Raw genomic sequence first — 72,089 nt, 5'->3', positions numbered from 1 at the left:
GGGGCAGCTGCTCCATCCCCCGACTGACTACCTTACCTGCCCTCACCATCCTTTCCCAAGCCCAGAAGAGACAGCCAAGCCTAGGAGACAGCTAGGCCCTTCAGCTACCTGGCAGAAGCCAGAAGGCAGGAGGGGTGATGGGAGGGGAGGATAGTGACCCCTCAGTGGAGAAGGTCGTGAGTGTGCAGTTGTTGTGTGTGTGTGTGCAGATAATTTACAATGTGGGTGGTCCTTGATTCAGGGCCTTTGTTTCACACCGAGGTAGACGTGTGGAGGCTGGCAATGCCTAGTTTGGCTTCCACATCAAAGGCTGCAGAGTCGCTGGGAGCGTCCCCCTCCACACACCCTCTCCCTCATCCCCCCCCCCCCCAAACCCCTGCCACCTCGGTGCTCGGGGAATTGCCAGGCTTCCCGGGGTGGCTGAAGCTCCTTCTCCAATGGCCCCTGGAACCCAGAACCCCTGGGCCCGAGGCGCCGTGCCCACTACTTACGGATGCATAGAGCTTGCCCTTGCTGTTCATGGCCACGAAGAGCTGGCTTTTCATCCCAAACAGCGTCACCACACCCCTCTCCACCGGCGAGATTTCAAGCAGGCCTGAAAGGGGGATGGGAAGGAAGGGGGGACACGGGGGGTGGTTGAATTTCTTCCGATTCATCCTCTCAGAGAGGGGGAGGGAGCCACATCCCATCCCGTCTTCGTTCAGGTCTTTGTGGCCCACAAAGTCCCTGGGAGGAGGATCCCAATCCCAGTGTCTGTCAGAGAGTGGCCTTGCCGCCTGATCCCTAACCCCCTCTGCTTCCAGCAACCCGGTTCCCTCCTCGAACCCTTGAACCCCTGCCACCCCCCGGCCCCCAATTGGGGGCTTAAAATCTCATTGGTTTTCTCGTTTTGTTTTGTTTTCATTTGGAGGGTTAGGGCCAGGAAGGAAAAGCTCCCTGGTGAGAGGAGACCCACGGTCCCAAACTAAGATTCGGTGTGAACTTGGACATTAGCCGCCCTGGGAGGGATGGAAGAGGAGGGGGAGGCAGGGAGGAGGGGACACCTCCACTTTTGGGAGTGCGGCTGCGGTTAAAATAAGCAGCCATAAATTTGGTGGGAAATGCGGCATGTGTCAGCGAGCAGCCTCTACCTCTTAAATCCTATTGTTGCAGTTGCAGGGTGGGGATCAGAGTGAGCCAGGAGGCCACGGGGTTAAGTCACTAACAGATGCACCGTTCGGGAGCCGTCCGTCCGTCCCCGCGGCAGGGTTTCCCGGCCAGCTCCCATTCCCCCCCAGGAATCCCAAGGGACCGAGCCGGAGAGATCCGGTGGCCTAGCGGGGTGCCCACTCGGAAGGGAGCAGGGCGTCCAGATAATAATAATATAATAATAATAATAGTAATCATGGTATTTATTAAGATGCGGAGACGACCCGAGCGCCCAATTCTTCCCGACAGCAATAATAATAATAATAATAACGGTATTTGTGAAGCGCTTACTATGTGCCAAGCCCTGTTCTTAAGCGCTGGGGTAGATAAAAGGTCATCAGGTTGTCCCACGTGGGGCACACAATCCTAATCCCCCTTTTCCAGATGAGGGAACTGAGAGGCCCAGAGAAGTGAAGTGACTTGCCCAATGTCACCCAGCGGCCAAGTGGCAGAGGCGGGATTAGAACCCACGCCCTCTGATCCCCAAGCCCGGGCTCTTGCCACTAAGCCGCGCTGCTTCTCGTGCAAGAAAAAACATCGCCACTCTCTCTGCCCTCCGATCGCCTGGGCAGTGCTTGGTGTCCCGACTTGGGAGAGTTAAAAACTGCCAAAGAAATCCCTCCTGAGGTCCTGTCGGCAAAGGGTGCGGGAGGGGAGGGGAGAGGAGAGGAGGGATCGTCCAGGGCGAGGGAGGGGGCTGGGGCCGGTGGGCCACGGGCAGGGCGAGCGGGAAGATCCTTTTTCCGGGCCAGCCAAACCTCAGGCTCCCTCCGGAAAACTCCCAGGTCTGTCGGGCCGTCCCGAAGCAGCGTGGCTCAGTGGAAAGAGCCCCGGCTTGGGAGTCAGAGGTCATGGGTTCAAATCCCGACTCAGCCACTTGTCAGCTGTGTGACTTTGAGCAAGTCACTTAACTTCTCCGTGCCTCAGTTACCCCATCTGTAAAATGCAGATTAAGACTGTGAACCCCAAGTGGGACAACCTCATCACCTTGTATCCTCCCCAGCGCTTAGAACAGTGCTTTGCACATAGTAAGCGCTTAACAAGTGCCATCATCATCATCAGTCCCCCTCGCCCTTACTATGCGGTGAGTTGGGCCACCCTCTCGTCCTCCGCCTTTCCCCTCCCTCCCCGGGCCTCCCCTATCCCCCCGATCTCGGGACCCCCCTCCTAGCCCCGGCCAGCAGCGGGACCCTCGGCCAAGGTGGGCTGGCTCGGGGCGGGGGGATTCCTGGCTTCCCTGCCAGGTGGCCCGGGGAACCCAGCCCGGACCGGGACTGTGCCCCTGTCCGGTTTCCAGCAGCAGCGTGGCTCAGTGGAAAGAGCCCGGGCTTGGGAGCCAGAAGTCATGGGTTCGAATCCCCGCTCTGCCACTTGTCAGCTGTGTGACTGTGGGCAAGTCACTTAACTTCTCTGGGCCTCAGTTACCTCATCTGTAAAATGGGGGTTATAAATGGGCGTGCAGCCTCACGTGGGACAACCCGACTACCCTGTAAATCTACCCCAGCGCAGCGCTTATAACAGTGCTCTGCACATAGTAAGCGCTTAACAAATACCAACATTATTATTATTATTTATTGAGCGCTTACTATGTGCAGATCCCTGTACTAAGCGCTTGGAATGGACAATTGGGCAACAGATAGAGACAATTCCTGCCCAGTGACGGGCTCACCGTCTAACCGGGGGTTCTAATCCCGGCTCCGCCACTTGTCAGCTGGGTGGCTTTGGGCAAGTCACTTCGCTTCTCTGGGCCTCGGTTCCCTCATCTGGAAAATGGGGATGAAGACTGTGAGCCCCACGTGGGACAACCTGCTGACCTTGTATCTACCCCGGCGCTTGGAACAGTGCTCGGCACATAGTAAGCGCTTAACAACGCGCTTAGAACAGTGCTTGGCGCATAGTAGGCGCTTAACGAATACCATCACTATTATTACTACTGTTATTTCCACCGCCTCCTCTCCCCTTCACCCCCGCCCCATCCGGGCAGACCCCCGACCCCCAGTGTCCCTTCCCCCAGCTGGGGAGAGCTCCTGCCTCCCCTCCTCCCCCAAACACACACAGAGAGACCCACACAGACAGACACACACGAGCCCGGCGGAGCCTCCGGAGCTTCGCCCGCATCCTCCCCGGGACTTACTGTAGCGGTTCTCGTTGTGGACGCCGAAGATCCTGCCGTCGGGGAGGACCTGGATGTGAAACCCGATGCCCACGTTGCAGTAGAGACGCCGCAGCCGCTTGATGCCCAGCAGATAGTCCCCATCGCGGCTCTGGTCCTTCCTGTCCCCGGGGAGCCGGGCCATGGAGCGGGAGAAGAGGGTCTCCCAGCGCCTCTCCAACGTATCGTTGTGCGGAGCGGGCAGCGGGGCCCCGCGCCCGGGCCACGGCGACAGCAGCCCCAGCAGCAGCGCGGGGAGCAAGGCCGAGGGAAGAGGCATCCGAGCCGCACGGGTGACACACACGTGGTTTAGCTCGAGGGAGTCAATTACTCTAAAAATACCCGCCCTACTCTGCCCGGGGCTCGGGCTTGACTTTATACTTAGACGAGAGAAAGGCGAGGAAGGAGAAAAGGAGAAGGGCGGGGGGTGGAGGGTGGAGGGGAGATGAGATCCCCAAAAGCAGCTAAGCCCGTCTGTGCTCTCAGATCCCCAAGGAGCTGTGGGGTGGTCCTAACAGGGCTGCGGGGAGCAGAGGGGGAGAGACAGCCGACAGACAGACAGACAGACAGACAGACAGACAATCGATTCAGTGGGAGTAGATACGAACTTGATCTCAACTACAGAAGACTTGTGTGAAGTGGCGCTCTTCTCCAATAGCTCAGCCATAGCCCCTAACCCCTGACCACGATATTTATATCTGCCTGGTACCTATTACATCATCACCTACTGCTGGAGGCAGCGTGCAATCCAGAAGTCAAATTATCACCCCTAGATGCTCCCCAATCTCCAGTCGGATCTTGAGAAAGAGGAAGACGGGCAGAGAGGGCAAAAGACACAAACAGAGAGAGGAGCGACGTTATTTGGGATTTCTTTCCCACCTCGAAACTCGTAGGAAAGCCCAACTGAAACAAGCAGGCAAAAAAACCCCAAGGAAAAGTCACATTTTGCATACTCTCGGGACACTTGTGTAAATTCTCTCTCTCTCTCTCTCTCTCTCTCTCCTTTACCCCCCTGTTTTAGCTCTTACAAATGCTAATACAGGACCCAGAATCAAAGAATGCCCAACGCCTCTCCGACACAATGTCCCACTTTGTGGCAATCTGTGGAATTTCGGCTTTTGCTGTCTCCAAGCGACACGGTTTACAGTTTGCTGGGTGCAAAAAAATTCCCTTCATTAAAAGCCAACATGGTTTTTGCATGGGAGGTTAAGAAATGAAAAATGAAAGCACTTGCAAAAAAAAAAAACCCCATAAATCACTGTGCCTCGGCATGAGGCCTCGGACTGGGAACTGGGCGGGACAGCCTGAAGGCGGAGAGGGAAGGGCGAAGTGGTCCTTGTGATGGAGCCGGAGGTTAGCATCTCCAAAGAAGGACATCCCGGGGCCAGGGACCCCAATGAGACCCCTTCAAAGCTTCTCCTCGCATCAGCCATCACCTGAGCTGAAGGGGTTGGAAAGGTGGGTGAAGGTGGGGAAGCGGAGAGAGGGGCCACGGGAGAGAGGGGAGGGGAGGATTCTGGGGTTTGCTCTTCCTGCCCTACCCATCCATCTAACTACTCAGACACACTGGGCTCCGATATCGGAGCTGCTATGAGCAGGGACCTGTAGCAGCCAGATCTAATCTAGGCTCCTCTTGGGATCTTTTCTTCCCAGAAGCAACAGGTGGGACAGCGTCTGAATGATTTTTTTTATTCGCTGCTCCAGAATTAATAAACATAAGAGCTCGTGTGACTCAGACTTCTTTACCCAGAGTGAGCTGGGGTCCTTTCAAAGCCAACAAACCCTCTCGATTCACCCCAACCCACATCACCCACCCACGCCCTTGCAACATTTCCCCAACCCCCGCTGTTTTAGCGAAGGATGCTGGAAAGAAAATAATTGCCTTCAGCCAGATGACAGTTTACCTAGGGGTGCAAGTCCCTTTACCTGAGTCAGCTGGCCTGGCTCCTTTCCCCACATGGGGAATGGTCAAGGTCAATTTTCAGTGCTCCAGTCTGAACTGACTGGGTCAGATTCTTAGCCAGTTTCCGGGATGCTCAGTGTGCATGCGCCTGCAGAGGGGCCTGAAAGTGCAGGGAGTTCCCCCAAGCTGTCCCAGAGAAAGGGTACGGAGTCTTGTTTCCCTGCCTTGTCATCCCCTGCTAGTCAGTAAGACACAATTTCTTCACTCTAGGAAGGAACTGACGACGGTTTGGATGAGGGGATTCTGGGGTCATGTGGGGCAATGATGTCTTCAACTAAAAGGAGGGAGAATTTGCTTTTGTTTTTTCACACTTTTGTTTTTAGCGGTGCCACAGATCTGAATCGCCGCTGTCTTCAAAATAGGGGAAAAACTTCCCAAAGAATCCAACAGTAAGTGAACATTGCTTTCTATTCACTTCTCTGAACGAGTCTTGCACATATGCATTGATGATGATGATGATGATGATGATGTGCAGTTCATATATTTTCAAGATTAGTAGAACATAGGTGAAATGAAAGAATAGAGAAAAGTGTTAAAAAAAGAGGCTGTTCACCTGTCCCTTAGTAATAATTGGAGTCACAGTATGGTCTATTGGACCCACATGATGCACCTTCAGAAATGAACTTTACAACAAAAAGCAAAACTTTTGGAAAACTAAATGGAGCTCACAAGAGCTCACAAACTATTAGCCCAAGAAAGACCCAAATGTAGAGGTAATCTGATTTTGAGCTTGCAGAAAGCTCAGAGAACCTTCAATTATACCCACATAAAGCATGACAGATAAGGAAATCAAATTCAAAAAAAATGAAAAATCAGAAACTCTTAGCTGTTGAACTGAGGTCACCCAGTGGAGGACTTAGAACATATTACACTCTAGTGTCTGATTTACAAATACAAAGGAGATTTCACAGCAATACATGCTGCTATGCCAGACATAACTACCTGGCTTAGACACCTAAATATAAAATTACAGTTTGTTGTCCTACGTCTATATAAGCCGTAAGAAAAGAGACTTACACAAACCTACCTGAAATAATCCTCCAAAGTACTTTCCAAGGGAGAAAGAGGAGAGCAGAAGAATTATTGTCCAAAGAGGAGAGCCAATAATTAAGGTTGAACCAAACTCCCTTGAAAATTTAGTTTAATGAAACAGTTTATACAGGTTCTGGTGAATACTCTTGTTTGTGTCTTCATGTGTACGGTTGACACACATATGAGCACCTGCATATCATTTCTTAAACCGACATTGACACTCTATAAAACTAGAATACACGGGCATTATGAATGAAAATGTTGCAACCTAGGTGCTTGGTTAGATTTTGGACAGGAGGGGCGTGGGGATTTTTTTCTGCAAAAGGCCCCCGGAGGTCTCACATCGTCACCCAAGCAGGAACTTTAAAAAAAAAAATCTCCCCCCCCCCCCTTTTTCCCCCCTGCAATTATTTGCTTCTGCTTTACTTTAGGCCAGTGCCAGCAATCAAGCCCGGGTATGTCTATCTCCCTAATGATCATTAGCTGGGAAGGCTTTTGGCGACAACCATCAGAAGAACCTCGAATGGTGAGGCTTTCTCACGTTCACGTCTGGCTGATTCTCTATACCCATGGGGGCAGGCTGTGGTCCTGGGAGAAGAGGCTGGCCTGGAATGCAGGGCAGTGTTTGAGGGGTTGGGGGGAGGGGGAGGACAGTCCTCAGTCCTTAGTCCTCAGGTCGCTGGGAGACCCTCAGCAGTCCACTCAGTGCAGTCCTGCAATGCATACACATCAACCGGCCATGTACACATGGCTCCAGTTCTGAAATCAGTCTTTGATCTCTCTGGGTCTTATTGCTGGTAGCTGTGAGGGTTTTGCTCTGATTAAAACCCCATTATCCTAGATCTTGTGGTGGGGATGGCACAAGCAGTGAAGTATAGCAGCAACTCAGCATAAATAGAGAATTGGGCAAATATCAAAGACAGCAATAATATGGAACAAATAGGTTCCAATAGTCCCAAAGATAGAGTGAGGGTTCTAAATGGCACCCTATTTGTGATGCATATGAACTTTTTTCCACAACTATTATCTCATTCTGAAGCTTTTGTTTTCAGCCCATTTGAAATGAGCACTGAAAAAAATGCTTTCTTTGGGCCCATCCTTCAGGACATTTTAGTGTTTTGTCCATACAAAACATATAGAGGCATAATGGCTAGAGCAGTCTCTACCTGCTCCTCCCATCTTTAGTAGCCATTTCTTTAAAAGTAACCCCTGTATTTAATGGGGATGGATTGTTATGCCCAAGACTCAGTTTATTGCTTAAAATTTTCTCAAATCCTTTAGCTTTTGTACTGTGCTAGTTGAATCCCCCAAGAACCAGATTTGCCTGTCCTAAAGAACTCAGATCTTGCCTTTTGAAACCACAATAATAACAATAACTAATAATTATGGTACTTTTTAAGCTCTTACTATGTGCCAAGCACTTTTCTAAGCCCTGGGGCTTAAGTTAATCAGGTTGGACACAGTCTCTGTCCCACATGGAGCTCACATTCTAAATCCCCATTTTAATAATAATAATAGTATGTGGTATTTGTTAAATGCTTACTATGTGCCAGGCACTATACTAAGTGCTGGGGGAGGGTACAAGCAAATCGGGTTGTACATAGTCCCTGATCCACATGGGACTCAGTCTTAATCCCCATTTTACAGATGAGGTAACTGAGGCCCAGAGAAGTGAAGTGATTTGCCCAAGGTCACACAGCAGACAAGTGGCAGAACAGGGACTAGAACCCTTGACCTTCTGACTCCCAGGCCTGAGCTCTATCCACTAGATCATGCTGCTTCACACTAGGCCATGCTCCTTCACAGATGAGGTAACTGAGGCATGAAGAAGCTAAGTGACTTGCCCAAGGTCACACAGCAGACAAGTGACAGAGCAGGGATTAGAACCAGTTCTTGCTGACTCCCAGGCCCATGCTCTATCCACTGAACCATGCTGCCCACCATCATCTGGCTGATGGAGGCGTGGTGGAGGGGGCCAGTGTATCGATAATTGAGACCCACAGATAATATGCAAATTGCCTTTTAACCATTAGTTTCAACCTCCTTGAACACAGAATCTTGACGAGGGGTGTTAGCATGGGCTAGTGAATAGAGCAAGTGACTGGTAATCAGAAGGACCTGGGTTCTAATCCCAGCTCTGCCACTTGTCTGCTGTGTGAGCTTGGGCAAGTCACTTCACTTCTATGTGCTTGTTACCTCATCTGTAGAATGGAAATTAAGACTATGAGCTCCATGTAGGACATGAACTGTGTCCAGTCTGATTAGCTTGTATCTCGCCAAGCACTTAGTACAGTGCACAAAGTAAATGCTTAATAAATACCACAAAAATAATTTAAAAAGAGGAAGAAATCTGCCTCCTACTCACCCTCTGGTTGAAGTGCTACCAAGCACTGACAGAATCAGCTTGGGCGGGGTGGAGGGGGAGGCAAAGGAGCATCGGGCTTGGATATTCCACAGAGTGGATAACTAGATCTAAGATAATTGAAGATGGACTTGGTTTTGTTGGGTTGGAGAGGGAAAAAAAAAGAACAAGAAATGCTCCGTGGGCTCAGGAGACTCCAATCCCCCCCAGAGGAGAGATACCATTCCTATTTTTTCTCATTTGCCACAAGTGGAAGGGAAAGTTTTGTCTCAATCAGTCAAGCCAAAGTATTTATTGAGTATTTACTCAATTTACTCAGTGCAGAGCACTGTGCTGAAAGAATGAGGGAATACAGTAGACGTAGTGATATGATCCTTTCCTTCAAACTTCATACAAACTAGCAAGGGGGGACAGACACTGAAAGAAATTACAAGTAGAGGGAAGCAATAGAGTTTAATGATCTGTATTCATTCATCCATTCAATTGTACTAGGCATTTGGGAAAGTACAAAATGATAATAAACAGATACTTTACCTACTCAGCAAAGAGCTGTACATGAGTGTTACTGAGTAGGGGGATGCCCCAGGGTTTAGATGTTGAGGATGTGTTGAAATGGCAGTAGCAGATGGGAGTGGGAATTGGATGAGGAGATGAGAACTTAATCATGAAGGTCTTACAGGAAATGTGACTTTTGTAGGGCTACGAAGAAGGGGAAAGCAGAGGTCTTCCAAATGTGAAGGGAGAGGGAAAGGGAAGATGTGAATGAGAAGTCAGCCATGAGACAAATGAGAACAAGTCACAGTGAACAGGTTGGCTTGAGAGACACAAAACATGTGAGCTGGAGTTTAGTGAGACCAGAGTGAGGATAAGCGAGGGAGAGAGCTGATTGAGTGCCTTGAGGCCAATGGTCTTCTTCCAACCAGAGCTGGGGATACTTGTCTTGCTGATGAATTCTGAGGGTTTGCCAGGGGTAACTAGAAAAATGACATGCTTTCTGTGCATTTACAGGATTTTCTTTTCGTGGGAAAGCAGAGCCTGCTTTATCTTTGTTTGTGAGAAATCTTTTTTTTAGCTGACCTTAAAGCAGAGCAAAAGTGTTTCGCATGGGTGGGCAGACTCTACATGTGACCCGTGTTCCATGATTCATCTCTAAATCGGTGGAGATTGCAAAGCCAATGGAGTGTATTGCTGAATGTTCAAGCTGTCTGACAGAGGGCCACCTAAAATATGTTAGAACCAATTCAGGGATGGCGATATAATCCACCACCTTCCTGACTAAACTGGCAGTCTCAGTTGACCTTTTGTGTTACTGAAACGAAACCAGCCCAAATCCTTTTTCTGGAGCCCTTTGGCTTGCAGCACTTTGTAGAGCCAATTTTATTCTGCATTCCGTCAACGGCATCCCTTGCATAATGAACCTTAGAAGCCCGATCTCCACTAGGAACAGCCGTGCGCTATTCATGTTACTACAGAGCTCAGTGAGGTGGAAGTCCCACATGCCAACTTCAATCCTTTGCTTAAAGGGAAGCTCCCCCAGTTTACACTATGGATCCCCTCAAAGCCTCAGAGGGAAAAAATAATACTATAAAATGCTGAGATCTTACCAGACTTGTTCAAAATGGCAGTTTTGTGGATTGCACACTTTAAAGAGGTGTGAAAAAAATATGAGGGAAAAATCCATCAGAAGAAATGGCATTCAGAAGGGAGGGACTGGGCGTAATTTCAATTGTCTCAGTAGGAATGGGGAAGAGGAGAAAGGGGAGAATGCAGAAAAGCTAGGGTGGCAGCAAAAACCTTGTTAAATATCATGTAAGATTAAGTTTACATGCTAATATCCTTGGTAGGTTTAAAGCTGGATTGTGACACCAATTTCAATCATCAGCTTCTGTTGGTGTCCTTTCTGGAATGCCCCAGCCCATCAATCTTCCAAAAATGTGGGTTAGCATGCAACTAGTGCTGCCCACTGATTATAGTTTGAGGAGATTTTCTGGTGTAGTCCCGTGGGAGCTCCTAATTCTTATCGAGAGGAGCATTTTATGGGAATGCAAACTCTAACTGGTCCCTGAGCCCTCCCCTGTAGCTTGATGCTTTAAGGTAGTTGGAGGTGCTCATGTTAGATAAGGGAAAATGTGCCCAAGAGCAAGGATAATAGGACAGACTGATTTCTGAACCTAGGATTTTCTACTTGTGTAGCTCTGTCTCAAGGCTGTCAATGAAAACAACACCTAGGAGGAATGGCTGAGCTGAGAGGCCGGAGAATAGAACACAAAGGAGGATCAAGACTAAGGTAATTCAGTAAAAATGGAGAAAAATAAAAATTGGGCCTGGAAACCCCTCATTGTGTCCCTGATGGGGTTTTCTATTGTCATTAGGGACTGTTATTCCAGGGCAATGGCATGATGACAAGCCACTAGTGGCCAAGCCTTTCTATGCCAGCAATACCCCTAGCATTTCTTTTTCTGATTTCTTTCTTCATATGCCCATAACTGGTCTTTCTTTATCTTCCCAGTATTTCCAGACTCTCTCATACTTTCTTCCTTTCCTTTACAAATAGCAAACACTTTCCTTTTGGTTTCCTCTTCAGTAAATCTTCCTACTGATATTCTCTTCTAAACCTGGGGACCTCAGATGAACAACAGAAACACTTCCATTCTCAGACTTTCCTTATCAAAAGATAGGCAAGTGTATTTGAGCATTTAGAATTAGGATTATAATTAGAACCCACGAGTCCGATGTTAAGGCATGAAGTTAAGGGAAGTGCTGAAAAGCCTGCCAAGACTATCATCTCAAGAGCTTGTATGGAAAGTTGTAGCAAATGATATATGTAGAAAGTATATCTGACTAAGCATGAGGGATTCAGGGGATTTGGAAAAGAGAGTAGGAGAAGGAGAGGGAGAGAGAGAGAGAAAGAGAGAGAGAATAGATGGTGAGTGCAAAAAAAAACCAACAACCAACCCAGAAGGAATCACTGGAGTGAAATCATGAACAAAATTGAAATCTGGGAAGTGAAGAGGGGCTTCTGATATTGAGATCGAGGCAACTGCTGATATAAATGGCTGAGATGACATAATAAAGTAAGGATAGATAGGTACCAGCTGGAGAAAAAAGGGTCAAGAGGCAACCTCAACAAGTAAACAGAGACCTCTAGGAAGACTGGAATAAAGAGGGCAGAAAGTCAAGAGAAAAAAAAAATCCAGCGGCTTGACTGACAAAGACACAGCTCGATGTGCATGGACAAACCATGGAGAATTTAGGAATAAAAGGAAAATCAAGCAGCTAAAATAAGGGATCAGGGCCTAGGGCTTTTGGGGCCTGTTTGCCATGGTTCTTTCTTGTCTCTTGCTCTTTCTTGCTGAAAGGGATAGCCTCTTATTGATAATTAAAATGGTATGTGTTGGGCACACGCTGCGTGCAATACACTGTACTAAGCACTTGGAAAAGTACAACAGAAGTGTACTTTCCCAGCCCATAAAGGACATGAACTCTAACCACAATACAAATAGAAAAATCAAAATAAATAGTAAACTTTACAAATGGTTATGCTTGCATACCCAAATGGTGCTAAAGAAGAGTATAAATCAAGTCTTCTGCCAAGAAGATAGGAGTGGGGAGAGTCAATCAGTCAATCAAGCAATAATATTTATTGGGTGTAGAACACTGTATCAAGTGTATGGAAGAATATGATGGGATTAGTAAACAAGATCCCTGTCTTCAAGGAGTTTACAATCCTGCGGGAGAGAGGCACACTAAAGTACATATCAGACAGGAGGAAGTAATACAGCATATAAAGCCTATATCTAAGTGCTTTGGAGATGTTGTGAGAAGATAGATTTGAAATTAATAGGGGAAGGAGATGTGAGAAGCAGCATGGTGTAATGGATAGAGCATAGGCCTGGGAGTCAGACAGAAGGTCAAGGGTTCTAATCTTGACTCCACCATTTGACTGTTGTGTGACCTTGGGCAAGTTGCTTTACTTCTCGGTGCCTCAGGTGCCTCATCTGTAAAATGGGGATCGAGACTGTGAGCCCCACATGGGACAGGGACTGTTTCCAACTTGATTTGCTTGTATCTATCCTGTCACTTAATACAGTGCCTGGCACATAGTAAGCACATAAGAAATACCATCATTATTTTTATTTCTGAAGGCTTTGACGTTAGTAGCGCTGTGGTTTTTCAAACATGAAGAGGGAGGGCTTTCCAGGAAGTGGGAAAGGCATGTGCAAGAGGTCTGTGGCATTAATGGCAAGAATAAGGTACCATGATTAGGGCTTACTGTCTGCAGGGAACATGTCTACTAACTCTGTTATGTTGTACTCTCACAAACCCTTAATACAGTGCTCTGAACACAGCAAGCTCTCAGTAAATATGATTGATTCACTTGAGAAGAGGGAGTTACAACTGCGGGGATCTTAGTAAGGCTATTTAAATGGTTGCTGTTTCCAGCCATTGTGGCTGCTTGCCACAGTGGCTTCCCTTACTTCTCTCCCAACCCACTGTGGAAGGAGGTGCATTCAAGCATCACCAACCACCCTGTTTCCCTTACCCAGCACTCCTTACATCCTGGGTATAGCTGGGCTTCTATGGGTAGGGGCTAATGGTACAGGCAGGGGTGGTTTAGCTGTGCCCCCATGAAAATGTACTAGTTGCAATGGCTACAATTACCAGACTGTCAACATGGCTCAGGTTAAGACCTAGTTAAGACCATTGGGCAGGAAGCTCAGAGCAGGGTCAGAATGGGAGCCCCACGGGGTTGGAAAAGCAAACTTTTAGGACCACTTTCCCCAGTGTAGTTAAAGCGGCTCCCACCAGCCACAGAGAACTCTTGGTCCTAGGAGCCCTTAGAAATGCAGGGCCAGGACAGTGGCTTCAACTCTGGCTGTCAGTAAAAACAGAAGTGAGTTTGAACAAGAGCATGGAACATAAATTTAGCCAGAACAGTGATATAAGATGTTCCCTTCAATTGCAGCTCAGGTAGATGAAAATATCCAGGAAAAGGATATGTATCCATCAGTGGTATTTACTGAACTCTTACTGTGTGCAGAGCACTGAACTAAGTGCTTGAGAGAATACAATACAATAGAGTTGGTATGCACGATCCCTGGACAGCACAAACAGAAGCTATTTGAAGGGCATGTAGATCATCAGTTGAATAGGAGATCACCAAGGAATCATTCCACACATATAAGCACCAATTGGAATGATGACTATCTATTACTATCATTATCACTGCCAATACTTCCATCATTAATATGAATTACACCCAGTTGATAACTAAGTTCTTAGCTCAATTACTGAAACTTGCCAGGTGCACCACTTTTTCAAAATAGCCTTATGTTATTCTTGACATCACGCTGCAAAATGACAATGAGAGCATTTGAGAATGAAAAAAGATCCTCCTTGATATTCTGGTAATGATGGGGTTAATACTTGGTCAACCAGCTATGAAAGCCCGCAGGCCATTCAGTGGTCTGGGAGGGTAGCACCTGTTTGTAGGCTTCGGTATAAGTGATCTCATTGGCTGCAGATAGTTGAGACACTGAGGATAGCGGCTCCATAAACTTCCTTAGGGGTTGTTGCCCTTTCTTCTTTCTCTGGCTGCATCAGGTTGTTGCTCTCTTCATCTTTATAGTTAGATGGAGCAAGTTGCTCTCGAAGGGGGGAGTGTGTCAGAAGCAGATCCTGACAGTGAATGATTGCGGTTTTAACATCAACTATCTGGTCTCAGCTGTGCATAGTTCAGGACCAGACTAAGTGTTAATACTGGGCCCTATCTGAACAGAGCCCAGGTTGCCACGCCCCAGCTCCGGACTACTCTTCTCTAATCACTAGTTCGGCTACTCTGGGAGCAACTTGAGAAGGGTTTCAGTTCTAGGAATTTTTATGACACCACTTTTTCTCTAAAAAATCTCTCTTTACCCAGCTCCTTGTGGGCAGGGAATGTGTCTGCCAACTCTGTTGTATTGTACTCTACCAAGCATTTAGTGTGGTGTTCTGCAAACAGTAAATATCGTAGGTTAACCACTTGGATTTTTTTTTCTTCCATGTCCTAAGTGGTCTGAATGGTTTTTGGCACGTCTTTGGGTACATGGAGGTTCTCTGATTTCCCATTAGACTCAGAAGCCTAAGTGACTGTGTTTGACAAGGACTGTGTCTGACCTCATTATCTTGTATCTACCCCTTGCTTAGCACAGTGCTTGGCACATAATAATAATAATAATAATAATAATCACACAATTAGCAGGTGAACTCTGTCATTCCCTAGCTGATGTTCAGGGGGCTGTTGTTAAGCAAATGGAACTGTGTTTCTAAGGCTGGGATAACTAGGCTTCTATTCTGGGTTTTTTTTCAAACTATTTTGGCAGAGACCAAGTGGTAGACCTCTTTAAAATAGATGCTCGAACTCTAGGGGTCATTCCCTCAAAATTAGGTCAAGTTTGGGGGCTGGGCTTTTGCCATTCTTTCATTCAAGTTAAGTTAAATCCAGATTGCTGGTATTCAGAAAGCCATCAAGAGTTTGACTGAGACCCTGATTTGTAAAAGCAGCATCGCAACAGACTCAAAACAAGCTTTCCTTTGCTTGTAAGTGTCTTTATGGCTCCAGTTTTCCAGCACTTACTTTTCAGAGCACAAGAGGCCACTAGCAGGAGGTGGCAGAGAAGCTAATTTTAATTAAAAACTGAGAATTTTTTTGGTTAGGGGAGCTTAATAGATTTAACTTTCAACTTAACTTCACTAGGAACTTCCTTGGGGGAAAATAATATATTGGGGAACAATTTAGCATTATCTGATTCATGAATTTTTCAAAGTGCACCATACTTATTTACCAGTCTGAGGCTTATGGACTCCTGCTTTTTTAGACAGCTTCACTAAACCTCGCAAAGCATGAATCCCCCTCTCTTAAATTGCTTCTCTCAGTTTCTGATGGGGCCTGGATCAGTGTATCACTTTGGCAACAGGGGAAATTAGCTGACACTTTAGAGTGAAGTCAGTGACCAGTATTTGGGGTTAATTCTTAACTTTAAAACTTGTGTCCTTTGCACAGGTTATTTTGATGTATAGATACAATACATTGAATTTTCTAATTGAAAAACTTTGAAAATAGTGCCAGATTCCTTGATTAAATTGACCTTAATCAGAGAAGATTTATTTAAGAAAGAGATTTTTGCACTATGCCTTATAGATCACCAACCTTGGTCTCTGACATGGCCCGCCCCCCAGGGAAGACAGGGAATTCAAGACAGGGTTTGGAAACCATTTACAGGGAACCCTGGCTGATATCTATTGTCATGAGGTTGGGAAACCAGAGGGATGGTGGATGTTGGAAGAAGAGGAATCTCAATACCTACCAAGATTCTGAGAAGGTAACTGGCAAGCTAAGCACTCCACCTTCTAACAGATTGCTCAAGGCTGTTTTCATTTGATTGGTATTTATATAGGGAGGACAAGTGTAGCAAAGCTTTGGAAATTGCTAAAGCAGGTTGTGAATGAGGGGTAGTAGCAGTGAAAAACCCTGCTCAGGGAATCCAGACAGAACTGTGCAGTCATCACTCTGCTATTTGCCCCATGCTATATTCAGTTGTAAAATGTTCTATTCTGTCAGAGACATGGTCAGAAAATGCCTTTCAAGACCCAAAGACTTATAATAACCCCAGACCTCCCCACATGCTCCCTTTGCTAAAGGAATATAATGTGGCATTTTGTATTTTAAATGTTTTGGGTTCCTCTTTTGTTTTCTTCTTTTTCTCTTCTCTCTTTCTTTTTCGTCTATCAATCAATGGCATTTATTAAGCTTGCTTTAGTTCCAGGCACTATACTAAGTGCTTGGGAGAAAAACAGTAGCAAGAGATGTATTTCCTGCCCTCAAGGAGTTCACAATCTAATAGATTTCCTTGTTGTATGTGCAATGAAGTTGGCCCAAGGCAATATCTTGACTTGTTAGTAGTAATAATAATTGTGGTTTTTGTTAAGTGTTTATTATGTGCCAAGCACTGTACTAAGCTCTGGGGTAGATACAAAATAATCAACTCCCACGTGGTGCTCACAATCTAAGTAGGTGGGAGAACAGGAATTGAGTCCCCATTTTGCAGATGAAAGAACTGAGGCACAGAGAAGTTAAGCGAGTTGACCAAGGTCACACAGCAGACAAGTCATGGAGCTGGAATTAGAACCCAGGTCTTCTGACTCCCAAGCCCGTGCTCTTCCGACTAGACCATGTTGCTCCTTACCCAATCTAGCTTCTAAGGTGCTCAAAATTGATTCCCAAAATCCCATTTAATGTTTTTGAAAGTGTGCCCCTCAACTTTAAATCTTATATGAGCTAAATGGGGAATGTCAAAACCTATATGATGCAGAAATTGGTATGTGAGTGGAGAGACTTCTGAGAGTGATAGGAATCTGCAAACAGGGAACAGGATTTCCTGTTCTATTCTTCCTTGAAGTTAAACTAGTAACCAGAGAACTGACCCAAGCCAGCATATATTTAAGTGTGCAGGTGGGAAACCGCCGATAGCCTCCCTCAAGTGAAACATTAAAACTGATATTTCTTCATCCTCTAGATCCCTAAAGTTATATTTTACAGGACAGAGAACCTCAACTCCCAAAAATAGATGGATGAAATGGTTAAGAATCAATATTTTGTTTGTGATCCTCAGAGCCTTGTCTAACTGATGTGCCAGACAGGATGCCTAAGATATGACTAGAATCTTAGTCACCACCATTTTGAATTGTCTTGCACATGCTTCTCTGGTCTTCTGGGTTTCTGCTTCTTTCAGTCATCATCTTCCCCTTCTAAACAATCAAATAGTATTGATTGAGCCCCTATTGTGTGCAAAGCACTATACTAAGCACCTGTCAGAGTACACCTACGAGGCACAGCCCCTGCCCTGAAGGAGTTTGACTCTACGGGCCCTCCTCTCACATCAGCCTTCCGCATTTAGAACAGTGTGCCCTCCATGGACCCTGAATCTCAAATTATAACATAATTTGTTTATGTTTAAGTTCCTCTTGCTGCAGCCTGGGTCTTAACTAAACTTCTACTTCAATGCAGCTAATCTTCTGAAAAGTAAGAAGCAGACCTGTGGCTTTTCGACTGCTGCTGCATTGATTTTAGGGTTGGGTAAAATTGGTGTCTAGTGTTTAGTGCAGTGTTCTGTGTACAGTAAGTGCTTATTAAATGCTATTCCTACTATTATGTGGGACACCGGACAATGGAGAATACTAAAGACACTATCAGCTTCTCAGAATTGTCCCAGATTTTAAATATGCTCAAGTGCTTGGAGACTGAGATAGTGTGATCCAGAATCACTCAAGGCACGCAAGTCATTCCCCTTTACTTCACTCTCTCCTTATATCCTATTCCTTTCCCTATTCTCCACTTTATTCCCTTCTCCCCACTTTTCTCATTCTTCCTTCTTTTTTCTCTCTTCTCTTCCCCCTTCCTTCTCTTCCTCTCCTTTACATTTCCCTTCTTTCTCCTCTGTTCATCACCCTTCCCTTTCCTCCCCTTTTTTCTCCTTGTCTGTTCCCTCTGATCCTCTCCTGGCACTCCTTTCCCCTTCTCTTCCTTCTTCTTTTCCCTCCTCCCTCTTTCCTTCTGCACCTCTCCCTTCCCTTCCTCTGTTTTTCTTTCATCCCCGGGGAGAAGATAGCAAAATGCACAAGCTTTTTGTCATTGAGTCCCAGACTTCAATTAAGGTCAGCATCACAAATAGAAGGCCCATTCTTTATCTTCTTTCTCTCCACCATGTTGATCATCTACTCCACTGGAAAATGGAGATTAAGACTGTGAGCCCCAAGTGGGACATGGACTGTGTCCAAACTGATTAGCTTGTATCTACCCCAGGGCTTAGTATAGTGCCTGGCGCATAGTGTTTAATGAATACCATAAAAAAGTAGCTTCAGCTACCACCACTAAACAGAGAGTCCCAATTTTCTCTCTAGCCCCGACTTCTTTCTTCCTCTACATCTAGCATCTCTTCCTGCCTCCAAGTCATCCTACATGGAAGTCCAGCTCACATCTCTAACTCAACATAACAAGTTCCTCTTCTTTCCTCCCAAATCCACTTCTCCACCTAACTTTCCCATCACAGTTGATAACACCACCATCCACCCATCTCTCAAGCCAATAAGCATGCCATTACACTCAATTCCCGTTTCTCTTTTTCAATTCTAGACTATGGGCTTGTAGTGGGCAGGGAATGCGTCTATTTGTTGTTGTATTATACTCTCCAAAGTGCTTAGTACAGTGCTTTGCATACAGTAAGTGCCCAATAATTATGATTGAATGAATGAATGAATGAATGAACTCCATTTCTTACAACATTTCCAAAATCCACTACATCCTCTCTGCCCAAAGAAGCAGGAATGTACATTAGTTCTGTGTACTCTCCTAAGTACACTGCTCTGCACATAGTAGGAGCTCAGTGAATACTATTGATTGGATTGTTTGAAGAGACTTTTGTTAATCTCCCCATTCCTGCTCATGTCATTCCAACAGCTACTCTAGCATGTGTGTATGTTTGTTCATTCTCTATATATCTAGCCATCTACCTATCTGCCTTCTTTTGTGTCTATCATTTGTATCTATGCTCTTATTCTTTTATGTATGACAAATACACAATTTACATGCACTTGTCGCTCCCTGTAGACTATAGAATGGTAAAGGGCCAGGACTATATCTTTTATTCCTATTATCTGCTCTCTGGTAACTAGTACAGTGTTCTGCACACAAGAGATGGTCAGTAAATTCTGCTGCTCCTGCTGCTGATTGATCTTTCAAATTCCAGGATGATGGGAAAATCCAGAGAAGTGATGTGATCTGAATATTTGAGGATGTTTTCAACATTGGCTTAAATCCTTGCTGCTGATCCCTTCCAAGAATGGTTTGAGAACCTCATAGTCTGAGAACCTCAAGATCTAAGTGAAGAAGGTTTCAAATGCAGTACATGCTGAAAAACTGAAAGAAACAATGTAATCTGCAACTTTGACCTCAGGGTGGGATTTCCCCCCTTAAAGCACCAAATTTAAACAGATTATATATGTCACTTGGAATGGGGGAGGGGAGTAACATACTGAGTGATCTGCTTTCTACCTCCAAAGGTCTTTTATGCTTAAACAATCCTCCCCAAAATAGAAAAGAAGGCACTGTGACCATCCCTGAATGAAGGGAATTCCACAGACAATTTTAATTGCAGTTTAACAAGTGCACACAAAAATGGAAGCAACTTCAGCCAGGGCTTTCTCTATCTGCTCTTTTTTGAAGGTGTTTATGGCCCCATTTTTGGTAAATGTTGCCATAAGATTTTAGTCAGCTTTCATTTATTCTATAGAATGATGGCAAACTCCTTCAGTTGCCCAACTGTGGGAATTAAAGAAAAGCTGATCATGTTTTTATACATAAATTAAGCTATGGATTTTTGAAATGAAACTTGCAATTTGCTAGTATTGAGCTTTTTTTTTTCCACCCAAACATTGACAAAGTGCCTGTGATGAATAGAAACAGCTGGTTTGAGTCAAAAGAAGGAACATTTGGGACTAGGGACATGTTTTAAGGTGGGGGGGTGGTAGTTCATATAACAGTCCAGATGTCCATAGGTAGATTTAGTCCATTTGAACCCTGATAATCATGTTGGTAAAATGACTGAAGAATGATCTAAGGTAGCCACAAAACTTAAGGGATTTGGACTGGAAATGCTTGGTTTCTCTTCACTGTGAGGAAATTAAGTTGAAGGAGGCCAGGGCAATTGTCTCATCCATTAGTGCATTCATTGTCACCACCTGTAACCGCCTGGTGTCTTCTCCAGCTACCCTGAGCACTGTCTGCCTTTTCCTCTCCTGCACCACTATTTCTCAGCTTCCCTTTTCTTCAAATGACAGAGATTTGCTAACCACATCTCTTCTACACTCACACATTCTTTGCTTGTTTTTAGGATTGTGATAGGATCAGCCCATCTACTCCCTCATCTAAGTCATGATGACATTCCTTTGAACCCTCCCATTGATGAGTTCCAGTGTTCTGTTCATGGTCACTCAAGCAAGCGTTCTTCTATATACCCTCAAGAGAATAATGCCTCTTGAATTTTTCACTCCTTCCTGCTCACCCTCTTATCATTCTTGGGGAATGTTTTCCAGTTCTGCTTCATCTAACTGCATTTACGTATGATGTGGTCTACACAGCCACATATACCTCTTTGTTGGAGTTATGATACCTTTAATCCCTAATGAGTCTCTTTGATTTTCCACACTCTTGCCGATCCTCAACTGAGTGAGAAGGCAATGGGCATTTACTGAGCACTCCTTCTTGAGAGAACTGCTGTTTTATGCCCTTCTATTTTTGGTGAAAATTCTGAACTGAATGTCTCTTGCTCTCAAAGGATCACAACATGTTTTTTTCTTAGGGAACTTTCAAACCCTTGCATCCATCCAGGAAATCTACTCCCTTCACACACTGGCTTCCTTCCTTGCTCATGTTTTTAGACCCTCCAAACAGGAACATTCAATTCTAACTTTTCAGGAAAAGCTAATTTTCAAATAAACCTGCCAATTGTGATACACTGGGAGGTGATAATTTGGTAGGTTATTTTGTAGAACTATGGCACTGGCATTTATACTCAAGTTTCTCAGATGAACATCTATATTATCTTCTTTCTCAAGAAAATTTCTTATGGGTAGTAGGCCTAAAAGAAAGAAAAAAATTTCACTGTGGTCCTGCATTCCAGAGATGACCTGGTAATACAGATGCATTGCCACACAGATTTCCTGGGTGAAAATGAGACACCTCAGTCACTTCCATTCTCTCGCCCAATCGAAACTACTTGCCAGTTGCTCTACCTTCTAAAAACATATTTTTGAGACATGTAGTTATTGTTCAGGGAAAGAGGGCTAGTTTGGAAACCTTCAGGACCTATGTGTTCCCCACAACTAGATTGTAAAAGGGAGTTTATTCCTTAGTTATTTTGACTAGTTATTTTTCCCTTAGATTTTAAGACCCATGTTGGGGGTGAACTATACTTATACTAGGTCTTTCCCAGTGCTTGGCACATAGTAAGCTCTTAGAAATAGTATTATTATTATCGTTATTTTCAGTATTATTCTGAAAGAGGCTTCAGGATGTTTAAGAAGAGGACTCAAAAGAATTTTCCTCAGATGTCTTCCAAAAGCCAGTCTTCTTTTTGCCCTGTTGCCTGTCTTCCAAAGTTGGAATTTATGTGTTAGAGATGAGCAGAGTTACTAGGTAGACTGTTGAAAAGGGATAGATAGGGTAATAGTTCCAGGGAGCTACACAAAGACTGAAGAGAAAATTGAACTTTTATACAAACCTAAAATTATTTATTAAAGAAACAAATGAACAAACAGAACAACAAATATGACAGCAACAACACATAACAGTAGAGGGACAAATCCAAAAGAAGACAAGGGCATTTCTTTCCCTTTCTTTTGAGTTCTCACAAACCATGAAAATTTTCGTAAAGGGAAGGACTGCTATTATATATTCACTTGGTGTTAAGGTTAGATTTAAGGAGTATTTCAGGGGGTTCTTGTCTTGTCTTATGATGTCGAGTCATCTCCAACCCACAGTGACTCTAAGGACACATCTCTCCCAGAACACCCCACCTCCATCTGCAGTCTTTTGGGTAGTGTATACATAAATTTTTCTTGGTAAAAATACAGAAGTGGTTTACCGCTGCTTTCTCCCATGTAGTAAACTGTAATCTCCACCCTTGATTCTCTCCCATGCCACTGCTGCCCAGCACAGGTGAGTTTTGACTTGAAGCAGATCACCTTCCACTGACTAGCCACTGCCCAAGTTAGGAATAGAATGGGTATGCCTCTGCTTGACTCTCCCTCCCATAGCTGAAGCTGGTAGAATACTGGAAACTCTCCAGATGCGATTCTGAGAGAAATTCCGGGGGGTAAAGTGAGGGAATAGGTCTGGAGGTCAACAGTTAATTTGTATGATATATTTATAGGGCACCACCAATAAGTAAAGTGTATTTCCAGGAAACAAGAATTTGGACTTTTTTTCTAGATTTTGGATATTTTTTAGTTTACAAAACTCAGCTCACCTAAACCCATTTAAGACTGAGACCTAAATATAAGATTATAGGCACTGCCACTCTGTGGGACAGACTTGGAGTATTTTATTTTTATTTTTTGAAAGAAAGATCTCACTGCACAGATAAGAGAAGATTGAAAAAAATTAACCTTTTTCACAAATCATTTGTGAGTGTTCTATGTATAAGTCTAGAGGCACAAAATGAATAAAAAAGGTTGGAATCAGTAAAATAAAGTTTTACTGGATGGTTAGTGTGGAAATACTGTTTGTTAGTAAGAATAATATGTATGTTATGAAGGAAAGTGGGGTAATGATGCAGTCATGATTGGCTCTTCCATTTATAATACCAATGAATCAAATAACCTCAACAGATCCAAATACCAGTAGGTAATTTAAAAATAAAGAAGAACCCATGAGAGTGTCAATAAAACCATTTAAAAGTCACGGACTTTGGAAACTCCCCAAAGGGCCCCCTCATAACTCTCTAGTGACTCACAACCCCAAAATACTAGAAATACTATTGGCTTAGAGGGTAGAGTAATGTGCAGGCCTGTGGAAGACCCAGGACTGGAAACAATCTAGGGAACTTTTGTATCCAGGTCACCGAAGGCTGGGAGGATTACACAGACACTCATGCTTTCGGTCTCTGGAGGTAAGAAGAGCTAGTGTGCGGTTTGCATTTACACGCTGTGGTTCGAGAAAGGAGCTGCAGCCTTCAATGGCACTGCCTGCCTTTCCCAGCTCAGGATCCGGGGCCGTGTTCTCTCTTCATTTCACATATGAGATGCCTATTGACATCAGAGGGTATTTTACACAGAGACCCACCGTACAGTTATGGCCTAGCAGTCCTCATGAAAAGCTGATGCAGCTGCTCCCCAGGACGGATTAAATGAGAGGAAAAGGCAATTTACTCTGAAGGGGAGGGTGAAAGTTTCTAGTCTTTAGTTGCTGCCTCCTGGAAATGACACCCTTTTACAGCCACGGGTCTCATTTGGGGATCAGCAGACAGCTAAGAGCCCCCTAATTAGAAAAAACAAAGGGAAATGGCTTTTAAAGCAGCACAAGAGATATCCCCCTTCTAACTTGATGGGTCAAAGAGAAATTCCTCTAGTGAATGTGCCACAAAATTAATTTGTGTAAGTTACGTTGAACAACATAGACTATGAACTCTGGGCTGAATTCCAGAGCAGTAAATCAGGGGAAGGTCTTTGCTGCCGTTCATGAAATGCTACAGTTGCACCACTAAGGATTATAATGTCAACAGACCTCCTGATTTGAATCACAGCCTTCAGTCAAGAGCCACATATTGGTCTTCAAAAGCAGGCAGCATTTCATTGTTCAAGGAAAGGAAAATTGCTGAGCTGAAAATAAAATGGTGATGTAGGTGAGCAATTTCATAGTACAATGAGAAAAAATGTGCAGTGGATTCCTGGAGACAATCTGAGCTGGGTCAGCCACCAAGCCAAAGAGAAGAGAGAGAGAGAAAGAGAGAGATAGAGAAGATTTTAACAGGGTGAGAATTGCAATATCTGAAAGTCATTTTCCCATTTCCCTTGTGTTTTACAAACAAACTTAGAGAAGCTGAACATACTCTGTGGTGTACAAGACCTAATAGGAACATCAATAGGCTTCTTCGTAATCTTTGTAAGAGGGGAAATGTCAATGCCATTCGATCTTTCAGAATTGATGAACCCCTTCAGCTATCTTTGGATAGCTCTCTGGTGACCATAGAAAACAAAATTTCACAAGAAACCTCAAGTGGAATTGCTTCCATCAATACTTTACATGTCATCCCTTGTTCTCAAGAGAATTCATTCCTGCCAGTACTCTGCTTATAGAAAGAATGCCTTCATCCTAGGAAGATGCTAGCTGCCAGGCTGGAGTGCTATTAAATGAACTGCCAGGCTCCTGGTGGAATTATAATTGCTCAGACTAATTATTTTTTATTCCCTCCTATAACATGTGGAAATGATGATGAGAGATGATCTTCTGGGAATCCCGCCGTGATTCCCTCACAAGATTACATTTGTTCTGTCAACGCTTTGACATGGCTCTTTAAACACTATTATTGGAAGGGTCACAATACCATAATAAGCATTTCTGAAAAATCATACACAAGTTGCAATTTGGCCTTTAGCTGTCAACACACGCAGTGGCCCTAAATCCTCTGCACCAGGGAGCTAACCTCTGCCAAACATTGTAATAATCTTAGCAACACACATGCGGCAAAAAAAAGCCAAGACTCCTCCTGTTGACCTTGAAGTTGTCATCTGGATTTCAGTGTTGCTATTGGGAAGTAGTTTCTAAGTGTTTCTGCTAGGGGAATGCTTTTCATACTACATCTACATGCATTCCCAGAGTCTCATGAAGCAATGAGGTGGGTCTTTGTTCATTTAAAAACCAAAGCAGGCACTGCCTTAAAATCCTGATCCCTGGAGTGTGATGACAAGTATCAACTGTAGTATATTTATTGAGCACTTACTCTGGGCAGAACACTTTACTAAGTGTTTTTTGGGTAGTGCAATATCTTCTGAATGACAAGACAACCAGCTAGGTGGAAATGGCTTCAGTCCTAAAATGAATGGACCTGATCTCCAGGTTGGAACTCGAGTGAATCAGTTTTATGGAAATACCTTCTTCATCTATGTTGTAGCCTCCCAGAACAGGGTCTGTGTCTGATCTGCACGTACTATCCATACCACACATAGTAAGCCCTTAACAAATACGTCAAGTATTTTTAATTGGATGAGAATAAGTAAATGTACACTGTAAATTAGCCTCTTACAGTTGCCGCATCCAGGTCTTTATCCTCTTACAGGTGCAGCTTTAGGAAGAAGGGTTTCTGCATTATGAAGCACATGTCATAAATGGAAGAGGTAAAGAAATCGAACCAATTGACGGCACCACTGAAGATACTTATACTTACTATGGGGCTTCTGAGGAACTCAGTGGTAGCTGTTTGTCATTCTCTCTGCAAGGGGTTGGAACAGTTGGAAGAGCAGATAAGGTCACAGGGAAAACTTAATCGTGGACCTATTTTGGGGAAAGGTCCAGCTCTCTCCCCGTGGCAGGGGACAGAGTGCCATACAGTCCAGCAACGCTTTATACATAAAGGACAACAATAGTCCCAGAAGGTGACTTTGTCAAGAGCAAGCTGGGATGGGGTGGGGGGTGAAGAGGCCTTACAAGTTCATCGTGGCTGGGATTTGGTTTTTTTTTTGTCTGTTTTGTTTTCTGGTATCTGTTGAGCATTTACTATATGTTGAGCACTGTTCTAAGCCTTGGGGGAGGTACAAGTCGATTAGGTCAGACTCAGTCCCTGTCCCCCATGGGGCTCACAGTCTAAGTAGGAGGGGGAACAGGTATTGAATCCCCATTTTTACAGTTGAGGAAACTAAGTCAGAGAGAAGTTAAATGATTTGACAAGGTTCCCCACAGCTAAGAATTGACAGAGGCAATTTTCAGAACAGGATTAGAACCCAGCCAGGTCCTCAGACTCCCAGACCCATGCTCTTTCCACTAGGTCAGTCTGCTTCTTGGAATGAAAGTAAGATGATTTTTCTACTGGACTGGGCAGGCATTTACATCTTCCACAGCTAGTGGAGTGACAGCGATTGGATATGTGCAGTTAGATTTAGGCATGGGAGTGAAGCTTTCAAAATGCTTTTTCTTGGTTTTGAGATGAGTGGCTGCTGTGGGGAGGGATCCCCTTTCCTTGGGCATGGTGAGGATGATGAGAACCTCACAAGACCTCGAGCTGGGCAAGGGACGTGTGTTCTGCTAACCAAAAGAGGTGGAGGAGAGGGCGCTTAGCTGGCTTTCCCCTCCGTCCCTGCCCAGCTCTACCTTGTGTCTCCTGGGTCAGGTCCAGAATCTGCTATGCTTGCTGCCAAAGGGAAAACAGAAAAAGTGTCTGCACCTCTATGATTCACACCAGAACAGTCACATCAACACTTTGTGTTTTACCATTGCAGCTTTCCGTGTAGTTCTGGCTTATCCATCAATCAATCAATAGCATTATCAAGTGCTGGCTGTGGCAGAGCGCTGTACTATGCACTTGGGGAAAATACAATTAGAGTTAGTAGGCATGATCCCTGCCCCTCCATACATTTTGCTTTCACTTCAGCAAGTTGTTCTTTGCAGGTTGCTAGAAGCAGAAAAAGATGAATGCGAAACTGGGACAAGCAATTGGTAAATATTCTCCGTTCCGCCTGATAAACTTACACTCCTCTCAGGAGCTCTGCAACAAATGAAGACGCTATTTCCAGCTTGCTAGTGAGACACCCCTCCCTCCAGATATAGGCTTGTCTAATCCTGGCTCTGCCATTTGCCTTCAGTGTGACCTTGGGCAAGTCACTTAACTGCTCTGTGCCTTAGTTTCCTCCTCTGTGAAGTGGGGATTCAATATTGGCTGTTCCCTCTCCCTAGACTGTGAGCCCCATACAGGACATGGGCTTTGTTTGAATTCATTATGCTACTCCAAGCCCAGCGCTTAGTATGTGCTTGGCACACAGTGCATGCTTAACAAACACCGCAATTATTAGTATTATTGTCCAGAGGGAAGAATATCTAATAAAGTTTTACTCCCCCTACCATCTTTTTCATGCCTTTAACTACCATCATTCTGGTCATAATAAGGTAGATAGTGAGCTAGGAAGGAGGGTGAAGGTGAGTGTATCATCCCGACTTTACAGCTGGGGAAACTGAAGCTCACAGAGATGTTCCGACTTCTCCAGGCTTACAATAGAGCCCTGATGCAATTCCAGTCCTAGGCTCCTTCCAGAGGAACAGCAAGTGAGGTTGTTATTCTTTAATCATGGTTGTAGCAAGGAGCATCAGAATCCCCACTAAATCTATTGGCACGAAGTTTAGGCATCTCATTCATTCATTTATCGGTCAAATTTATTGAACGCTTAACTGCGGTGCAGTACTAAGCCCTTGAGGAGAGTACAATATAACAACAAACGACACATCCCCTCCCAGTCTGACCCCATTTCGGGTTTTGCTCTGTTACATTATGATTTAAAGCTGCACCCAGAACGTTTACAGTATTATTTTGTTCCTTGGGCAAATAACATGGTTTTTCCTGGTACTGTTTGGGTGTTGCGTGGGCTTAGTAGAAAGAGCACGGGCTTTGAGTCAGAGGTCATGAGTTCGAATCTTGCCTTGCCACTTGTCAGCTGTGTGACTGTGGGCAAGTCACTTAACTTCTCTGTGCCTGGTTATCTCATCTGTAAAATGGGGATTAAAACTGTGAGCCCCACGTGGGACAACCTGATTCCCTGTGTCTACCCCAGCGTTTAGAACAGTGCTCTGCACGTAGTAAGCGCTAACAAACACCAACATTATTATCCTTAATGCAAACAACGCAGTCTCCCTTCAGAGCTGGATGGGAAGAGAGATGTGGTTCTATTTAACTTTTTCTCCCTCTGCTGGTTGGTTGGTTTGTGCTGCCAGCATTTGGCTTCGGAGACAAATCTTGATTAATCAAAAACAATTTCTGAAAATTAAATTGTAGAATAAGCAGTTAAAGGCAACCCTTTCCAGATTGGTAAGCACCAATAAGCCACAATTTGCAGACAAATTCCTAAAGAGAGTTCACTTTGAAATAATGTTGGTTGTCTAGATCTGAACTGAAATGGCATTCTTTGAACTTCATTTCCCCACTTTGAATTCTAGAGTTTGATTTGATTTACCTTTCTGATGGTCCATAGTTGGATATGCATATCTCTGCTAAGGGGATGGGTGCTCCCAATCAATCCATTAGTCAATCAATGGTATTTATTGAAGCACTTACTGTGTGCAAAGCTCTGTACTAAGCACTTGGGGAGAGAACAATACAAGTTGGTAGACAAGGTCTCTTCCCAAATGAGCTTAGAGTCCTATAGGCAGAGACAGATATAAAGTAAACTGTAAATAGTAGAGTATAAGGATGTATACATAAGTGCTGTGAGGCTGAGAGTGAGTAACAAAAATCCTTAAGGGATACACAGCCAAGTGCATAGGTGTTATAGTCAAGCAAACAGAGTATAATCAGAAACTTCATGGACTACCCAGGCACTGGTGTAGAAGGCAGCTTTTGAAAGGGACCGATTCATAGCACTCTCACATAAAGTTGATGTTGGCTCTGCTCACTAAGGCCTCATTTGGTCCTGGAGCTAATGTAGACCTGGAAATGCAGTACAGTTCACCCAGTGGATTGCTCAATAAAATGTTAATACTGGTACTAATTCTTGTTCTTCAGTATGCAACAAGGGGGTAGCAAAAAGGGCCCAGCCCGAGGTGGTCCCTTCTTTCTGACCCTTCCATTCTCTGAAACTGCTGTGGGAGGGAAGAGGCAGGCAGGAGTGGCCTCCAGGTTCTTGGGCCAGCAACACCACAAACACCACAAGCCAGGATAGCCTCAGTGGCTGCTCCTGTCTTCTGGCTAGAAGTCCCACAGAGTTTACCAGTCTCGGCTTGAGAGTACAGCCAAAGCCTCCATTTGGTGTGGGCAAAATCCCAGATTTCTCTCCATGTCCGATGTTTAAGCACTTAGTGCACACAGTGGTTGACTCAACAAATTGATTGATCGATGTTTGACTTGCCCCATACCACGTAACTCCATGTGGGCAGAGATGGGTCTCTGATGTTATCTTTTATATCTACCCCAGCGTTTAGTGCAATGCATGGCACATAGTAACACTTAACAAATTCCACAATTTTTCTTCTTCTTTTTTGATGAGCTCCATAATGGTATTCTCGGAGGACTGTAATGGGGACAGGATTACAAGGAGCCATGTGACTTCATCTAGTCCCATTTTCTGCTTTCAGGAGGGACCAGAGATTTCTCTGGACAGGAAATTTGACATGGCACCACACCTACCAAACCCTATACATGGTGTAGCCTCTGGCCTCCCTCTGGAATAGTAGTGGTATTATTGGTGGTGGTGGTAGTAGCAGTAGTAGTAATGATAATAATAATGTTGCTATTTGTTAAGTGCTTACTATGTGCCAAGCACTGTTGTAAGCACTGGGGTAGATACAAGGTAATCAGGTAGTCCCCCGTAGGGCTCATAGTCTTCATCCCTATTTTACAGATGAGGTAACTGAGGCACAGAGAAGTTAAGTGACTTGCCCAAGGTGACATGGCTGACAAGTGGCAGAGCTGGGATTAGAACCCATGACCTCTGACTCCCAAGTCCAGGCTCTTTCCACTAAGCCACGCTGAAGTACACTGTACTAGGTGCTTGGGAAGTACAGAATCAAGAAGTGATATGTTCGCGGCCCACAAAGAGCTTGCACTCTAAAGGAAGAAACCCAATTTGTTTAGGCTCCAGCTCCCAGGTTACACCAAATGAACTGGAAATAAGCTAGAGCCAAACTGGAAATAGGCATTCACACACTTCTTGGACCATGACCACACTGGCTCCAGAGAGACATATTATAAGACAAATAATGTAATTTTGGGGTGCCTCCAAGCCTGAAGAACCCCATAATTACATCATTTGCCTGTATTCTAAACTTGTACCCCCCAAAAATGTGGTTGATTCAAAATTGGGGGGAGCGAAGAGAGGTTACCCCAGGATTACTCCTGCACCTACTGCAGTGGTTTTTCTGTTGGTTTGCAAGTACAGTAATGTGTCTATCAAATCAAAACCTTTTTAAATTCTGCACCTACTTTCTTTTTTGTGAATGAGTCTTATAAGTAACATATCCATTCTGAAGTGTTGCTGTTTTTCAACATGTGACATGGGGTATGAGCTATTTCTGTCTCTGTGACTGTTGTATGTCTGATTTCAGCAAGATGTGATTGAAGAATCTCAGCGATAGAGACATGGACCAGTTCCATTCGAAGGGTCAGTTACGATGCATGTGGTTACATCTGCAGGTTCCATAATAATAAGTTCTTGGGAGAATACACTAGAGTTAGTGGATATGATCCCTGCCTTTGAGAAGCTTACAGTCCCTTAGAGAGCGCTGAGGTTCACCCAGAAGTAGGAGAATTTAGCTCATGTTCCTCTTCTACATTCTCCCTCTAATGATTATACTGATTTATTATTGTATCTCTGTCTCATTTATTTTCCTGTATCAACCAATCAATCATATTCACTGAACACACTGTGTGAAGAACACAGTATTAAGTGCTTGGAAGAGTAAAATATAACAGAGTTGGTAGACATGTTCTGTACCCTTATGAATTATAATAAAGTCACTGAGGCATCTTTCTTTGTGTGGGGAGTAAGAAGGTATAGAAATGACAGTGATAATTTTTAAGGAGGTACCAGCTGATCACTGAAAGTTTTCAAGTTTTCAACAAAGTTACTTGGGTGACCACTATGGGAACCAGTGTGGCCTAGTGAAAAGAGCATGAGCCCAGGAGTCAGGGGCCCAGGGTTCTAATCCTAGCTCTGCCATTTGCCTGTTGTGTGACCTTGGGCAAGCCACTTTACTTAAGCAGCAGGGCTCAGTGGAAAGGGAAGTCAGAGGTCGCGTTGGTTCTGAATTCCGGCTCTGCCCACTTGTCAGCTGTGTGAATTTGGGCCAAATCACTTCACTTCTCTGTGTCCTCCAGTTACTCATCTGTAAATGGGAACTAAGACTGGGAGCCCCACGTGGAACAGACTGATAATAATAATAGTGTTGGTATTTGTTTAGCGCATTACTATGTGCAGCGCACTGTTCTAAGCACTGGGGTAGATACAGAGTAATCAGGTTGTCCCACCTGAGGCTCACAGTCTTCATCCCCATCTTTACAGATGAGGTAACTGAGGCACCGAGAAGTGAAGTGACTTGCCCACAGTAACACAGCTGACAAGGGGCAGAGATTACCTTGTATCCCTCCAGCGCTTAGAACAGTGCTTCACACATAGTAAAGCGCTTAACAAATACTATCGTTATTATTATTATTATTATTTCTAAGTTGTCCTCAATATGTAAAATGGGGATTCAATACCTGTTCTCCTTTCCCCCTTTATACTGTGAGCCCTCACAGGGGACAGAGACCGTGTCTGACCTGATTATCTTGTGTCTAATCCAGTTTTAACAGAATTCTTGGCACATAGTAAGCCACTTTACAAACACCGTCAAGTATTAATTAATAAAGAAACAAAGGAGCAGTAAATGGATTGAGAAGTTCTCAAATTCACACACAAAAGTGCATCAAGAAAAATGCCAGTCATATGTTCAGAGTTCTAAGACAAGCATTTATTTCAGTGGGTAGATGTGACCTGAAGGCACTCAGAAAAACAAAAAACCAAATGTGCTTGTGGCAAAATGTTAAATTTATTTCACCCTCCTAATCAGAATTTAATTGTCACATCATCCAGGAATGTTTCCCCTTAAATTGGTTATATTTAACAAACTCAGGATTTACCAGAAGTCCAAATCAGTGAGGTGAGCTACGGAGAGTGTCAGCTGCTAATATTCAGGGGTAGAGAGATGATGTAGGAAGAGAAAGAGGCTGGTTTTGTTGATAGGGTTAGAAGAAAGATTGAAGCTTTCTTTTATAGTCATTTAAAAGAAACATATGGCATGGTGGATAGAACATGGGCCTTAGAGGAAGAAGATCTGGGTTTTAATTCCAGCTCTGTCATATGCTGTGTGACCTTGGGCAAGTCAAATAACTTATTTGGTTTCAGCTTATTCATGACATATGCTGTGTGTGTTAATGTTGTGTAGTCTAGCAAACCTACAGTATTTCAACTCCTCCACTGATGTATTATCTGGAAGGCCTTGTGCCAGTCTGCATTTTTGTAGCACCTAAGAGAGTGTGTAATATGCATCTCTGTGTGTGTGTGTGTGTGTGTGTGTGGTGTATTCTATGTGCAAGAGACTCTCAAAGACATTCAAGATTCTAGTAGATGCTGTCTCACCATGGGTAATGTCATTTTTGACCTGAAGGGCCATTCTACTACAACACATAGAGTAGTTTTTTGTGTTTGTCCCTGCTTGCATGTATGTGCCAGTAGGGTTAATGAAAAGTGGTTTATTGTTAGTGAACCTTCCTAAAGTGCTTCATGGAATGTATTTGATATGTGTACTTGATGGAGATGGTCTCAGTACCTGTAATAATGGAGAGGAAGTATTGCTGGGTTATGCAAGTTATTTTTTCCCCTTTTGGAAGTTCCACCTTGTGCAGCACAGGATCTCAGGCTAGATCAGTAGCTGGGGAAATAAAGGGTTAACTTGGTTCAGAAGATCCCTGCTCCTCTACACCTTACTCTTCCAGCTTGCACAAGTGATAAGCACATAAGAAAAGTGAGCCAGCAGATTCAGTTAAGTGGGCAAACTACTGGAGATCAATAAACTGCAGTTTATAGAGCTGTTCCGTTCAACTGCTTTCCCCTTTAAGAAATGTCTAAACTCGGGACAGAAAGCCACCATAGTTGCTCAGTCAACTATTCACTAATCAGCAATTGGTTTCCATTGTTTGGTAAAGTTATACCAACATAGTCCAGTTTAACCACCTTGGAGGAGGCTTGCAGAATTCCAACTTGTTCAGTCTCATTCATCTTTAGAAAGCAATAGTCTATGAGGAGTTTCCAGCATTTAGGGGGCACTCTGAAACCTATTGGCAGAGGTTTTTAGTCATTCTCCAAGTCCCCTACCTTCTCTTTCCTCTGATAGAAGTGGGGAGCCAAAACAGCGAGGCAGCAGGAGTGGCACTCCTGGTATGTTAGCACTAGTGGAGCCTGCAGCTTCCCTTCTCTTCCCCAAACATCCACTTGGTCCAAGACTAGCAGTCAGACAAGGCCAGGTCCGTCTGGAGGTGAGGCTAATGACTGTAAAATACAGGACAATGGGGCAGGGCCCAGACCTGCCCCCTGGCTAGCATTGGGAATTGTTTGGGAGGTTTTTTTATTTACTTTATTAAAAGAACTCCCACAAGAAGACTTCGCAGGCTGATTCTCAGAGGGGCAACAATCCCAGCCTCATGGTGCCTTAAGGGGGGCTGTGGCAGTTTGTATGCACTATAGATGCAGCCTTCAGAGCCTATTGAGAGCCAGGGAGACTCATTCATCCCGCCAGTGACTGCTTCTTTTAAACTAGTCTATCTCAAGGTTTCTTGAATTCACCAGCACCACATAATTACACTCTCTCCTCATTTCAACATTAAAGAGATTTAGCAGTGTTTTCGACCTGAATGTTCTGCATTTACCAATCCCATCAACTAACAAAGCTTCAAAATAAGATTCAAAGTGAAGATTTGTGCCCCTCATTTATGGAGTGCTCCTATTTGTAATGGACTCATCTGATTTTTCCCTTTGCTACTTTGAAAACAAGCAACAAACTTTTTTTCTTTGAAACAGGGCTGAAACTCATAAAAGAATATTACAGTCTGCACATATTTCTGTGGATACAAGGAGAGGGCTTTTGCTATGCCATAGAGGCATTTAAACTATTGCCAAACTAAAATGGGATCCAGTTTTCTTAACTATCTATATCTGGAGTTGGCCTGAGAATGCTAACAAGAGGAAAGGTTACCAGCCACTGGTCTTTAATTATAGATCTGCTTGTCACCTTTCCAAATCCTTCAAGCCTTCTGAAAAGAAACAGGAGGCATCGGAACTTGAGCTCCATAGAAGGTTCAGGGGCCCATTTACAATGCCTAAAATAAAAGAAGTTGAAGAGCTCAGTAGTTTCTCTTATACAGAAAACTTTTTGTCTCCAAAAGATGTTTCCAAAATAGAAAAGGAAGCAGAGATGGGAAACTAAAAGCAAAACTACACCCTATTCACCTTAGCGCCTTAACCAATCACATGGATAAATATATCCATGCAGACAATCGTTATACTACCTACTCTTCTCTTCTGTCTGAATTTTTTTTAGTATCCCTTAATTGATCATATTTCCAAGGTATTTTCTTCCAGTAATTATGAAACTAAATCATTTTCATCAATAGTCCCACATCAGAAGCATTTCAAAAACTTGGTTAAAATCTAGCTGCTTACATAGGCCCCCCAAAGGATATTGCTTAATAGCCACTCCATGTGGGACAGAGACTGTATCCAACTTGATTATCTTGTACCCACCCTAACATTAGTACAGTGTTTGGCATAGTAAGTGTTTAACAAATATCACACTTATGAAATCAAAATTACTGTGGTTCAAGTGATGCTGTCCTGCCTGTTCTAGGAGTTTTTGCTTCTGGGTAAAAGAGATGAGTTTCTGGATAATGGTACTTGCACAAGGAATGTTTCCCACAAAATAAAACAATGCTCATTATATTAACAATGAGTAAAGATTTTTTTTCATCAGGAAGCACATTAAAAGCAATCAGTTTGGCAGATTTTTTAGCTTTTCCAGAATTCAGCTTGTTCAACACATATCTTGCAGCAGCGTGGCTCAGTGGAAAGAGCACGGGCTTTGGAATCAGGGCTCATGAGTTTGAATCCCAGCTCTGCCACTTGTCGGCTGTGTGACTGTGGGCAAGTCACTTAACTTCTCTGTGCCTCAGTTCCCTCATCTGTAAAATGGGGATTAAGACTGTGAGCCCCATGTGGGACAACCTGAATTCCCTATGTCTACCCAGTGCTTAGAAAACATGCTCAGGCACATAGTAAGCGCTTAATCAAATACAACATTATTATACCAGTTATACTTTACTTCATTCTTATCAATCAGTTGTACTGCTTTGAGAAGCAGCATGGCCTAGTGGAAAGAGCTCGGGGCCTGGAGTCAGGGCCCCTGGGTTCTAATCCTAGCTCCATCACATGACTGCTGTGTGACCTTGGGCAAGTACTTAATGTCTTCCAAGCTCAGTTTCCCATCTGCAAATGGGGATTCAATACCTGTCTCCTCCCCTTCTTAGACAGTTGAGCTGTTGGAAACCGGATTATCTTGTGTCTACCCCAGCACTTAGTATAGTGCTGGGCACGTATTGAGCGCTGAACAAATGCCACCATTATTAATCAATCAATCACTTGAGGGTTTAGTGGGTGCAGACCACTAAACTAAGTGCTTGGGAGAGTACAATAGATAGTTATTTAGTTACTTTTACTGGGGTCCATGTGATGTAGGAGCCTATGTCAATGTACAAATTAAGTCATGAAGCTTGGACTTCACCAAGCATTTTATCCTACTCCAAGTGGTCCCACCTACAGAGGTTCAGCAAAGCACAGACAAGATGTGAAGGAAGTACTTGTTTGTTGAGACTCTGACCCCATCCTTTCCCAAGTCTCTTCCAATCCTGGTGGTACATAACTTGAAGAGTACCAGAAATCTCCCTCCCTTCATTTTGGGTCTGGCAGCCCCAAATTCCCATCCTGCCCTAAATTTGTGCATGCCTACCCTTCACTGCACTTCTGTCAGCATTTTGTGGTGGGGATGAGAATGTGTGGGTCCATCCCTTTGAAAAAATGACATCACTATCACCAGAAATGCTAAGGAGATGACTTGTGTGGGGAACCAGAAACACGTGCATTTGGTAATGGTAAAAGAACACAAGGAGATCCCTTTTCTGTAAAGCTAGCCCTCTCTGATGAGTCTGTGAAACCATTATTTCCTCTCTAAAAGAAAGTTGAGAATGGCAACAAGACAAGCTGAATTTACCAACATCGGGGTTTGAGAGTCATTAAAAAGTGACAATCTCTTATTGGAGAAGATCTTCATGGAGTCAGGACTCTCTGATAGAATAGAATCAGAGATGGCTTCCAATCATAAGGAGAGCCTCTTTATCAGACAGAAGTCCAAGGCCGTCCTATCTTAAGAAGCAGATAAGCTATAGGGTGTATGGAGGAGAGCACAGAGTTGCCGAGCATTGTGAGAGGGAGAAGCTATCAGTCAAAGAAGACTCTGGGACCATCAAGAGCTACATACAAGAATGTAATTCCCTCAGTGAAATTTCTTTATGCACCAGCTCTAATGTTTTTTGAGCCCTTCCAGGTGAAAAGTACTAATATTAAATCTCTCTAATGTCAGCTAACAAGTCAGATACCTGCAGTGCCAGTAAAGCATATGGTTTCTATTTATTTTTTAACTGATGTTTGGTTTGCTCTGTGCAGTCATGACTCTTGGTTTTTTGTTTTGTTTTTTTTTTACTAAATATGGAGTGCAGACAATATAACCAGGATAGTTTAAAGTAATAGTAGAATAGCTATAACAGTTACTAAAATCTGAGTTTTCATGGCACTGAGCTTCTGCCTAATACTAACTCTTCCCACATTATTTTCTTACCCACAAATTAGCCCAAGTAAGGCAAGTCCTAACTCCCAGGGCCTCAAATAGGGAGCTTTAGATTACATATCTTTAAAGTTTAATCTCTGTCAGTGGGTACAAATCCAGAAACTACCCAAGATGGACTAATTTAGTTGTATTCCTCACCTCTTATTCACTTTAAGTATAGATTTGACGTCTGTGCAGCAACTATGTGCCATTTGCTAAATACCATCAAGGAAGGCAACTCAAATGTCCCACAGTGTACAATAAAGCATTTGTCCAGGAGGAGAATGTGGGTGTCCATCCAGGGAAGACCACAAGGGCTGAAAAGCATTTCCAAATGAATGTTGGTCAGCTTCTTTCAAATGAAACCATAAAAAGTACCTCCAAGTAGCCTGAGGGTTAAGACCAAACCCACGGAAACCTGGCAACTCAGGGTTAAGGATGAAATCTGATCTTCAATATATCTAGTTCTGCCTCTTTCACATAGGGGCCTAAACAGTGGGCAAACCTTACACAGTCTAAGTCAAACTTTGTCCCCAGACACACAACTCTGACTTCAAGTCAATTGGGAGGGCAGATATTTGGGCTCCAGTCACACTGAGACCAGGAAAGCACCCCAGTGGATGAAAAAAGGTTAAACTCTTAGCCTAAATGCTGAACAGCTAGCTCAATAGGCAGATTGCATGTGGACCAAATTTATATAAAACTAGTTTTTATTGTTTCGTTTTCGCTGCAAAAGAAAGAAATAAGCTCCTTTCAATGGGAGAAAAGGAGGGATTAAAAGAAAAGAATGAGAATCAGTGTGTGGGATTCTTTAAAAGACAGATTATTGGCACAGTAGTGCCCAACAACAGTTTCTTTGGAGTCATAATAGTTTCTTGTGTCTGTGACTGCAATGCGTTAACTGGAGCACTGAAAATCCTTAGAAATGTTGTTAAAGATTGATAGCATTTTCTAAATGAAATATGATTTGCTTTATCTTTTCAAGCTGATACATTTCATTTCAATTTAGTATGAAACAAAAAAGTTGTAAGTAATTGAACAGTGCCTTACCAGTCTCATTTCTCTTTTGCCTCTGTGTGTTGGGGGCTCTTCAAGTTAAAATACATCTAAACTCATTTAGCTTTTGGAACAGTTTAAAAGCATATTCTGCTGCCAGATCTGCATTATCAATTCATGTACAGCTTTGCTGTACATGTAAAGCTATCTAACACAGCTAAATTTTTAAAAATAGTAGTAATGCTTTACAATGGCATCTTTAAGATAATGATCTCAAAGCAATAGCATCTTACAAGTATATTTCTTTTAATTCTAATGACCACAAAATGCTGGCAGAATATAGGGCTCTCGAATATCAGTCTTATCGAAAAAAAGTGCTCTGCCACTTGTTCTTTGAACAAAAATTACTAGCTAAATACCCACACAGGAGGACATATTCTGAAAGATGCCAAGAGACTTTTGAAAACCTGTGCAACACCACTAGCTGCCTGATAGATTTTTTTTAAATAGAAGCTTTTTTTTTTTAAAGCCACTATTGACATAAGACACAGTTATCGTTTTCTAGGATTCACTGCAGAGTCCTCTTGTTTTGGATCAGGTTTGTGGCATATACAGAAAAACACAGGCTCAAAATCATTGTAAAAGATCTCTGAGGAAAAGTGAGGCAAGCTGAGAACAGCAATTCCTTCCTAGTTGTGACATACATTAGGACTACTAAGAACCAAATTTCTCATTCTTGGAAATCCCACTAAAGCATGTTCGAAGCACAATAATGAAAGAAGTTAACTGCTTTTTCTTTCTGCTTCTGTACAGTGTTTTTGGGCAGACAAGTGAAATATTGTTTTTAGAAATAAGGATTTTCAGGAATAGGGGTTTATACTGCAAATTTAGCCTAAAGCAAATTTCTGAGACTATATCACTAATCTCCTGAAGTAGATGTTTACAATAAGAAGTAGTGATGCGATTTTAGTGTTAGCATCATAATTCTGGCTTAAAATAAATAGACTGTTATATACAGTCATAGAGAGGTTACTAAATTTTATATTGTTTTCCCAGTTTCATAAAAATAGGATACAAAATTTTAATGTTTTCATTTCAAATAACTCCAAACCCAACTAAACAAATGTATATTAATGTTGGAAGTATTTAATTCTCTATAATCTTAAAACCCAGATTAGTTGAACTTCAGTTGAGAGAACTGATAGTCATACTAATCAAAAACAAAGGTCAAAATAAATCATCGGTCATTACAACTTAAATCCAGTTCTCAAATCCTCCCCATTCCAGCCCTTTATAACTTGGATTTAGTCCTCTATTGTGAAAGAACTGAAAAGATGTGAAATGCCTTACTTGCTCCCTTGAAACAGAAGATTATTTGGTTAAAACTTTGTCAGGATACTGGAGGTGCAATGGGGAGAGGGAAGGCAAAAGTAGAAAGTCACTGACAATTTAGGAAATGCACTGTAATAAGCTACAACTGAAACCACGCTTGTTTTTTGATTTTTTAAAAGATATGGTGAGGGGCACTGGTGAAAGCCATTGACAAAACAATGACATCCAGCTAATTACATTTGAATATGCTTAATTGGATGTTGCAAATGTATTAACAACAGGTAATAAGTCTAAAACATCTAAAAGTAAATAATTCTGATATATGCAAGTATACATACAGCATATCAAATGTCCAAGGGGATTCACATCTCGGAGTCACAGTGGTTCATTCTCTAGGGCTCTTGGGCTTTTCTCTGGCTTGTCTCAGCTTGCTGAATATCCTATTTGATGTCCTCTTCTCTCCTCTGATTCTTGTGGGAGGTTTCAGTAGGCTCTCTCTGTACTTAACATTCATATGGAATAGCCGAACCATCTCATGATCTTTGTTGTCCAGTACCTGGGCAGGAAGAGGGAGGATTTCTGTGTCCTGCGGGTTTTAAAGCCCCCTTCTGGGTCGGCTTTTTCCATTGATGGAGAGCATACAGAGTCTTTCAGCACTAGCTTCTGCGCCTGGTACCCCTCTCTATTGGGCACAGTTCGGTACAAGGCGTGATGCATATGTGTTGTAGCCCAGCTCATGGATTCTTCTACAAATCACACTCCGCATTATAGCTTTCCTGTAAAGGCAAATCACAGCTGTCAGCTGCTGGGAAAACACATTGGTAAGCAGTTCCTAGATGCTGACCCAGGGCATTTGAATGACTTACAAGGCTAACTTAAACCAAGGAAGGAGATCATAACTTTCATTTAAGAGATGAAAATAGCTATGGTATTAGAAGCAATGGTTGGGAATCAAGAGTTAAAACCAGGAGATACAAGGGTTCAGGAACCAATATTAAAAGGGAAAGGAACAGTAATTCAAAGGTCAACATTATGAGGTTGAAGGATGATATGGGTGGCTGTATCTTCTGAGGGTCTTTCTGCTATTTTGTTATGAGACTTTAATGAGATTCTATACTGTAAGCTCACTGTGGGACAGGAATTATTTACTATCTCTGTTGTATACTCCCAAGCACTTAATGCAGCAAGTGCTCAATAAATACCATTGATTAATGCATTGATTGAGTGGAAAGAATAGCTTTGTTTTTAGAGTTTTTTTGTAATCCAAAAAAATACATTCCTTTGTAAAAATGTACCAATTCCACAAATTCCTTGAGAGCATTCATAACAGAAAATAAGTACAATAAACATAGACCAGCCCCATTCATATAATAATAATAATGTTGGTATTTGTTAAGTGCTTACTGATGTGCAGAGCACTGTTCTAAGTGCTGGGGTAGATAGAGGGTAATCAGGTTGTTCCACGTGAGGCTCGCAGTTAATCCCCATTTTACAGATGAGGTAACTGAGGCACAGAGAAGTTAAGTGACTTGCCCACAGTCACACAGCTGACAAGGGCAGAGCCGGCAGTCGAACCCATGACCTCTGACTCCGAAGCCCAGGCTCTTTTCCACTGAGCCACGCTGTTCTTGAAGATCATTGGACTTGGGCTCTTTTACAGAATTAAGGTCTTCTGACTCCTCAGTAAGTTCAGTGGAGACCCTAAAAATAAGTGTTCCTTCAGTCGGGAAAGTTATAGGAAGGGAAGTTATTGTTAAGGAACAAGGATCCAAATTACTTACATGAAAACCAACACCTCAACCTTCTCTAAAAATGAAAAAGGGAGCTTGTGAAGAAATGGGGCCCAGATGTAATGTCATGGATGTGGTGAGGCTTTCAAGTTTAAGTAACTGGGTCACTGCATTCAGCACTAGCTGAAGTTTCCTAGAGATCTCTCTGGAAGAATCCATTCAAGGTAACTTGATAGGGAGCTATTTAAGGTCAAATCTACCTGAGACACACTTAACTACTAAGCTAACTTCAAATGGAAGAAAGAGTACTCTTTATCAGGAAGTTTCTAGGAAAAAGTTATAGTTTTTCTGGCTCCAGTTATCCCAAACTTGATGGCAAAATGAACAAATAATTCAATATCCAGATATTTCTTGTAGCTAACCTCTTGGCATGACTTCAATTCATCATTTGTGTTTATTGAGTGCCTACTGTGTCAGAGAATTGCACCAATACTTGGGAGAGTACAATAAAACAGAGCTGGTAGGACATGTTCCCTGTCCACAAGAAGCTTACAGCCTAGAGTGGGAGACAGACATTAAAATGAATTTTGACTATGTACATAAGTGCTGTGTAGCTGAGGTTGGGCTGAATATCAAATGCTTAAAGAACACAGATCCAAGTGCAAGGGTGACATAGAAGGGAGACGGAGTAGGAGAATGAAGACTTAGTCGGGGAAGGGTTCTTGGGAGAGATGTAATTTTAATAAGACTTAAGAATGGTGATTTGTCATATATGAAGGGGTAGAAGTTCCAGGCCAGAGGCAAGGGAAGGGATTGGCGGTGAGATCAATTGGGCAAGGGATTGGTGGTTGAGATAGATAAGATTGAGGTACACTGAGTAGGTTGGTATTAAAGGAGTGACGTGAGTAGACTGGTTGTAGTAGGAAATCAGTGAGGTAGATAGGAAGGGGCAAGGTGATCGTATGCTTTAAAGCCCATGGAAAAAGCCAGTGATGTCAGACCAACCAGTATAAATTCATACACTTTTCATCGTGTTTGTGGATTTACTGCTCATGTCACAGATCTACTTTGGTTTATATTTGTGCATGCAGTACACATGGGCAGGGAATGTGACTGTTTATTGTTGTATTGTACTCTCTCAGAATTTAGGACAGTGCTCTCAAAAATACAATTGAATGATTGAATGGAAGTGAGAGGAAACTGATTTCTGATTCCAGATTCTGTTATTCTACTCTCTATCTTCTTCTCTCTACTCCTGGATATTTCTGGCTCTTCAATAGGGCAGCTCTACAAATACCTGCAATATGCCTTTTTCTTCATTCAACAAAGCCTGGACAGTCTCTCAGCATTTAGGACTTGCCTCTTGCCTGCTGTGTGATCTAAGAAAGTAACTTTTGGGTAAACTCAGTTTGCATATCTATAAAATGGGAATTAAATGTCCAATTCTTCCTCCCACTTAGACTCTGAGCCCCATGTGGGGACAGGAACTTTGTATGACTTGATTATCTTATACCTACCCTAATGCTAGTTTAGTACTTGGTATGTACTGAATGATTATTATTATTATTATTTAAATGTTCAGGGCTGACCAGTAGAGCTCAACTCAATTGAGATTGCGGGCTGCAGTTGCCCAGTTACCCGGGGACATAGAATCACTGTGGATAGAGTTAAATCTGGCAATTATTAATAATTAAGAGTGAGCCACAGAAAACTGGTGGTCCCTTCTGACTTCTTCTATCCTTAATCTTAATCTAGAGAAGGGTATATGAAGGATCACTTTTTCCTCAGTTTTACGTTCTGTGTCTGAAAATTATAGAATGCAAAGTTTTGGCTTCTTTTACATGGCTTCTTTGCTCCTGAAAGAAAATGAACAAAAATACGGGTAGGAGTAAGTGGGAAAAGTAGGACAGATGGTAAATGACCGGGGCAATTCTTTCCCATGATAAGACATGAAGTTTTGGACTGTCATTTAGACACAAGAAAATAATGGGCAGTAATATGCAACAGGACAGTGTATCATTGGTGTAAGCCAAGACCATTATTAAAAAAAAGAGTCCTGGGAATGCTGAATTTATTTTTTATAGTGTTGTTTGAATTTTGTAAAAGTTTAGTTTGCATTTAAGGTAAAACACAACAGTAGGGAGAGTACAAATTGATCAGATTGAAAGCAAAACTCTGCCTCTGTCTCTGCTAGAATTAGGCAAAGTGGATAATTGGTGTATTGCATTTTTGTGTTTCTATTGCATTTTTGTGTTTCATTTATAAAAATAAATAAAAATATTTGACAAAGCCACACCGTAAAAGTGCAAATTTAGAACCATTCTTTTATTATATGCCTCTTGCCTTTGCTGGAAAGGATAAAATTATCCTGGGTTTCCTCTAGAAAATAGGAAGTACTAGACAATAAAAAAATATTAAGTTACTCAATTGTTCTCATGCATGACAATAATTAGGTTACCTAAGTTATATGTGGATGGAAAACCTCCCATAGCTCTAAGATGTATCAATACTGTTTAAATCAACAAAATTGCATTTAATAACTAGTTGCAGGCAGCAAATGTCACATAGTTATATGCATTTTACTCTACACAATTTTTCTTCCAAAAAAAAATCTGCTGCTGCCCATGAGAGTTAAGGGAAAGACATTTTATTGTGTGGGAGCTGCGCCTTCCTGATTGCTGTGCACCAATGCCACTGAGAATCGGTAGTGTCCTATTAATCAATTAATGGCATTATTCAATACTTACGTTTGCTAAGTACTGTACTAAGCACTTACCATTCCTTGTCTAGTTATAAAGTCTGACACTTCTGATTTTTCATAATTCTCTACTTTCTATGACAGATGGCTAAGAAGTACTAGTTTGAATAGAATTTTCCCTTTGATTAAATTTAAGACAAGTTAAATCCAGTAATCCTTAGGATGTACCTTTCCCATAGAATTATTAAGGAGACTTGATGTACCATCTAGTAATTTGGGTTTGTGAAAATTCTGAGACTAATTTTTATTTTAATTTCTTAGACTGTTCCATGAAAAGGTTGTCAAATGTTTTTCTGAATTTACTCATCAATATTGTACAAAACCCCCTTCACTCTTACCGAAGCATATAGTCTTCCTCTTTTGTTCACAGCCAGGTATCGGCCAGAAAAACAGACCTTTGATAGCCACGATTCCAACCTCCACAGCAGTTATCTCTAGGATACCTGGGAACAAAACAGACCGGTTGATCAGATTGAGGCTGTCCACTTCTGAGCACCTGGAAAAGCTATTCTCTTTTACATACACACAGTAAAATTATACCTTTTGCAGAAAGATAAATCACGATGGATACACAGAAGGGCCTATATAGGGCAAAAATATGATGCATACAAAGAAATAATCACCTTGGAAATGCAACCACACAGACAGCAAATTCCTGGTGTTTGATTGAGACTACTACACTGTTTTCAAAGGAAAGAGCTGACATTGAACTAGAGGCTCACCTAATCCCTATGTATTAAAAAAAGCTTAAATCCCCTTTAATGCCTTTCTTAAGGACACAAGAGTGCTTGACTCTTTGAGACTGGCACAAAGCTATCCATTTCCAGACAATAGTCTCACTAAGGTCTGAAAGAAGGTAAAATGGAGGAAGCTTGCAGTACCCTGAGCCCTGGATAGAATCTCGAAAGGCTCTTGCCCTTTCAAAAGTGGCTTGGGCACTGGAGACAATGGCAGTATGACTGGGGAAGCAAATGGAAGAGAGACGATGACATAGTTCAACCCATCCAAGTTTGTGCCTTATGTGCTCATCTAGTGGTTACCACCATTGGCCAGGAAAACCAAAGTTGGCTTGCTGATTCTGTTTATGGACTGCCAGCTATTTTAAAATGGTTTTTGTTAAGCGCTTACTATGTGCAGACACTGTATTAACCCTGGGGGTTGGACACAGTCCCTGTCCTACATAGGCTCACAGTCTTAATCCCTATTTTACAGATGAGGTAACTGAGGCACAGAGAAGTGAAATGACTTGCCTAAAGTCACACAGCAAACAAGTGGCAGAGCCGGGATTAGAACTCAGGTCCCTCTGCCTCCCAGATCTTTACTCTATCCACTAGGCCATGATGCCGTCTCTTTTATTGTACAGCAGCTGCGTGAACGACACAAGCTTTGTCCATCAGCCAATAAAGCAGAACCTGTAGCCAGAGAAAGTTGAGGGACTTCATTCAGTAGTATTTATTGAGCGCTTACTATAAGCAGAGCACTGTACTAAGCACTTGAAGGGACTTATAAACGTAACCTCCAATACAGAGTTACATCTACAGGATTTTTTACACGGCCCTTCTGGATGCAGATGGGTGCCCAGCCGATAGATTGTGAATCACGGTCTCCAGCATGGATGGTGGCAGAAGTGGCGGGCCTATGCCACGATCAGCGCCTTTTGGCGCCCGGGAGGGGTCCATGTGTGAAAAATTTCTGTCTTTCCTCCAGATCCAATTCTTGCTCAGCGCCTCGTTTCCTGTACTCTCGAGGAGTACGAGGGTGGCAGCTGGTTTCCATCTCCCTAGTTATAAAGTCTGAGGGAAGGATCTTGAAAAGACTTTAATAACTGAGGGTTTCCTCAAAGAAACCGTGGGTTTCCTTCTTCCAACTCCAGCCAGACCTCAGCAGCTTCCGCACCGGCGGGGGCATCGAAGGATGCCCTTGCCCCCAAATTCTGGGGCTGGGAGCGGGGGGCGGAGGGCGAGGGGGGACCGGGACTGTTAACGCCAGAGGTGAGGGCGACTCCTTACTCTCGGGACAGCCTCGCTGCTGTTAAAGTCCCAACCAGCAGGGAGACCCGGGGGCGGGGGCACGGGGGAGCGGGGGAGAGGAGATACAGCGAAGGGAGGAGATACAGTGTAGAAGTGTGTGTGTGTGTGTGTGTGTGTGTGGTGGGGGGCGGCGGGGGCGTTGTCTCCATCAGGACCTAGAATTAACTGAGCAAGAGAGGGAAAGAAGTGGGGAAGAGGCAATCACTCGGAAAGTTAGGCAGAAGCATAGTGACGGTTAGCGGCAGCACGCTTGGCCCAGCCCTTCCCAGCAGCATCCTCTTGGTACCCAGGCCCACAGCTTCCAAGACTCTGTAGCAAGGACGCCGCTGGGGGCGTGGGGGAGGGAAAAAAAAGAATGAGGGGAGATAATTGAAGAACAAGGTTCAGGCTCCATGAGATTACTTCTTCCTCCTCTTCCTCTTCCGCCTCCCCACATTCCCCTTCCTTTTTCTCCTCTTCCCACATTTTATCTTCCTCTTCTCCCTCCTCCGCCTCCTCTTCCCCCTTCTCTTCCTGTTTGTCCTTCTCATCCTTATTCTTCTCTTCTTGATCCACCCCCACCCCCAATCCTCCTACAATGTGTCCGGGTCACCCGTGTCTCTTCTGGACCCTTCAGATATGAATCCTCTTCCCTAGGAGGTTTTTATCTAATTAATTTTTCTTTTTTTCCTGGTTACCTCCTCCCTACTATAATCCCAGCTCTTTGACATATTCTGGCCCACTGTGTCCTCACAACCCCTCTTCGTGATTTTGGACATCTCAATTGAATGAATTTACACAACTATTTAAGAACTTCCCTTTGTAAATAATTTTATGTATCTGCCCCGTTAGATTGCAAACCCCTTGTGGGCAGGGTTCTTGTTTTCTACCTCTTTACTGTGCTCTCCAAGCCTTTCATTCAGGACCCTGCACACAATAGGTGCTCAATAAATACTATTGATCGATCGATCGATTGATTGGTTAGTTACATCCATAAGGAAGAGACCACGCGGCAGGAGTGTGGGCGGGACAGAGTGGGTCGTGAGACAAGAGTGCAGATGGAAGAGAAACAGGGAAGGAGGGAGGGGATCCTTATCCTTCCTCTTTCCCTGTCTGTCTCAGTTCAGGAAAAGGCGGGGCAGGGAAGGGTGGGTGGAAGATTCGGGGCGGGGTGGGGGGCTTGTTCAGTGTTGGGTCGACGTCAATTAAGCAGGTCGATCCGAGGGCTTCAGAACTCTGGCCCGATCACCTTCGCTTCTCTCGGGGATGCAGACAGAGGGGATCCCGCCGGGAGGCGGAGAGCAAAGAGCTGCCGTATCTCTAGGGTATTATTTGTTAAGAACAATGATACGTTGGATTTAACACATTTTTCTTCCAGAGAGCTCAAGGCATCCGACCGGCAAACGTCAGGAAACCCTGACAGCTTGTATCGCTCTCCCGTGCCTCCCTGTTTCTGTCTCCTTTCCTCTTCTCCCCACATTCTCCACAGCAGTGCGGACAGAGGGATAAATGAGGTTTCAAAGGAGCAAGTTACTCCAATCCGCAGAACCAAGACAGAGTGCCGGGGTCGGGAGTGATCCGTGGGAAATCTGCTGCCGGCTCAACTAGAGGCAATCCGCTAGGCAGACAATCATAAGCATAATAACAGTTCCGGTATTTGTTAAGCCCATATTATTTGCCAAGCGCAGTTCTAAGCCCTGGGGTTGATACAAGGTAATCAGGTTGGATGCAGTCCCTGCCCCACACGGGGCGCACGGTCTTCATCCCCATTTTCCAGATGAGGTAACTGAGGCCAAGGGAAGTGAAACGACTTGCCCAAGGTCACACAGCAGGCAAGTGGCAGAGCCGGAATTAGAACCCACGTCTTCTGACTCCCAAGCCTTTGCCACTGTGACATGCTGCCTCTACCCTCCCTTACTCCCCTCACCCACCCCGCCTGGTCTCCATCCTTCTCTCTCTGCGGCTCCCCCCGCTCTCCCCACCCTCCACGCCCCCTCTGTCCATCCTTCCTCCCCTGCTCGGAGCTCGAGACAACCCAGGATCAGAGTTCGCCAGTCTGGGATGCTCTGAGCAGCGGAGAAGAATGGGCAGAAGGGAGAGTGGGAGTGGGAGGAAGGGAAAGGGAAAGCCGAATTGGGTACTCACTGTAGACGCTGTTCTTCTCTAGGCTGCCATTGACCTTCCCACTGGGGTGGATCTGGAGGTGATACTTGGTAGCGCAGTAGAGCTTCCTGCGCCGAGGCGCTCCCCCGAGGTGTTCATAGACTCCGCCACGGCCCCCAGCATCTCTGCGCAGCCTGGGGTCGCAAGCCTGAGGACCCTGGCCGCAGTCTCCCGGCGCCCTGGTCACCTCTCCTGCCAGCTCTGCAGGCCAAGATGCCTGCCCGCTGGGATCCACCAAGCTCAGCAGCAAGATCCAAATCATGACCATTGTGGCATGGTGCCCCGGGCGCTGAGTCTGCTGGGGAGATGGAAGGTGGAGGAGGCTACAGGCACCAGGACTCCCATGAAAAAGGTCAGGACTCAGCAACAGCAGCAGCAGCAGCAAAAGCCTTCCAAGTTGCGAAGACCCCGCAGCATTGAGCAGGCTTTATCGAGCTCGGATCTCGGAGCTTTTATCTGTCCCCGATCTCCTTAAATCAATAAGAGAGCCACCAGGCGAAGGCCATCGGAGAGTTCCAGCTGGGGGAGATAGATGGAGCCGCAGTGATTAGGGTTCTCCTGCCTCTGTACATAGAGAGACTCTGCGTGAGTGCATGCAGAGGAGTGGAGGGGCGGGGGGGAGAGGAAGGAGGGAGGGTAAGAGAGAGAGAGTAACAGAGACTGAGAGACAGAGATGGAGACACGGGGAGAGAGAAGAGACGGGGAAAAGCACCTCTGAATTTCATCGAGGGACTGGTGAAATTTTCGATGATCGACAGAGCATGAAATAAAGAACCTTCCAGCAACAATAGCCAGATCTGCGACCAATTGATATAAAGCAGGAAGGGAAGGTATCAGTCTTATGTGAACTCCCGGGAGTGTAGCTGGATAAAATTACACAGCAACACACACACACACACACGCACACACACACACAGGCTTCTTGAGGAAAAACCTCATCACAAAGAATCAGCAACACACACACACACACACATACACACACACACACCATCTAAGGGCAGAAAACCCTCTGTTCGGACTTCTCTCTCCCCCCAGCTTTGAAAGATCTTTCCCTCCCTTCTCCCGCCCCCCCAAAGACCCAATTATGCATCTGAAAATTATACATTGAGGACTTCAAGTCAGCAGTTCCTGGGGTCTGTCACTCCTCCCCCAGTACGATCAATCCCAAATCACAATACGTGACAACGAGAATGACTGATGTTCAAATAAAACAACTTGGGGGAAGTCGCTTTAAAAAATGCACATTTAAAAAAGGAGCATAATAAAGGAAGGACCCGACTTGGGCTGCTCTAAAGGCTAAAAAGTGCATGTGTGTGTGTGTGCGCGCACGTGTGTGTTTATGTATGTTTATGTGTGTGTGTGTATTCAAGAAGAGTCCAAAGAACTCCATAAGGATTTGCAGCTTGGAAGGATTCCAGCTTGTCTCTATGCCTCCTCCCTTCTCAAGTGTATAAAGAAAATATATGCCTGTTAAATGAATCGGGATTTTTTTGATGAGGTTTTTTTTCCGTGTTTGGGGGAATGAAAGGAGGAGGGTAGCTTAAGTACTTTATCTTCTCGTTCAACTAATATTTGCAAATTGGAAAAGGAAACGATTTGCGCATATTTGTAAGCCCTGGGGAACGATCCCCTTCCTTTGGCCCTTAAATGTTGTCTAGTAAATGACACCGGACAGATCTCTAGATGGAGGAGGTGGCGACCGGCGTATCACTCACTGCTTCTGCTACGAAATAGGGAAAACGGGGGAGGGTTCTCGCTCTCTCTCTCTGTCTCTCTCTGTCACCATCTCCTTATCCCACTGTCCCTCCTCGCTCTACCCTTATTCACTCTGTCTCTCTCTTCTCTTTACCTCTACATCTCTCTACTCTTTCTCCTGTCTCCGTCTCTGTCTCCCGTTTTTTCTCTCCCCATTACTCCTCTCGATTTACCTAGGAATAAAGAGACGAAGAGTCCATCTAAAAGGAATGAAACTGTCCGTGTGCGAGATTCAAAGGAAACCTGTTAATTAAATTTGCATCTGAAAAGGACGCTAATTAAAAGCGTTTGGTGCCGTGTTTGGAAGATCATTACGGTTAATTTGCTCCACAAGACACAAAATGAGCTTTCCGCATTAGCGATATCAGAAGTCGCTTAATTGCTTCTCTCCCCCCATCAAAAGTTCTCTCTTCCTCCCCGTTTTCCTTCGACTCCCCTCAGTTCTCTCTACCCCTCCAGCTTCCCTTCACCCCCCTCCCCCCTGCTCTTAGCTCAGGCAGCCCAGGATTGAGGAAAAAGCCTAGCTAGTTAGAGGATGTCCTTATACTGAGTGGCTTGGGGGCGCGGGGGGCGGGGAGAAGAGAAGACAAGCTTTGGCTGATCTGATTAAATTCCCCAAAGGAAGCGACCTTTTCTCCCAGGTCTGGCGGGCGGGAGGGGCAGAAAACTAAAGGTTGGAATTCTGAGCTCCATCCTGAGTCCCACACTAAGTCTCACATGGAGCCCCACCCTGAGCCCCACATTGAGTCCCACACTAAGGAGTCCGTTCACCCGAGAGAGGAGGATTCCCATTCCACCACGTTGTCGCGGGGGCTGAGGGGAGAAAACGGAAGGATAGGGTAGGAAAGTGTAGGAAAGGAAAGGGTAGGAAAGTAGAGGGCTTAGCCGCCTCCCCTTTCCTACCTCCACCCGCTTTTCCTCAGTAGGGCTTTGGTTTTCCATTTGCACACACAAACATAGGCATACATTCACTCGCGTGTATTCAAGCATTTGGACTCATACATATACATGAATAAGGCACCTATGCAGACTTGTACAGTACCCACAAATACACAACTACATCCACGCTTCGTAGTTAGAAACACATGGACAGGCGCAGGCGCTTCTCGCCTTGTCTATGTTCATTCATTCAATCGTATTTATTGAGAGCTTACTGTGTGCAGAGCACTGTACTAAGCGCTTGGAAAGTACAAGTCGGCAACAAATAGAGACAATTCCTACCTTCTTTAGGGCAAACGCGGGATCATCTTCAATCTCACTCATTAGTTGATGCGGACACTGCATACTGAGTGCTTGGAAAGACGCGTCTCTGCTGTCATATTTACCGGTTAAGATATGAAAGCCGTACCAACCCATCCTTCAACTCTTGCCCTTATGAACTTATGTATACCCTTCCTTCAGGCTCATGAATTGAAGTGTACTAGATTAGTTATTGTAACTAGTCTAATTGTAAATCGCTTTATGCCTGGCTCACCATTAGGGTGTAAGCTCCCCGTGGGCAGGGAACTGATTTATTCTGTATTTTCCAAGTACCTAGGACAGTGCACTACCCAGAATGGAAGGTCAATAAATGCTGAGACGACTCAGGAGGCCTCATGAATCTATCTTATGGACGATCAAGCCAAGAACCTATGTGGGTCTATAGTTTTGAGCACCTAAAACCAAAAGTTAGTATCTCCAGGGGCCGACTCACCTTCTAGGTAGGTCCAGAGAACATAATAGTATTTATTAAGGGTAAAAGGAATAGTATTTATTAAGCGCGTACTGTGTGCAACACACTGTCCTAAGCGCTGGGGAAAAAAGGATTCGAGTGAGAATGAGACACGGACCCTGTCCCTAAGCGGCCCCCAGTCTAGGAAGCATCGTGCAATTCTATATCGTTTCTTCCGTCTCTCCTCCTAACCCTAAACCTCCACCTTTAAAGTCAAGTGTATCCGCTCCAACGGAGCCCTTAGGTTGGACCCGTGGTTTAAAGGGGGTGTGTGGCACACGAAGGACGCATGAAGGAAACCTGGACGCATTCTCGCCCGTGGTATTACTGCAAGATAAACCCAGAGTATCCAACTGCGAGGGAGGAAGGAGGGTAAAGAAAGAGACTGTTGACTCCTCTCGAAGACCCGGAGTGGGAGGTGACGCCCTATCTTGGCCTCACTGCCTCCCCAGCCCCAAATATTAACCCGAAAGCACCAACTCTTGAGTGGGAGGGCAACGCGTTAATAACTTCGGCTGAAATTGCTTCCATCTTGGTGGCATTATGGTTCCTATTTTCCTAATTAGCCCCATCATCGCCCCAACTCTTCGCCTCTGGGCAACTCCCATGCCCAGCGATCGAGGCCCCGGGTGGTTCCGTTTAGGAGAGAGGTGAATCGACTAAAGTCCCTCTTGGGGGAAGGAGGGAGGGATCCGGTTCAGATAGGGACTTGACCTGGGTCCCCGCCACCGCTAACCGCCCCCCGATCCCACCCTACCCCCGCTCGCCTTCGGCTCTCGCTCCGGCCGCCTCCCATCTCCCCCCGGTAGCCACCGAGCCATTCTTGGAGACGGCAAGTGCTCTGGTCGCCGGTTTTGAAAGACGAAGAGGGGAGCACGGGAGAAGAGGGGGGTGGAGAGAGCCTGTTTGATGTGGTCTTCATTCTACCAGAGGGCGGGATTTCGGATGTGGTCTCCGCTTTCTTTCTGGAAATATGTTTAATTATGCCCTTGAACCAGCCCCCAAAGGACCCTGTTAGCCTTAACGTAATCACCAGACAGGTCCGGAGTCTGCCGCTGAAGGCCGGAGGAGAGGCCCGCAGCCCCAGGAGGCCCTTCCACTTACGCCCAAAGCGTGACCCGGGGTGAGAAGTCCTGGCTCCCACGCAAATCCTTCCTCTCCTCGAAATCCCCGCAATACTCCAACGATCGTTTTGGTTTTCAGGCAGGATTAGGGTGGACGGTACCACTCAGTACTTTCAACCCGAAATCTGGACTTCGAGGAAGAGGATCTAGGAGGGATGCGTGGGGAAATGGGAAAAGGGAAAGAGAAGAAGTCGAGGGGAGGAGGATGGGGGGAGAAGAATAAATTATGGTATCTGTTAAGCGCTTACTGTGTAGCAGATACTGTACTAAACCCTGAGGTGGATACAAGGTAATCGGGGTGGACACTGTCCCTGTCCCATGTGGGGCTCGCAGTCTCGATCCCCATTTTACAGATGAGGTAACTGAGGCCCAGAGAAGTGAAGTGACTTGCCCCAGGTCACACAGGAGACAAGTGGCAGATCCGGGATTAGAACCCATGACCTTCTGACTCCCCGGCCCATGCTTTATCCACCACACCATGCTGTTTCTCAAGAAGACACCAGTTTCCCGAAAATCCAGACGGTCAAACACGACCTTGAACAGTGTGGACCCCATTTCCTCGACGAGGCCACGGCAGTTGTTTTTCAAGGGCAATTCAACTTCCCAACCTATCTTTTTTGTCTTTATCCGTCGGTCTCTACGTTTCTGTCTATATCTGTGCTTGTCTGTGTCTCTGTCTTTACATCTGTGTTCGTTTCTTCTTCTTTCTTTGGCCTCTGTGTTTGTCTTCCTATGTCGCTGTCCCTCTCTCTGGGCTACTGTCTGTAGCTCCATCTTTCTCTGTCTGTTTCTCCGTCTTCCTTCCTGTTTGTGTCTCTATGTCTCTGCTGGCTTGGTGTTTTTCTTTCCGTTTGCTTGTCTCTGTCTGTCTCTCTCTCTCTCTAAGAAATAATTAGGCATGAAAGAAACAAGAAATAAAATCCCACCCCGCACACCAAATAAAAACCAGTTCTAAAAATATCGCCGTCGATGAAGTAAATTCTCCTCTCTCCCGCCCGCCCGCGCCCCCGCCAGCTTCATTTTGAGTTTTGGGGGCTGAGGGCCAATGAGGGCTTCGGCGCCCCCCCCCCGGCCGTAACCTCCCTTATCCCCCACCCCCCGAACCCACATTCCCATTGCCCGGCCCTAATGAGTCACAGATGAAATCCGATGTCTAATGCGAGGAGGAAGTCACAATTTGTAGGGCAATAAATGCCAAACGGTAGGGCGGGGCCTCCCCTCACCAATTAAAATCCCATTCCCGGGGCAGAGTCAGAGCTAGTCAAGGACTAGCCCCGCGGCTCGGGAAACACGACCCTGGGGGCGATTGGGGTGTGGGGGTGGGCGTTGATCTTCCCCCTTTTCCCCCCCAGAAGGTTACCAGATGATAGGTCAATTGCACCTGGTGCAGCCCAGGCAAGCTGAGCGCAGCTCGCGCAGCCTGTAGTCTTTGAGGTCCTTGTTCTTTTTTGGAGTCGCTCGAGCCATCCCTAGTCCGAATTTGCCCATTACACCGTCGTCTTGCTCAGCTCCCAGCGTCGTTCGGCACACTACCCCCTCTTCCCCACACTCCATTGCCCAGTCTCAGGCCCTTCCTTACATACACCAAGAAACTGCCTCAGCAGAGGTCTCTGCTTCTGATTCTGATTCTCCTTCAAGTCCAAGGGGTACAACATCGTGCGGGCACTAAATAATAATAATAATAATAATAATATGATTGAAACAGAAAACCCCACAGTTGTTTAAAGTATTAGCTGGCTATGTACAGTCTTGCTCAGAGTAAACCTTGTTTATTAATGGCACCTATAACTGAGGCCTGATCATGGCATTCCAGCTAAGCATGGTCATTAAATGTTTGGAGTTATTTTGAATCTAAAATGCCCTCCTTCGTTTTATATGTGTATATATACACATACACAAAACACACACACCTAAATACATAATAATAATTCTAGTATTTGTTAAGTACTTACTGTGTGCCAGGCACTTTACTAAGCACTAGGGTAGATACAAGCAAATTGGGTTGGACACAGTCCCTGTCCCATGTGGGGCTCACAGTCTCAATCCCCATTTTACAGATGAGGCAACTGAGTCACAGAGAAGTGAAATCACTTGCCCAAGGTCACAAATCAGACAAGTGGTGAAGTTGGGATTAGAACCGATGATCTGACTCCCAGACCCGGACTCTAGCCATTAGGCCATGCTGCTTCCACGGTGCTTTTAGACCTGGTTTAAGTCCCAGAACTGGTGCAGCAATTCATAAGCATTCATCAGGAACAAATGAAGTACAGCAAACCATTTAATTGCTTAATCCCCAATGCACTGAAACTGTTTATCACAGGAGACATATATACTCTCCTCTCTTTCTTAGATTATTATTACCAAAGACAATTCTTCTCCTAGCCTTCTCCTCACACATCTTCCTCTTCCTTTTATACTTTACTTTTACAAAAGACTATTTACTGTGGGGGGAAACCAGTAACAAGAGGTTGATGGGCTAGGCAGATTCACTTGCAATTCACTCCCAGGTTAATTCTTCCACTAGATTATAAACACTTGGGATCATGTCTACTAACTCTATTGTTCTCTCCCAATTACTTAGTACAAAGCTCTGCACAGATTAAGTACTCAGTAAATATTACTGATTGATTGATTCCCAAATTCCCTTGGCAGCAAGACCCAAATGAACAGGATCATGTTTTAAAATGTGTAAATAATAAAAAATCAAGGTTTAGATATTCTTGTTATTATAGTTTTCCTGGATAAGAAAAGTCTAGGAGAAAAACATGTAGATAGTTATATACAGAGTAATTCACCTATTCCAAATCCATATAATGATCAGAAAGTTTGAAATGAGGGAGGTTATCCTCAATAACAAACTATACAGATCTGAAAAGAAAAATATATAAAGTAGGACAATGGGCATACATTTAGAACACTATATTTATGGGCGGGGGAGTGTGGAGAAAGGAGCCCAATAAGGAGGGTATGGCAACTAAACAAATCAAAAGGAAAGAACAAGTCATTCAATCAATGGTATTTATTGAGTGCATACTATTTACAGAAGATGATACAAAGTGACTGGGAAAGTCCAGTTCAATAGAGTGGGTAGACATGATCCTTGTCCTCAAGTAGTGTACAATCTATTGGGGAAGATAGACATTAAAATAAATTACAAATAGGGAAAATAGCAAAGTTGGATAAGAGGCTGCAAGGAAGAGACTGAATAAAAAACTCTAATTAATTTAGGGGCCTATCTGGTATGCCTCACACACAGGTTAAAACAGCATAGACCTGGCAAGAGACCTTAATAATTAAAACCCCTGAATTAAGGAGTTTAGCTTTGGTTTGGAGTTGCTTCTGACCTTAAGATAACATTCCTAAATGCAAGTGCCAGAGTGTAAGAATAGTGCCTTGCATTCAGAAGTCCTGAAAGTTATAATTTCTACTACTTGACTTTGGAGCTGCCCATGCCAGGCATGTGTATTGTGTTTTCATGCACAGACTTGAGAGAGGAACTTCCTTCTTTGTGATAAGGAATATGTCATAAGTGTCAATCTTGGGAAATGACCAGAATTAAGTATGTGGATTGGCATACTACAGGAGAGAGTTGTCATAGAAAATGGGGAAATGCACCTCAAACTGTGGTCTAAATATCACCATCTGAATATTGTAGTATAAATATAATATAATCTCCATATTGTAAACTCGTGTGCAGGAAATGTGTCTTCCAACTCTGGTATATTGTACTCTCTCAAACACTAATGCAGTGCTCCGCACACAGTAAATACTCAATAAATACTGAGAAGCAGTGTGGTCTAGTTGTTAGAGCATGAGCCTGGGAGCCAGAAGGACCTGGGTTCTAATCCTAGCTCTGACATTTGTCTGATCTGTGTCTTTGGGCAAGTCACAACTTCTCAGTGCTTCAGTTATGTCATCTGTAAAATGGGGATTAATCCTGTGAGCCCCATAGGGGGCACAGACTATAAAAATAAATAAATATCATTGGTTAATAGATGGTACAGCACTATGCTAAGTGATGTAGTTTACCATATTTACAGAAGGCATGTGATGAAAATTAACTATATGTTAGTGAAACCCTGAGGTACATATGTGTATATATGTGTGTGTAAGAGATAACCAAGAGTCTTAGAAGAAGATGAAAGGAGTGCAGCTTGTATGGAGGGTGAGAAGAGCATTTCTTGAAGAGAGAGAATATGCTCGTGGATCATTCATTCCCTATTTAAAGAAACCTCAGAACACCCAAACTAAGATGGTTCCCCCTATTGCTATTTGCATAATGTCACTAGTCCTAGATCAAACTCCATTCCTCTAAACTAAGACATCTGGATCATTTGTTCAGACTTAAAAGTTACGTGGGTGGCCCTTGGAAGAGTATTTTTTTTTAAGACTCCAGTGCCTGAGATTTCTTAGTGGTTGAATTTATTATTGTTCTCCCCCAACAGCAACGTTTTTAAAGCAGTGCTTGGCACATAGTAAGAACTTAAAAATGCCATTATTCTTATTATTTTAGAGGCCTCATTTTGACCCTGAGAGTTACAGCAGGTCTTGACACTGCTTCACAAATGTGTGAACTGGGCATTTTATGCCTAACCTACCCAATAGATGGAAAATCAGAATCAAGTTGTTGTGGATTGAGTTTCTGAACATTAAAGCATCATCACACCAAGAATCAATCAATACAATTCCCTGACTAAAGCTTTTACCTCACCTAATCGGAAAGACTAACATTTGATGCTAACCCTAGTCCTAAACTAAATTCAAATCCCTAGCAATGAGGTTTGCCGTAGCTCTCTTACCATAATCCTTATTGGAAGGAGCTGGTCTCATTTGTCTGCAAATTTGCTCAATATTTGACTTTGGTTCTTGAGGTCATTTTTTGGAGGAGAAGTAATGCTTGGTCATAAGCACATGTATTTTTGACAACTTTTTATAAAGCAAGAAACAAACCATAACTTTCTGGGGTAGAACAATTCATAGGGCATTCTATTTCATCCTGACCACACTCTTAAACATTTTGACTCTCATATATTTGCTATATGCTTCTATATATTGAAAATACATTATGTCAATAATGGCCCTGTTATATAAAACCAAAGATACATAAAACATAAAAAATAAGGCATCTCTCTCCTATTTACTATGTTTAAGACAGAATTCAATATAAATCTCTAGGGCTACAATTGCAAAATAGTCAATAATGTGGATGCTGAATTTCTATTTCTTTTGAGGACATGTTGACTTGAGACTCTGTGTTTCTTCAGTTATTCTTGTTAAAATTGTTGTCAGCTGTTCAGGTGGCAAACGATTTTCTGATGAAGTGTTTTGAAATTTTCAAGCTATAAAATTGGACCTATGGTCTATAGCTTCAAATGCTTCCCAGCCTTCATTCCCACCCCTACCTCCACTCCAGCCCCTCTCCTACTCTAACTCCCAATCTAAGTATTTCAATTTTAAGATGTGGTTTAAACAATTTCTCTCTTGGTTTCATTCCCATAAGGAAAACTGTAGCCACCTGGAATTGTAAGAAAAGCATTTAACTTTCTACAAAACAGAAACCTCAGGTCCGTCAAATGGGAGTGAAAAAAGGAAGAAACAGATTGTGAATGTGTTAGAAATAGATTTGGTGTTGCTAATGTAAATTGTCTCAAACTTCTAGGAAACAAGTGGTCTTTGAATAAAACATAATTCTTAATGATTAGTGAATTTACACCAAAGACCTAGCTTGAATTAAAGATACAATAGCTGGTGTAAATGATGTTAAAACAGACTTGTTTAGCCAATATTTATTTTATATGAGTAAGATGCCATGAAAATGGTTTAGAAGTATTGCCTCACAGTTTTGTTTTCATTCATACAATCATATTTATTAGCTTACTGTAAGAGCAGTGTACTAAGAACTTGGGAGAGTACAATATAACAATAAACAGAAGCATTCCTGCTTCCTTTTGCCCCTTATGGGTCCTCTTCCTCTTTCTGGGGCCACCATTTTTGATGTTTCATTCTTGATTAAGACCTCCACAAAAGAGTGAGCAGAAGAAACAAAATCCATTAATTTTACAACCTGTTAATCACTGGGGGATAAAAGCTAGTGAGATGTAACCGTGGGCAGGGAAACTGACTACCAACTTTGTGCTCTCCAAAGTGCTTAGTACAGTGCTTCACACACAGTAAGTACTTAATAAATACCATTGATTGATTGATGGAAGTCTGACTTCTCAGGTCATTATGTTGGATAAAACTATATTTTTTAATTATCTAAGAATTTTGTTGATGCTACTTTCCCCTTCATCCCATCAGTATGAAATAAGAAGGTTATAAATGGTATGCGTTTCTGAAAGAAAGAAGCCATTTACAGTGTCTAAACACATATAGAGGTGTGATTCAATGAAATCTTGAATTTCATTATAGCTTAATTATGGATCTCCATTCTAAATTCATTATAACTTCAGATTTTCTACAAGTCCCTTGGGAAATATCTGAAAAATATTTTTTATGTCAAAGTTGGGGGATTTTGCATGATAAAAAGCATTCTACTTTTACTTTCCTAGACTTTGAAATTCTGTTTTGCCAATTGCTTTGTCTGCAGGCTGGTGTTTTAATGTCTCAGGAAATTAAACTCTTCTTATTTCCAAAGCCCTCAACTTTGCCATGATTTTTTATTCTTTACTGTCTTTTAATCAATCAATCAATCCATGGCATTTATTGAGGGCTTATTGTGTGCAGACCACCATATTAAGCATTTGGGAGAGTACAATGCAATAGAGTTGGTAGACATGATCCCTGCTTACAATCTAGTGGGGACTCTTGTCTTGTCTTAGGCTGTTGAGTTATCTCCGACCCATAGCGATGCCATGGACATGGCTCAGTGGAAAGAGCCCGGGCTTTGGAGTCAGAGGTCATGAGTTCGAATCCCAGATCTGCCACTTGTCAGCTGTGTGACTGTGGGCAAGTCACTTCACTTCTCTGTGCCTCAGTTACCTCATCTGTAAAATGGGGATTAAGACTGTGAGCCCCATGTGGGACAACCTGATGACCCTGTGTCTATCCCAGCACTTAGAACAGTGATCTGCACATAGTAAGCGCTTAACAAATACCAACATTATTATTAATATTATTAGATCTCTCCCAGAATGCCCCACCTCCATCTGCAATCATTCTGGTAGTGTATCCATAGAGTTGTCTTGGTAAAAATAAGGAAGTGGTTTACCGTTGCCTCCTTCTGCACAGTAAACCTGAGTCTCTGCCCTCAACTCTCTCCCATGCTGCTGCTGCACAGCACAGGTGAATTTTGACATGTAGTAGATTGCCTTCCACTCACTAGCCACTGCCCAAGCTAGGAATGTAATATATATGCCTCTGCTTGATTCGTCTCCCTTAGTCGAGACTGGTAGAGTACTGGAACTCTCCAGGTGCAACCCTAAGAGGGGGCTGAGGGTGGGGAGCGGAGTATTAACAAAGTACTTAAGGGGTTCAGATCCAGATGCATAAATGATGCAGAAGGGAGAGTCAATAAGGTGAGGAAAGTGAGAGGTTAGTCAGGAAAGACCTCTTGGAGGAGTTATGATTTCATTAGGGCTTTGAAGGGGAGAGGGGTGGTCTGCGGGCTCTGAAGAGGAAAGGAGTTCCATGTCCAGAGGAGGACTTGAGCAAGAATTAGAAGGCAATGTAGATGAGCCCAAGGTACAGTGAGTAGATTGGCATTTGTGGTGTGAAATGTGGGGACTGGGTTTTGGTAGGAGATGAGTGAGGTAAGGTAGGAGGGTTAGAGCTGATTGAATGCTTTAAAGCCGATGGTAAGGAGTTTCTGTTTGATGCAAAGATGGATGGGTAACCATTGGAGGTTTTTGAGGAATGGGAAAGTGTATGCAGAATGGTTTTACAGAAGAAACGATCAAGACAGCAGAGTGAAGTTTGGACTGGAGAAGAAAGACAGGAGGAAAAGAGCTCAGAAAGGAGGCTGATACAATAGTTGAGGCAGGTAGTGCTAAGTCCTTGGACCAGCATGGTAGCAATATGTATGTGAGGAAGGGGTTGATTCTAGAGAAGTGTGAAGATAAAACTCACAGGATTTGATGATAGATTAACTATGAAATGAGAGAGAATTTTCTGTCACTAAATTCTGCCATGTTTTTTCACTGTAATATCCATCTAGAATCATCTTATTCGCTCCAAACAAATGGTCACCACCCCATTCAGAAGCTCATCATACCTAGACTCGATTCTTCTTTATCACCCTCCTCACAGGTTTCCCTACCTCCAGCTTCTCTCCTCTCTAATCCATTTTTAAGTCTGCTGCCTAAATAATCTTTCTAAAATGTTGGCCTGCACACATCTTTCCACTTCCACCCTCCAATGTCTACCCATTGATCTTTGTATCGAGCAGAAACTCCAAGCCTTGGTTTCACCCCCTCCCACTACCTTTTCCTACTACACACTAGCTCATACTCTCCATTCCTCCCTAGCTCAATTTCCAACTTTACTTCATTCTTGATTCCCATGCCTCCAAGTCCTGGCTCATACCAAGATTTCCTCTTACCTGAAAACCCTTCCTTTTTTAATCCACCAGGCCACTGTTTTCTCCACCTTCAAAACTCTTCTGAAATACCACATCCTCCAGGAGGCTTTTCCTCATTAATTTTTCTTCTTGCCAGGTCATAGCCTGTCTATGGTGATTTCAGGACTTTTGAACTATCTTCAGATTTTGCACTACTTCTTGTTGCAGTTTTGTACATATCATTTGACATATGGTATTATTTGAATACTTCTTCCTCTAATTTTAAAATTATTTTATATTTGCTAGATTATAAATTTCTCATGGGCATGGAGCATATCTTCTTTTTCTATCATATTCTCTCAAGTGTTTATTATAACTCTGTGCACAATTGTTGCTCAATAGATACTATTGTTTGATTGACTGATTTTGTACCAACTTGGACTGTTTTCCTCTACATACATTTGCAGAATAGGATAGCCTGTCAAACATAATGAATCCAGTTAAAAATACATGGGACTAGCTTTGGTGTTTAGTTGGGGTGGCAAAACCCTCACTACATGCTTTAATGCTTGTACGGGTAGTGATGTATCCAGCAGGGAGTGAGGTCTAGTATCTTGTATCCTGTACCTCCTCTTCCTTCTCCTTGTAAACCCTTGTTTTCTATATCCTCCCCTTCCTGGCAAGATGATAAGGTCCTTGTGGGTTGGGATCCTATTTACTGTAGCCCAACCTCTTAGTATGAGGCTCTACAAACAGCAAGTGCACAATAAATACCACTGATTGATTGATAAGCAATGTCATGCTTCTTGCAAAGGGGTTGCTGGAAGTGATGGGTCTACACAGCACCTGATACCTTAGCTGTGTCACCCCAAATGTCTGTAGTAAATATCGACATATCACCCTGAGAAAGGGATGTGATGCCCTTTGACCCCTTTGCAGCACAGCTATATTCTTGGGGTGGTTTGGATAGGACTGCTCTGAAGACTGCCAATAGTCCTGGTATTATTATTATTATTATATTTGCTAAGCACTTACTATGTGCCAAGCACTGTTCTAAGTGCAAGGGGAGATTCAAGTTAATCAGGTTGGACACAATCTCTTTTCCACATAGGGCTCACAGTGTAAACTGGAGGACTGTTATCTTCAGTTTGTTCAATGATGGGTTCAAATTGTCTCCTGTCTAGAGGAGGAGACTATTCATTATTAGTTCAGGATCCTAAAATCCACCCTTATGAGTCCAGTTATTTTTATTAATAATGATATTTCCATTTATGCAAAGCTGTGATAAATGTTGGACTGAGATATAGGGATAATGTTTCAGACCCTGTTTTTGGTTCACTGGGATGGATCACAATCTAAAAGGAAGGAACGGCTAACAGACACACAAGGAAAAACATGACGATGGAAAACAACAGAAACAACAATTTCATAATCACAGTAACAATACAAACCACAATGCATTGTCGATAAAGAAAGTTTCCAGGTTTCTCCCCATTCTGGCAGGGCTTGTCTACTCAATCTATTAATTACAGGTTTCCCAAAGTTCGACCAGTTGGGAAGGTGTGGTGTGGTACCGGCGATGGTGGTTAGAAGAAGAATGCATTGCACTATAGACAATGACATTCAGACAGATGATGATTTTGACCTGACACGTAGTAAGTGCGTAACAAATACAATTATTATTATTATATTTCTAGCTTGTAGAAGAAATTTGACTTAGCACATAAAGTTAAAAAAATTCCAGGAGTTATTTATGGGCAGAAAACCTTTTGGGGGAGCTTGGTTACTGCTTTGGAGCCTCTAAAAAGTAAAACAGGACTCCAGAGAAATGCTAAGATCTACACTCCAAAATAATTCAGGTCTAAAACATGCTCTGATCTGAAGCCAAAAGAATCCAGATAATTTGAGCCAAAAGATATTTTAGGGGTTTGAATTATCCAGATAATTTGAGTGGCAAAGCTAAAGACTTCAGAGGAACCCTCATTTATATGCCATTTACAGAACCTCAATGACCAGAAATGTTGGAAGTAAAAAAAAATCAATTGCAAAATATTTTGAAGATTATCATCCCATGCTCTTCAGCTCAAAAAGGGCTAATTTTTATTGCAAATACTGCCAGTCTATGTCTCTCTGTCTCCTACCTCTCAGATACTCACACGCACGCGCACACACACACACACACACACACACACACACGAAAAGAATGTCTCTAAACCAAATTTGGTCTTACAATAACATTTTAATTACAGACAATCTGCAAGCCGCATACAAAGGAGGAAAGGAGGTCCTGGGTCTCTTCCTCTCCCTCCCCCCAGTAACAAAGGTTATTAGCCAGTTCTTTTCCTCTCTTACTCTGGTTTGAAAGGAGGCACCAATAATCCAAACCAAATAAAACTGACCTTTGAACCTTTTCTGCTGTACTTTTTCTCATGCCATGATTTCTTTAGTGTGTTAGTGATCTGAAGGCCCGTTCTGGGCTGCAGCCACTTTCCCAGACAGGATGCCTTTCGTCCCCTGACAAATCACTGCTGAGCCAGCCCCTTTTGTACTGCCCCTCTTTGATCTCACCTGCCTGTCAGGAGAAAAAGGGCTCCTGTACAGTCACCACGCATTGCAAACAAATTGGCAACCATTTCATTCCCATACACCATTTCAACAAAGATCAAGATCAAGATAGCGAATTTTTAACCCTTTCCCTGACCCAGAGAGCCAAGAAGGAATGTTCAGTTATGGGGAGGGCCAGGAGGGATAGGGAAAGGAGGAGGAAAAGGGGAAAGTTACTCTGGAGACATTGGCACAAGAAAACTAAGGAAGTCCCTAACTCCGAGTATGGGGTGGCTTCTTGACAAAGTAAAACATCCTTGCAGAGCAGGCCTAAGGAGAGATCAGGTCAAGTTTTCTTGAATTGGCTGGCAAGGCATAAACTAAGTAAAAAGACTGTCTTTATCCAAAGTAAATGGAATTAATCCCATTGTAAACAGCACTTGGGTGTAGTTTGTTGCATCTGACTCACTTTGGGATAACCTCATCAATTAATTTGTACCCTTTCCAGGTTTGTTTCAGGGGTGAATGATGGGATTTGAAATAAAAACTTCTTTGGAGGGACATTGTAATGGATACGAAGAGATCTTAAAAAAGGAAAAATTATTGGTGCCATTTCACCACCCTGCTATAATTATCTATTGCCCCTAGCATAGCATTTCATTTATTAGCTGAAGCTTTTCATTTGATATTGAGTCTGTTTCCACAAATGTCTCCCTGAGGAGGTGTTCTAATCACCCAGCTTTTATATACATCTTCCCTCTAGAAGAAACCAATTTCAGGTTTGAGAGAGAAAGAAAAAAATAAACCCCAGAGAACCTGCCTAAGATTTGAATTTCACATTCCAACATCCTCCTAGCCCCCAAATCCCACCAAATGTTTAGTTAGAGTGCAGTGTTGACAAATAGAAAACTACTTCTGAAATAACAGTAGCTTTTAGGTTCTTTTCTTAGTGGTAGAAATTGTAATCTTGTCATTTACATAGAGAGTATGTATGTGTATGTTTTAATTTGGTATCTCTGTATTTCTGGTTAAAGTGACAAATGACGAAACACAATCTGAAATTATTGGTATTGGCATTATCTCTGGAAGAATTTATCAACTAAATTTACAAATTGGCAGAATTTCTGTCTTCAAATACACTAAGCAGAACTTTGTGGCCATTACCCAGTTGTAAAATCAAAACATAATTTTACATGTCAAAAACTATAGATAAGAAATATAAATTGCTCCTTTTAGCTTAATGATTCCCACTTGGTAAGACCATCTAATGGACATTTCAGGAAGACTTTCTAAAAAGTCAAATCATTGTTTTCCACAATTTTGGGGTACTGTTCTAAGCACTGTTCTTAGCACCGAGGTAGGTATAAGCTAATCAGGTTGGATACAGTTCCTGTCCCACATGGGGCTCACAGTCTTTATCTTCATTTTATAGATGAGGTAACTGAGATACAGAGAAGTTAAGTGACTTGTCCAAGGTCATACAGCTGACAAGTGGTGGAATTGGAATTAGAACCCAGGCCTCCCAGGCCTGTGCTCTCTCCACTGGGCCATGCTGCTTCTTTCATAGGTGGAACACATAGATAAAGAAATGAAGGAATCCAGTTAGAGTACCATTCAAATGATTCTAAGCCACCTAGGAGTTCAGCTATCTCTTTGTGACTTGGTCTTACTGGAGAGGTTAGACAATTTCACTTCAAAATGCTGAATGAAAAGAAAGCTTCTCTGACTTGAAACTGGATCAGCTTTCTTACACTTTCAGTTCTCTTTGATTCATGACTTCAAATTTCAAATAGCTTTAGAAAGTATAAGAATACTCTTTGCTTCCAACAGGGCAATCTTTGTGGAGGTGTGTAACACTATAGCAGGCTCCTGGTGACGGTAGTCGGACAGCTACGAACAGGATCTGAAAGCTAAGAAAAGGGGAGAAGGCGGCATCATTGGTAAACAGGAATTTATATTCATTTTGAATGCAGTAAGCTTTGGTAGTGATCTTAAAAAGTAGAAGTCACCCTTTTTTCCCGTCTAGTAAAATTATAAGCTACTGAGAATTTTTTCTTACTCATGCAAATAAATGAGAAGATTTTTGTTTGAAAACTTTTTTTAAGCAAGATAAATTTTTGGCTCTTTGAAAAATGTTTTATCTACACCTTGTAGTTTAAATCAGATGCTAAGACATCCTAACTCTAATCCCATTTAATATTCTTAAAAGCATAAAATAATAATAAAAATTGTAGTATGTTAAACACCATACCAGATACTGAACTAAGCACTGGGATACAATGTACAGTAAATTACGTGTATTTATTGAACATTTACTCTGTGCAGACTACTAAGCACTTGAGAGCATACAATGTAAAAAAGTTGGTAGACATGTTCCCTGCCCACAAGGAGCTTACAGTCTAGAGTGGGAGAAACACATTAAAATAAATTACACATACAAATAAATTACAGATATATACCTAAGTGCTCTGGTGCTTACAGTGGGTGAATAAAGGGTACAGATTCTATACCCACCCTTCTCTTTCCAGTGACCAAAGTAAATGTCTCCTTTCCTTCAAAGGACAGATCAAAATCTACCTCCTGTACTTAGACCAATTCATTGAGGGAATCATTAAAGGGATGTCAAGAAGGAAAACTAGAGCTCTTCCACTGACCACACTTTACATGTCTAAAACAGAGCCCTTTAATTTTCCCACCCCAAACTTGTCCTCCCCTTGACTTTCTCAGTAAAGTGCTAAATAAATACGATTGAATGAATGAATGAATGAATATAGATGATACCACCATCCTTCCTGTCTCACAAACCCATAACCTTGGTGTTATCCTTGACTCCTCTCTTTCAATCCACATATTCAATTCATCGCTAAATCCTGTCGGTTCAACCTTCACGACATCACTAAAATCCACCTTTTCCTCTCCATCCAAACTGCTACCACTTTAATCCAAGCACTTATCCTATCTCGTCTAGATTACTGTATCATTCTCCTTGCTGATTTCCTAGCCTCCTGTCTCTCCTCATTCCAGTCTATATATCACTCTGCTGCCACCAGTCCAATCTTTACTCTGCTGCCTGGATTGTTTTTCTACAAATGTGTTCAGGCCATGTTTCTCCACTTCTCAAGAACCTCTAGTGGTTGCCCATCCACCTCCAAATCAATAGAAACTCCTCACCATTGACTTTAAAGCACTCAAACAACTTGTCCCCTACTTGCCCCTCACTACTCTCCTATTACAAATCAACTCACATTCTCAGCTCCTCTAATGCTAACCTTCTCACTTTGCCTTGATCTTGTCTATCTCTCTGCTGACCTCTTGCCCACATCCTGCCTCTGATCTGGAACATCCTCTCCTTTCATACCTGAAAGATAATTACTCTCTTCTACGTCAAAGTCTTATTGAAGGCACATCTCCTCCAAGTGGCCTTCCCTGACTAAGCCATCCTTTCCTTTAACTCCCTTCTGTTTCACCTTGACTTGCTCCCTTTATTCACCCTCCCTCCCAGCCCCACAACACTTATGTTCATATCTGTAATTTATTTATTTATGTTGATGTCTGTCTCCCACTCTAGACTAAGTTTGTTGTGGGCAGGGAATGTGTCTATTATGTTGTTATATTGAACTCTCCCAAATGCTTAGTACAGTGTACTGCACACAGTAAGCACCCCATAAATACAATTGACTGACTGACTGCCTGTCAAGGGGACAGGTATAAATATAAATAAATAAACCTATAATGTATAATTTTAAAATAGGTACATGTGTTGTGAGGTTCGGGTGAGAAAAATATCTACAGTCCAAAGGTCCCAGATTCATGTGAATAGACAATGTAGAAGGAAGAGCGAGCCAGGGGAAAAAAGGTTTTAACAGGGAAGCCCTCTTGGAGGACATGTGATCTTACAATGCTTTGAAGATTTAGAGAGTGGTGGTCTGGCATATATTGAGGGGCAGGAAGTTCCAGGCCATGGGGAAGATATAGGAAGGGGATTGGCAGTTAGAAGAGTTAGGAGCACAGTGAGAAAGATGGTGCTGGAGGAGCAGAGCATGTGGGCTGGGCTGTAGTAGGAGATTATTTAGTTGATGTACAATGGAGTGAGCTGAGTGCATGCTTTAAAGAGCTGATTCAGTTCTCCTATGTAATTTATTTTAGTGCAGTCTTCCCACTAGATTGCAAACTCCATGAGGGCAGGTATCAAATCTATGAATTCCTTTACACAATCCCAAGGACACAGTCCCTGTCCCACATGAGAGTCACAGTCTAAGGCAAAGGGAGAATAGATGTTTAATCCCTATTTTATAGGTGAGAAAACAGAGGCACAGAAAAGTTAGATATTCTGGAGGCAAGAGGCAGATTTAGAATCCAGCTCCCTTGACTTCCAGTCCTGTTCTCTTCCATTATGCCTTGCTACTTAGGTGGAATAATTTATTGTAAAATGGACACTGAAAACTACCTGAGCTATTTTTAGTGTTAAAGGCATTTTTAAATTCCCTGGGAATGACTTTCCTAAAAGTTTCATTTGAAAACTCCTTTCTGGATGCCTAAACTCCCAAATGTCTACCTAGATGCCTGTAAATGGATGGGTAAATTATGTAATCCCTGTGCTATGCCACTGGGAAAAAACTGGTGATACCTGTGGGGCCTTGCTGAGTAGAATGCATCACCTGAGAGAAGAATATCAATCCCCTGGGCATCCTGGGAATGTCAAAGTCATTCATTCTTTCCTAGTAACCAGATCTCACTCAAAAAAACCATGACACTAAATATGACAAGGAATTTCACAACACACTTCATCACTGGTTGTGTAACTCCATATGTTCATCTCTCCTGCACACCAGCCAGGTTATAGACTAACAATTTAAGAATCCCCTGTGTCAAAAATCATATACTGTGGATAGTGCTGACTGTTCTTGAGCACAGGGAGAGGCTGAGCCCTACAATAAAAAAAAATGTGTAATGGAATTCTAAGAAAAATAAGAGGATAGCCTTCTTCAGGTTGTAGGAGAACATGTCTACTTTTCTCTGTCCTTTGATAGATGTTCTGCAAGCCATGCAATTTAGTCTACGTCTTGTTATTTAGGACACAAAGAGAAGTAGTGTGGCAAAGAGCACAGACCTGGGAGTCATAGGATTTGGGTACTAATCTTGACTCTGACACTTGTCTGCTCTGTGACCTTGGGCAAGTCACTTAACTTCCCCATGCCTCAATTTCCTCATCTGTAAAATGGGGATTCAATACCTATTCTATCTCCTCAGACCAAGAGTTCCAAATAATAACAACAACAACAATAATGATAATAGTATTTGTTAAGCACTTATGATTTGTCAAGCACTGTTCTAAGTGCTGGGGTAAATGCAAGATAATCAGGTCCCACATGGGGCTCACAGTATAAGTAGGAGGATGAACAGGGATTGATTCTCCATTTTGCAGATGAGGGAACTGAGCCCCAAAGTCACACAGCAAGTAAGTGTTGGAGACAGGAGTAGATACCCAGGCCCATGTTCTTTCCACTAGGCCAAGCTGCTTTTCTGTGTTCGACTTGATCATCTTGTTTCTAATCCAGCCCTTAGTAGAATACTTGGCCCATAGTAAGAGTTTAACAAACTACACAACTGTTATGTATTATTACTGAAAGAAATCAGTTGGAGGTCCAAAGGAAATCAAGCAGCAAGCTTAAAATAGACGAGTAAATCTTTGCCCATCTATTCTACTACCTATAAATTCTATTCTCATATGAGTGTGTAACTAAGAACTCTGATGGATGTTTCTAGTCTCACTATTGAAAATGAGGGGAGGGAGCCTGGTTGGAAGAACTGACACCAACCTTGGGTGGATAATGGGGTTAGGGTGTTTGCCCACATGACATCTTTTCAGATTTGGTCTGTGGGTGCAAAGGTGTGCTCTTTTTATAATCCTGGTTCCAAACAAAATGAGTCATTTCTATCTATATATACCCTTCTAAACTATGAGCTCTTCGGAGGCAAGGACTCCAAACTCCTCAAGTGAGTCATCTACACCCACTCTCTCCCATTCCTCTCTTCCATTTTTCTTCTGGACCCCCTACAATCTGATTTCTGTCCCCTTTACTCCACTGAAACCACCCTCTCAAAAGTCACCAATGATCTCCTTCTTGCCAAATCCAATGGCTCCTACTCCATCCTAATCCTCCGCGACCTCTCAGCTGCCTTTGAACACTATAGACCACCCCCTTCTCCTGGACACGTTATCCAACCTTGGCTTCACTGACTGTCCTCTCCTGGTTCTCCTCTTATCTCTCTGGCCATTCATTCTCAGTGTCCTCCATGAGCTCCTCCTCTGCCTCCCATGCCCGACTATGGGGGGTCCTGCAGGGTTCATTTCTTGTTCCCCTTCTATTCTCCATCTACATGCATTCCTTTGGAGAACCCATTGGCTCCCATGGCTTTAACTACCATCTCTATGTGGATGATATCCAAATCTACAGCTCCTCCCCTGATCTTTCTCTCTCCTGGCTTGTATCTCCTCTTGCCTTCAAGACATCTATACTTGGATGACCTCCCTTCACTTCAAACTTAACATGTCCAAAACAGAGCTCCTTATCTTCCCACCCAAACCCTGTCCTCTCCTGGACTTTCCCATCGGTGTAGACAACACCACCATCCTTCTTGTCTCACAAGCCCTTAACGTTGGCATTATTCTTGACTCTGCTTTCTTATTCAACCCACATATCCAATCCGTCACCAAACCCCATCAGTCTCACCTTCATAACATCACTAAAATCCTTTCTTTCCTCTCCATTCTAACATTAATACAATCACTCATCCTATCCCACCTAGATTACTGCATCAGCCTCCTTTCTGACCTCCCAACCTCCTGCCTCTCCCCACTCCAGTCCATATTTCACTCCGCTGCCTAGATCACCTTTCTACAGAAACATTCAGGATGTAACATTCCCCTCCTCAAAAATCTCCAGTGGTTGCCTATCCACCTCTGTATCAAACAAAAACTCCTCACCATTGGCTTTAAAGCACTCCATCACTTCTCCCCCTCCTACGTCACCTCACTTCCCTCCTTCTGCAACCCAGCCCACACACGTTGCTCCTCTGGTGCTAACCTTCTCACTGTGCCTTAGTCTCACCTGTCTCACCACCGACCCCTGGCCACATCCCACCTCTGGCCTGGAATGCCCTCCCTCCTCAAATCCTCCAGACAATTACTTCAAAGCCTTCAAAGCCTTCCTGAAGCCAGATCTCCTCCAAGAGGACTTCCCATACTAAGTCCCACTCTTCCTCATCTTCCACTCCCTTCTATGTCTCCATGACTTGCTCCCTTGGCTCTTCCCCCCCTCTCCCCACCCCACAGCACCTACGCATGTATCTGTAATTTTATTTATTTATATTAATATCTGTTTACTTGTATTGATGTTTGTCTCCCCCCACTTATAGACTGTGAGCTCACAATGGGCAGAGATTGCCTCTGTTGCTGTATTGTACTTTCCCAAGTGCTAAATGCAGTGCTCTGCACACAATAACAGCTCAAAAAAACGAATGAATGAATGAATGAATGAATGAATGAATGAATGAATGAACTAGATTGGGTCAATGTTTTTCTTTCTATCTATCTCTGGGTATCCAGCACAGAATTTTTCTTAATGTAGGTGCTCAATGCATAATTTTATTGATACTGGGGCTGAGTCAAAAGGAGTTTGAGTGTTTGAGCCACAACAGCTACAGGGCATTTCTAGTTGACAAGACCAAGACAATTGACTTCAGTTCTTCAAGAGGACATGTTTGATGTCCCTCTGCTCCTAAGTGAAGGACTGCATCAGGGTAGGAAGTGGGTCAATTTGTTTTTTAGTTCGGTAGAAACCTTCAAAGAAGGTTGGGACTGGTTAGGAGTGGGTGAGTAATTGCCGGTGGAGTAGTTAGAACACATTGGGTGGCTAGCAGAAGGTGGAGGGTGGAATTGAAGGGTAAGCTTAGATGCTAGGAGGGGTTATTTCCACTGCAGCAGAGCAAATCAATCAGGAACCCTGCTGCCTTCCCTTTTCACCACCCAGAGCCCCTCTGCTCCTGACATGCTCTGTGTGCACCAGACCACAGAAATTTAAAATGCAGCTGAACACGCTCAGTGTCCCCATATATCCAGGCAGCCACACTCCCTACTTAGGAACCAACATTGGCTCTCAAATGAGACATCAAGGAATCTTTATCCCATCATGCCTTCCACCATCTTGGTGGGAATGAGAAAAAAAAAAGCACCTACCGCACGGTCACCAGTGGGAAGGCTGTGGTTCTGCTTGTTGTGCTACAGTGATCCCCTAGACGCTAAGCCACAGGGAACCTGAACGACTCCTCTAGCCACAGCACTCTACTAATTTTACTTTTATGTATTTGTCTGCCCTGTAGGCTGCTTTAGTGTTTTATTGCTCCTTATGTGTCAGTAGCCAGTCTTCTCATCCCCTGGCATTCTTAGTTTGTGAGCCCTTTGAGGACCAGGAACCGAGTCCAGTTCACATCTCCATACTCTTTACCAGTGTTGAGTTCAGTGTTTAGTTAGCACTGCACAAACAATAAACAGTTAATACTATTATTTACTATT

The 72,089-nt window shown here is 43.4% G+C and overlaps 2 protein-coding genes and 1 non-coding gene across 3 annotated transcripts in view; all 3 read right to left on the bottom strand.

The window, feature by feature from the left end:
- Positions 1-3,652, bottom strand: part of FGF4 (fibroblast growth factor 4) — a 6,388-nt gene extending 2,736 nt beyond the window's left edge. Inside the window, exons 1-2 of the mRNA XM_001506693.3 lie at positions 3,323-3,652; positions 492-595 (exon numbers count right to left, since the gene is read on the bottom strand). Of these exons, the coding sequence (XP_001506743.1) occupies positions 492-595; positions 3,323-3,620 (402 nt within the window). The 5' untranslated portion in view covers positions 3,621-3,652. The remainder of the gene's footprint in view (positions 1-491; positions 596-3,322) is intronic.
- An 18,808-nt stretch (positions 3,653-22,460) lies between these two features.
- Positions 22,461-22,598, bottom strand: LOC114810866. The gene has a single exon (XR_003758556.1). It is a non-coding gene; the product is annotated as a small nucleolar RNA SNORA7 (small nucleolar RNA).
- Positions 22,599-39,608: 17,010 nt separating this feature from the next.
- Positions 39,609-48,263, bottom strand: FGF3 (fibroblast growth factor 3). Its single transcript, XM_001506765.4, is given in 7 exon segments — positions 39,609-39,778; positions 39,781-39,826; positions 39,828-39,972; positions 39,974-39,999; positions 44,050-44,100; positions 44,102-44,154; positions 47,866-48,263. Coding segments are annotated over 7 exon segments (777 nt in total). The 5' UTR covers positions 48,152-48,263.
- Positions 48,264-72,089: the final 23,826 nt, after the last annotated feature.

Source organism: Ornithorhynchus anatinus, chromosome 3, assembly GCF_004115215.2.
Source record: "Ornithorhynchus anatinus isolate Pmale09 chromosome 3, mOrnAna1.pri.v4, whole genome shotgun sequence".
Taxonomy (NCBI): domain Eukaryota; kingdom Metazoa; phylum Chordata; class Mammalia; order Monotremata; family Ornithorhynchidae; genus Ornithorhynchus; species Ornithorhynchus anatinus.
Note: the sequence above shows the minus strand (reverse complement) of the source record. Positions and strands in the feature narration are given on the sequence as shown.